This window comes from Callospermophilus lateralis, chromosome 12 (assembly GCF_048772815.1).
Source record: "Callospermophilus lateralis isolate mCalLat2 chromosome 12, mCalLat2.hap1, whole genome shotgun sequence".
NCBI lineage: Eukaryota > Metazoa > Chordata > Mammalia > Rodentia > Sciuridae > Callospermophilus > Callospermophilus lateralis.
Genome location: NC_135316.1, coordinates 80,883,591 through 80,944,538, shown reverse-complemented (window position 1 = coordinate 80,944,538; position 60,948 = coordinate 80,883,591). Strand labels below are relative to the sequence as shown.

Sequence of the window (60,948 nt, the reverse complement as noted above, 5' to 3'; positions counted from 1 at the left end):
GGTCATTTATTTGTTGACTTTTTATATTAAGGAATTAATCCCATGCAATGGACTTTCCTCTTAGTACTCCCTTAATAGTGTCCTACAAAGTTGATATGTTCTGTTATCATTTACCTCTAAGAATTTTTTAATCTTTGATGTCTTCTGCAACCCATTCATTCTATAGCATATTGTTTAGTTTCAAGGTGTTGGAGTAGCTTCTATTTTTTATCATTGATTTCTAATTTCATTCCATTATGATCTGATAGAATGCAAGGTAGTATCTCTACTTTCTTGTATTTGCTAAGAGTTGCTTTGTGGCCTTAAATATGGTCTATTTTAGAAAAGGATCCACTTGATGCTAAGAAAGCTGATGGATGAAATATTCTATATATGTCTGTTAAGTCTGAGTTTTTGATTGAATTATTGAGTTCTAGTTTGTTTAGCTTTTGTTTGGAAGACCTATTCAGTGATAAAAGAGGTGTGTTAAAGTCAACCAGTATTATTGTGTTGTGGTCTATTTGACTCTTGAACTTAAAGAGTTTGTTTGATGTAGATGTTCCATTGTTTGAAGCATATATAACTGTTGTCTTGATTTATGGTTCCCTTAAGCAGTATGAAATGTCCATCTTTATCCCTTTTGATTAACTTTGGCTTGAAGTTTGATATAAGGATGGAAACCCCTGCTTGTTTCTGCAGTCCATGTGAGTGGTATGTTTTTTCCCAATCTTTCACCTTCCGTCCCTGGATGTGTTTTCCTATGAGACAAGTGTCTTGAAGGCAGCATATTGTTGGATTTTTTTTAAATTCCAATTTTCCAGTCCATGTTGTTTGATTGGTAAGATTAGAACATTAACTTTCAGGTTTATTATTGAGACATGACTTGTATTCTTGGTCATGTTTATTTTTGTTATTTAACTTGATTTGGTGTCTCCTTTGATAAGTATTTCCTGTAGTGTAATACTCCTTTTGCTGATTTTCATTGTTGTTTTTCATTTCTTCTTCATGGAATATTTTGCTGAGGATGTTCTGAGTCGCAGGCTTTTTAATTGTAAATTCTTTTAACTTTTGGTTATTATGCAAGGTTTTTATTTCATCATCAAATCTAAAGCTTAATTGTGCTGGATATAAGATTAGTGGTTAAGCATCCATTTTCTATCAGAGCTTGGTATATGTTGTTTCACAATCTTCTAGATTCCAGAGTCTAGGTTGAAATATCTGCAGATATCCTAATTGGTTTTCCCCTATATGTAATCTGATGCTTTCTTCTGTGGCTTTTAAACTTCTCTTATTTTGTATGCTAGGCATTTTCATTCTAATGTAACTTGGTGTGGATCTGTTGTGATTTTATACATTTGGTGTCCTGTAAGCCTCTTGTATTTTACTTATTCTTCATGTTTGGAAAACTTTCTGATATTATTGAATAGATTGTTCATTCCTTTGGTTTGAACTCTATTCCTTCCTCTATCCCAATAATTTTTAAATTTAATCTTTTTATGTTATTCCATAATTCTTGAATATCCTGCTCATGGTTTCTTACCTTCTTCACCATGTGGCCAATATTCTTTTCAAGATTATATATTTTGTCTTCACTGTCTGAGGTCCTGTTCTCTAAGTGATCTAATCTGTTGGTGGTGCTTTCTACTGAGTTTTTAATTTGGTTTATTGTTTCCTTCATTTCAAGGATTTCTGTTTTTTTTCCCCCCCAGAACCTCTATCTCCTTATTGAAGTAATCTTTTGCTTCCTGTATTTGCTTATGTAGCTCTTTATTGAAATGATCTTTTGCTGCCTGTATTTGCTCTCTTATATCTCCTTTAATTCACAGAACATTTTAATTATGTACACTCTGAACTCCTTCTCAGTAATTTCTTCTGTTGTGCTGGCTATGGATTCTGATAATATAGTATCTTTGTTTGTTTGGGGCAATTTTATCCCTTGTTTTTGTTTTTTTTATGTTGTTCATGTGTCTTTCCTTCTAGCACTGTGGATCTGAGGCATTACAGTTTTTACCCTATAGGCTTATAGTGTCCCTGCTGGATTCTAATACCTCTCCTTTCAAGGGGAGAACAATATTAACAGATCCCAATACAAACAATATACAACCTTAAACCAAATACCTGCTATTAAGACCTTTAAAGTTTTGTCACAATACACAGAAATGGTAAGTTATTAGATCTTAGAAAGCGTGAAAGAGGAATCTAAATAGTTGGTTAATAGCAGGAGAAGAGAGAGAAAGTTGTTTTGGGGAGACAAGAAAGTGGGAAGACAATAGAGTACAAAAAACAAACAGAAATATTAAGAAAAATAAAAAATGTAAAAATAGGAGATAAAACAATATATAACACAATTGTAGTATAGTATTCATACATCCCAGTCCTCAGTAGCCTAATTCATGAAAAGTACTTGGTTTCAAAAATGTCAGGGATGTGAGGGCGAGAGAAGAGAGGAAAAAAAAAATCTTGAAGGAAAATACAAGGATTGTTTTTGCTGGAGATCAGTATCTTTCCTGCTACCCTTCTTGTCCAATAGGTGGGGTTATCTGTTGTTTGCTGGTAACTCCACCCTCAGGATGATGAAAGTTATTAGGGTGGGAGGGTTGGTTTGGGAGCGTAGCTCCTGGAGTGGGCTATAGCACTTGCCTGTCTCTGATGGGAGACTGCACCCCAAGGGTCTCCTTTGGTGCCTGCTTGTATGATGTGTGCTCCTAGTCTTATCTCCTTATACCACCTGTAAACCTCACAATTCCTGGTCTCTAAACTAACTCACTCATCCCCTCCCTTTCTATGCCCAATCAGAACCTTTCTTTCCAGAGGTCTTTGGGCTGTGTTCTGCGGGCTGTGTACCTGTCCTGGAGAGCTATTTTGTATTGGGCAGTTCAGAACCAAGTTTTGTGAGCTACAAGACTGATGGCGTAGATGCAAGCACTATGGCAGGTTAGGGAATGCCAGGGAGATGGGGGAGTTGGAGACAAAAGTTACCTTGATATTGCTTTTAAGCCCCAGCCAGTGTTCCAAGTTGGGGGTTGCCCCAACTAAAGATGGCAGTGAAGGTGTCCCAAGATGAAGGTGGCTGCTTTCAGCAATGGGGTGTCCAGTCTGGTGGGGCTAGGTGGTGGTGAGGGGCAGTGTGTTCAGAGATAACAGTTCTGTGGCATGCTATGTTGTGGCTGGCAGCTATCTCCAGACCCTGTGTAGTATCCCCAAGTGTAGGCTACTGCATGTAGTGGACTATGGCAGTGTTTGCAGTTTCCCAAGATGGAGGGGACCAGGGAAACCTCCATCTTGGGAAATATTTCTGTTTGTTTTTTATACTCTATAATAGTCTTCCCACTTACTTGTATCCCCCAAACCACTTTCTCTCTCTTCTCCTGCTACTAACCAACTATTTAGATTCCTCTTTCACGCTTTCAAAGATCTAATAACTTACCATTTCTATGTATTGTGACAAAACCTTAAACATCTTAATAGCAGCTATTTGGTTTAAGATTGGTAGATGGGGGGGTCCACAAGTGAGGGGCAGCCAGAGTTCCTGCATGTGGGCAGTGGCTGGGTGTCCTGTGTGGGAGTGTGGCTGGGGTTCCTGTACGGGTGCTGATGCTGGTGGCCCTGCTCGGGCACTCAGACAGAGGTCCTGCATGGGTGAGTGGCTGGGAGTTTTGCACTGCAGTATGTGACACAGTGGCCATGATTACTGCATGGGAACAGCTGTTGGGGGTTTTCTAATCACTTGCAGAGAAACAGTATTCCCACTACTTGGGTCCCAGGGTCACAGAGCAAAACAGAATGCAGCAGTCCTCTACCCGCCATCTTGGATCTGAACATTTATTTTTCATAAATGGTAATTGATCATATTTTGTGATACATTTAGGTATTTTAAAATTTGAAATATATTAAATATTATTATACTCATATTTTAATATAAAATTAAAGCTTTGAAATACATTAAATGATTTACTAATCTAATATTTTACTGTTTTTTTATGAATTCTAAACTTTCCAATTAAAAAAAAATGATATATTGATGTCAATACATATTTGAATATCAAATAAAATAAAAGATATCAAACAATTATCTTTCTTTGATTATTATAAAGATCACATTTTCTTAAAAACCCTTACATGACAAATTACCTTCAGATTACCTTTTTCTACTTGCTTATTACTTCTGTAAAAAATGATAACCATGTAACTCTTTTCTTCTTTGTACTGGCAGCTAGGAGGCTTAAAGGTAAAGCTTCAATTAGATGGAGTTTCTTGCAAAGCTTCACCTTTTATTTTTATCTTTTATGTTGTGAATGTTTTTACACCTTTATATTTAGTAAAAGTTAACTCATATTCTTCTCAGAGAGAAAAGGGTTATGAAGAAATAAACAAATAGAAGGTACTTTTTTATCTTCACAGAAATCCCTATGCAGTTGTGAGTGTAAACATTCCCAGCTTTTTAAATGGGAACATAAAAAGTGATTTATTCAAGTTAGAAAATTAGAAAGGCAAACAGGTATTATAATATAGACTAGAGTCCCACATTTCCAACTACTTTGTACTATTCCTACCAACATACCATCACTTCATTTTAGACATTTTCTAACATGCAGAAAGTATCCCAAAACAGCTCCTGTAGAACTAACATCTGAATGAGAGGAATCCCCATGATAAGATGTTTAACTAATACTGTCCCAGTGCTTGAGATAACTTCAAATGTTCCTCCATGTCAAATGTTCCTCCATTTGGTCACCAAATGGCTTACTTCTGTATAAAAGAAACAAATTTGTTTATTTTTCATTGATAATTATACTTGTTACATTATTTAAATAATCAATTTTCTACTAAGGCCAGGAAACATACTAAAAGACATAAAAATCTAGCATTTGTGTAATAAAAAGGGTCACAGTATCTAATACCTGTAGTTTACTTAAAATCAGGGGAAAATATTTCTAAAAAGTTCCAAAGCAGAACAACTTACAGGAAGTTACTTTATTTCTCTGCATTACATTTTAAAGTCACATAAAAATTATTTGGCTATATGAAATTTGTGTATTCTTCCTTAAAGAAAATAAACATCTATAGAGATGATTGTAGAAATACCTTTGGTATTCATTACCGGTAATACTGAATAGAATTTAGGTTTAGTGCTAGATATAGGTGAGACCATTAGCTGAAAACTACACTTACCTCTTTGGTCCAAAGAACTAGACCATTATTATGAATTAATAAATATCACAAAATGACTTAAATCACTACATGTTTAGTGGCAGAATCTAATGATTAAATATTTACTTTCTAGAAATGATAAGAAACCTTAGAAAATTATATTGCCTTAGTCATTTTAGAGGAATAGGAAATTAAAGATGAGATAAAGGGACTTGTCCATCCAAGATCATCTACTTTGTGGCAGAATGGGGACTATAAACAAGCTGATTCATGATTGAAGACTGTTCTCATAACACCTTAATATATCAGTCAAAATCTAACATGCATTTGATTTGAAATTTTGTTTAAACTGTGAATTAAAAGCTAAGCATGACATAGCCTAAAACAGCAAAATCTTTTTATAAACTCATATTTTTAGCTAACAGACAACTAGAAACCAAATATAATAGCAATGTTACTGTAGACAGCTCGTGAATATATTATACAAAGTGAGTATAGGGCTGGGGTTGTGGCTCAGTGGTGGAGTACTTGCCTAGCACGCATAAGGCACTGAGTTTGATTCTTAGCACTGCATATATATAAAAGGTACATCAACAACTAAAAAAAAAATTAAAAAGTGAGTATAATGATGCCAAACTTGAGGTTTTCTAAGATATTTTAAAAATCACAAGTATTTCTATTAGATATTTCAGTGTAACTAGAGAAAAATGCATTCATGCAGACAAAGGAATAAACTTCTGGAAGAAGAGCTAAAGAGAAGTTTGGAAGCTCTTTCTTATCTATTCATTCCTGAAAAATGTATCGAACATTAACTTCACCAGTTGAATAGTACAGATGGAAAAAAAGAAGGAATAAATAGTAATCCACCCAGTTCCGGAATTATGGATTGAGTTTTGGAAGGTGGTTTGATTTTATAATCTTTTTTACTGGTCCTTTCTTGGCATTCACTGTCTTCTGATGAACTGGATTGTATCTTCCCCTGAAATAAATATACATTGATCATAATTTTTCAGTCACCAATATATATAACAAAAACATTATGCCACACATGCAGAACTGTACATTGCACCTTGTTCCATCTTTCACATGGAAATCTTCCTATGCATATTTTTGCTTAAAGTACAATTTTAGAGACTTATATATTATACCACATCATCTCACCACAGCTAAAGAGGCAGCCAACTCCAGGGTAGATTCACCAAACACTTGGAAGAAGCCCTTCAAGTGCTCTAATATGGAAAGTTCTAAAGAGAAATGAGATGCATCTTTTTTATATATACCCTGATAATTGAATTGAAGCTAAGGAAATAGAAATACAGATGCTATAAAATAGAACAGGGATAGTAAAGCAGTAAGTATCTATGAATTTGTGTCCTTAAATTTTCATAGGATCCTCTTATCCCTTTGTATATAAAACTAATCTTGCTTATATTCTTATTTGAGACAGTAAGAGGGCACTTTTATGTCCTGCAATATGGTTTTAACATACAAATTAGAGACCGATGTCAGCAAAAATGACAGAACCTGTTGGTTTCCTCCTCACAAAGGAGAAAATTCTCTCCTCCATAAAAGCAATAACAAACTCAAAAATGTTGAGAAGCAATTTTCTTAGAAGTCTGGGGTATTAAACAACAAGTAACAACAAAAACAGTGGAAATTCAGTAAGAACTCTGAGATATGTAGCTTTTCTTTAACTTACCCCATTCCTATCTTCTGCCCCTCACCTCTTACCTCCCTGAATAACTCTGTAGTAGCCTTGAAAAATAAATATCCCTCAATTATAGTGAAAACCAACAGTCTGAAAGACACCATAGGAGGCAAACACAATGAAGTTGTAAATCCTTTAAAGCCTCATTATTTGTTCCCAGAGAATTTTCATTATTTAAAGTCTAGTGATTACCCAATTATAAGGCTATTTTTATTTGACCGGACTTAGAGATGATCCAGTGTAAACAGCTTTGTCAGTTGAGCATTTGTTGGAACTATTAGAAACCATTATTTAATTTTATACTGCTTGAGTCAGTAAATAGCAATAAATAAGAGGGGCAAAAAAAATAACAAGGAAACTTAAAAGGAAAAGCAGGGGAGTAAGCATTAATAAACCGATAGTTCTTGGAATCTAGAAGTCCATACTCAAGTGTCTTACATACATGCATAGGATTGTGTGCCTTCTCAGGAAAGATATGAGAAGGCCCTTAGCTGTTGCCTCTGGTTGACCTTGAGTCTCTGTGCACAAGCAGAAAATGAAGGTTAAGGTAGAATTCTAATTTTCCTGGATGAGTATTAAAGATGTACCAAAACATACACATGCAGAAGAGTTCAACAGCAGACTAGAGGTAGAAGAGCCAGTGAAGTTGAAGATAGATCAATTAGGGTTGTTCATTTTGGGCAATGGACAATAAAGAATAAGAAAAATGAAGAGGGCTTCATAAATCTATGGAATACAATCATATGTACTAACAAATGTATAATGGGTATACCTGAAGGACAGGGGAGAGAAAACATGGCAGAAAGAATACTTGAAAAATAATAACTGAAAATTTCCCAAGTTTGATGAAAAACATTGATCTCAGAAATTCAATAAATTCCAAGAAGAATAAATACAAAGAGATCTACATTCAGACATATCAAAGTCAGGCTATTAAAAGACAAAGAGAAAATCTTGAAAGCACCTTAGAGAAGTAATTCTGTATGTACAAAAAATCCTCAATAAAATTAGCAGTGAGTCCTCATCAAAAAAACATGGTCTACTTGAAGGCAGTGGGATGAAATATCCAAAAGGCTGAGGAAAAAAGACTGCTAAGACTTCAAATGCAACAAAAAATATCATTCTAAAATAAAAAAGAAATTAAAATAATCCCAGAAAAACAAAAACTAGAGGAGTTCTTCCTTAGCAAACCTGCCCTACAAGAAATGGTAAATGGAGTCTTCCAAGTTGAACACTAGAAAGTAATGTAAATTCACATGAAGAATAAAGAGACCCATTAAAAGTAGTTACATAGGGAAACATAATAAAAGATAGTAAAAATGTATTTTTGTTTATAGTTACTTTAAGTCTTCTAACTGATTAAAAATAACTCACTCCTAAAAATGACTGTGTGAACGGGAAGAAAATCTTTACCACCTGTAAGATGATACCACATCAAAGCATTAATATTCAGGATACACAAAGAACTCAAAAACTTAACAACCAAAAAAACAAATAACCCAAAAGAATTGAACAGACACTTCATAGAATAAGATGTATAAATGATCAACAAACATGTGAAAAAATGTTCAACATCTATAGCAATTAGGGAAATGCAAGTTAAAACTACACTGATATTCTATCTCACTCCAGTCAGAATGGCAATTATCAAGAATAAGGGTAACAATAAATGTTGGTGACACTGTGGGGGAAAAGGTTTACTCATACATTGCTGGTGGGACTGAATATTGGTGCAACCACTTTGGAAAGCAGTATGAAGATTCCTCAGAAAACTTGGAATGAAGCCACCATTTGACCCAGTTTACTCACTCCTCAAAATATACCCAAAGGACTTAAAATCAGCATACTACAGTGACACAGCCACATCAATATTTACAATAGCTTAAGTAACAATAGCTAAGTTATAGAACCAACCTAAATGCCTGTCCTTCAACAGATGAATAGATAAAGAAAATGTGATATATATGTACAGTGAAATATTACTCATCCATAAAGAAGAATAAATTATAGCATTTGCTGATAAATGGATGGATCTGGAGACTATCATGCTAAACAAAACAAGCCAATCTCTAAAAACAAAGGCTGAATGTTCTCTCTGATACATGGATGCTAACAAAACAATAAGGGGAGGCAGATAGAAGTTCATTGGATTAGACAAAAAGAAATGAAGGAAAGGGAGAGAGGATAGGAATAGGAAAGACAAAATGAATCAGACATAACTTTCCTGTGTTTACATATGAATACATGACTAGTGAAACTCTACATCATGTACAACAAGAATGGGATCCTAAGTTATACTCCATGTATGTCTAATATGTCAAAATACACTCTACTGTCATGTATATCTAAACAGAACAAATAAAATTTAAAAAACTGAAAAACAATACTTAGAAATCTGTGAATGGAAGGAAACAAGATGCAAAAGGAAGTGATTTGTACAACAACAGCACAAAGGAGGAGGGAATTGTGCGTAGGACAATTTTGGAATCAAGCTGTTTTTAATCTCAAGTAGATTGCTAACTAAGATATTAATTATAATCACCAGGGCAACCACTGAGACCAGGACCAGATGGCTTCACTGTTATTACAAATATACAAAATCAATCCTTTGCTAACTCTTTATAAAAATGAAAAAGAAGAGAATATTCCCTAATTTTTTTCCTATGAGGCAAACACTAGATTTATGTTTTTGCTTTTGCTTGCTTTGGATTTGGTCTGTTCTTTTCGACATTTTTTTTCCAATACAGACATTTATAAGTATAAATTTTCTTATAAGCACTAAGCTTGAAAATGGCATCTATTGACAAAAATCTATGGCCAATATAATTTTTAAAGATTTAAAACTTTCCCTTTAAGATCAGGAACAATTTAAAGATATCTACTATTATTGCTTCTATTCAATATTGTATGGGAGGTACTAGCCTGGTCAATTAAGCAAGAAAAATAAATAAAAGATATCCAATGTAAAAAGGAAATACAAATCAAAATCATAAGATATTACTTCACATATAGGAGAGTAGAGTTTTTTTAAATGGCAAGTGTTAGTAAGAATATGGAGAAACTGGAACCCTAAAATACATTCCGATTACATGGGAATATAAACAGTATAGTTACTCTAGAAAACAGTTTAGCAGTCCCTTAAAAAGATAAACAGACTGGAATTGATTTAGCAATTGCATTCCTAGGCAAATACCCCAGGATAAACATATACATACAAAACTTCTGCAGAAAATTCACTGCAGCATTATTCATAATGCTGAAAAGGTGTAAATAACCCAAATGTCCATTAACTGATGAAGGATAAACAAAATGTGATATACTGATACCTGGAATATTATTCAATCACAAAAAAGAATAAAATACTGATACATCCTACAATGTAGATGAATCTATAAGCAATTATTCTAAGTGACATACGTTAAACACACAAGCCACATGTTCCATGCTTTCATTTATATGACATAACAAGAATAGAAAAATCTATAGAAGCAAAGAAGACTATTAATTAAGAAAGGTTTGTGGGATGGATGGATAAATATTCCTTTTGGGAGATGAAAATGTTCTAAAAGTAGTTAATGGTGACAGTTGCACAACTTTGTAAATATACTAAAAACCATTGAGCTGTATTGTTTCATAAATTGTTTCAGTTATATATAAATATGTGAGCACATTAATCATAATATGGTATCAACCATGATCAACAAAAGTTCAGAAAGAATTTTACCCTCCTGTGTATTGTGGGGTTTAAATAAATGATAGTAACTGTACCCCTTGGAATATTATGTTAGCACCTTTAGTTTCAAATCATTGCCACATATATTTTTTTCTTCTTACAAATGGATGCTTATACTTTTCAGATTATTTATATTTATAACACTAATGATTATAGCTAATGTTTACTGAACTTAAGGTTTTTCAACAACCTCTGATTCTCATACCAACCATTCAATTTGGATTTCATCATCCTCATTTTATTGGTGATTAAACTGAATCTGAGACTGATTATTTATAGAAGCTACATTAAATAATAAAAGTTGGAGGCAAAAGTCAATTTTTCTATCTGCTCCAAAACCAGTGCAAATTTTCAATTACCACCTTGCATTTTCACTTTTTAAAAAATATCATATAGTATTAGTTACATAAATATTTTCACTGTTATTTTGGCTTGGGGACTTCTGTAAGATATCTTGTAGATATATTTTCTCTCAATTTTTCTCTTTTAAGATAATTTTTAAATGATTATAAAGGATCTATAGTCATATTGAGAATACTAGGAGTATAAATACAAATCATCCATAATCCCATTATACTATTTTGTATTATAATTTTTATTTACTATTATATGTTGCATTTTCTTTGACAGTTACATATTCTAGAATCTAATTTTTCAACTTTATATAATACCATAGTTTTTTAAAAAAATTATTCCCTTAACGTTGGATATGTTAGTTTTCTTAACTGTAGCTGTTTTCCTTCTCAAAAGGACATTTCCTTAATAATCTCCCTCTTAATGAGTCCTAAAATTAATTTCCCTTAGGTTCTTTTATTCCAGGGCATTATGGAGTGCTTTGTTATTTTCTTCCTCTAGGGCCTTTAATCACTCTAAAAAATTTTCATAAGCAGGAAAAAAAATGAGGCAGCACACTAAAGAAAAGAAATAAACTTTACAGTTTACTGCTTTTAAGAACCACTGATTGGTTTCAGTTTTATGCTTCTTACTTGAAGAAATACATGCCAAGGATCATAGTCAAAGTTACCTGTTAGTTTGTCTAGGATATTTTGGGATCATCCAAACCTAATCCCCAAAAGAATACTTACTTATTTATCTTTAAAAAGCCTTATTTTCAAATCTACATATATAAGTATCTCTAGAATAAATCTTTCAACAGTAACAAAGATATCTTAATGATTTGTGGCTGTGGTTTCACACAGTAGGGATATAAGAGCTAGTATATTCCATCAGGCACTATTCCTCTTTGATAGAGTTTTAAAATAGAATTTCACATTAGTTTGTTATTTTCTAATGTCCTAATTTGCTCTGGATATTAGAAACACTTAATAAGTCAGTATTTTAACTTAGCACTGCTATAGTTTTGATGTTTATTGGTATTGGTGGGACTGTAAATTGGTGCAGCCAATATGGAAAGCAGTATGGAGATTCCTTGGAAAACTGGGAATGGAACTACCATTTGACCCAGCTATCCCTGTCCTCGGTCTATACTCAAAGGACTTAAAACAAAATATTACAGGGACACAGCCACATCAATGTTTATTGCAGCACAATTCACAATAGCTAAACTGTGGAACCAACCTAGATGCCCTTCAGTAGATGAATAGATAAAAAAATGTGGCATATATACACAATGGAATATTACTCAGCAATAAAAGAAAATAAAGTCATGGCATTTGCAGGTAAATGGATGACATTGGAGAAGATAATCCTCAGTGAAGTTAGCCAATCCCCCCAAAAAACAAATGCCGAATGTTTTCTCTGATAAAAGGAGGCTGATTCATAGTAGGGTAGGGAGGGGGAGCATGGGAGGAATAGATGAACACTAGATAGGGCAGAGGGGTAGGATGAGAAGGGAGTGGGCAAGGGGTTAGCAAGGATGGTGGAATGTGATGGACATCATTATCCAAAGTACATGTATGAAGACACGAATTGGTGTGAACATTCTTTATATACAACCAGAGATATGAAAAATTGTGCTATATGTGTAATAAGAATTGTAATGCATTCGCTGTCATTTATTTTTTAAAAAATCAATCAATAATTTAATAAATAAATAAATAAATAATTTTTAAGAACTGCATCTATATTTCAGTGACCACGGCAAATGACCATACTTCCTCACTAAAAAGGTAAGGGCTGACACTTCAATTCTGTTTATACTGTTACTAATGGTGTAGTTTTAAGCTTTCATTGGCTACTGCATTGTTTTAATTTAAAAAATAAGTTCTTCCCATGTTTAAAAGCTAAAAATGTTTCTTGGAATTTAAAAAAAAAAAGTGTAAAAATAGTGAACAGAGATCACAAACTTTTTAAGTTCTCTTACCATCTGCTATTTTATACTGTTGCTATAAAATCTAGAAGTTCCAGTTCCAAAATGTAATGGACACCCATTTTGTCATTACCATTCACAAGCAAATATAATTAATTAGAAAGAAAACATATAATTAGACTTACGTTTTCACTAGATTCTCTTTCATTCTAGGCAGTTGATCCATCTGTTGCCTTTTAGAAACTTGATGTGCGCCAGAGACCTGAAATACAAAAAACTGAGTGTTTATCCTCTTCTTTCATGATGAATTTCAGAGGGAAGAAAAAATAGTCAATTATCTAACTCCTTTACCACCAGGTCCTTTAGTAGCATGTGTAAGAGAAGCTGAATAATAATGGGAAATTCTGACTTCCAGTATAAACAAGCGTCTAAAGATTCTGGATATACCCCTATCTCATCCCCAGAGACCATATAGAGAAATATCCACATAGAATAAATCATTACAAGTAAACATAAAAGTAAAAGTATATAAACATATACTCTGTCTTTATGATAGATAATAGAAACATGGATATAGTACAGCAGAGACAGAAAGACAAGTTAATATATTCATTTCTGTCTATTTTGAAATTCATCTATTATACAAAAGTGGTGACTTTCTGTGAATGGTGTAAATATAATCTTCCATTCAGGAACAACTGAAATTGATAAACTTAGAGATGGCAATTGAAGTTAACTAAAAAAAAAAAAAAATGAGATCATACAGTAAGAGTAATACAGAGAAGTAAAAGACACAATAATATAAAGCTGAAAGCAACTTTTAGGGGATGGGAGACTCATTGAAGATATGGCCATCATTTAAACATCAGGAAAACCCAAGGAAAAAAAAATGTCATGCAAGTCAACTGTGTGTATTGGGGCTAGGGCATATATTCAAAGATGTGAGCAGAGACTGCTAATACCACAGGTTTGAAGAAGAGTCTTTGTATGTAGCTATGAAATGATAAACGGGGGTCATAGTGTTGGGATCAGAGGAGAGATGAAAAGAGATTGAGGGTTATACTCAAAGAAAAGGCAGTGAGTATACCCACTTTTTCATGAAATTTGGCTGAGAAAAAGAAATCTATGGTGGTAGTTTTATGAGGAAAGTTGGAATAAAATAAAAATTTTTTGGTTGTTATTTTGGTGGAAGAGTTGAGCATATTGCAAGCAAAGGATAAGCCATAGTCAGTAAAAGAGAAAATAAGAGGAAATTATTATTGAGTCCTAGAGGCAGCAGACAGACTTGGGAAGAAGACTGGAATCCTTTTCTTTAAGACAAGAGGGGAAAACATGAGTGGTAGATAAAGGTGTGTATAAATCTGAAGGTAAAAAGAACAACTAGATTTTATATCTGATAGACCCCCCAACTCCCTCTGCCTTGCCCCCTTGCCATCTCTCTTTTTTGATCTAAGATATTAGATCATTTGTTAAGAGTGACAGGTTTGAGTGTGTTGTACTGGAATTCATTCATTCCTTTATTCATTTAGCAAATGTATTGAGCATCTACCATGTGTCACCACCACATTATGGACCAGGAACAAAGACAAATAAGTCACATTTCTATTGAGGAAATAGCAAAACAAATAGAAGATTACAATTAAGGTCCTTGATAAAGGTTTGCATGGGTGCTTTGTGAGCTTACAGCTTGTGAGATGCAATTAACTCAGGCTGTAGGGGACACATGTAGAATAGTAACCAGTTAAGAACTAGAGAAAGGATATTCTACATTGAAGGAACAGCAAGGACCTCAGCTAAAAAGCAGCATGATAGATGCAGGAATTGCAAATAGCATTTGGTCTAGATGCAGCACAGATGTTAGCAGGGAAAAGGCTAAGACAGGCACTGCCATATTGGGAGAGGACTTTGTTGACAACACCAAGGAGCTCTGCTATGATCTTTTGGGCAAAGCAAACAGAAAGTATTATAAAAGGAAATTATGCCATGATAACTGTATTTTAGATTGATCACTTAGGCAACAGAGAAGAAAAATGGGTGTGACAGAGACAAGACTTTGCTTGATTTTAAAACGAACAATAACAAAATAGAGTTTTCCCAAAAGGCAAAGGAAATGCAGGGACAGTCTGGAACCTATGTCATGAGAGATAAAATCAATGAATTTTAAGGAAGTTTCAGGGAAGGAGAATAAGAAGTACTATCTCATGTGTTTTAAGAACAAGTCTATGAGTTAGAACTGCCTGATGATGAATTTAGAACCACCTCAGATTCCTTGTGAGTAAACCAAATCAATATATTCAACAATTACTCAGACCCACTGCAAAATTCAGTGTTTATGGGAAACTTAAATTTAAATTTATCAGGTATTGCAATAAGCTGTAGTCAGTTTTACCACTTGATTTTTCAGAGATGCAATGTACCTGTGTATTCTTAAAAAGTAATACCTATTGGGCTGGGGATGTGGCTTAAGCGGTAATGCGCTCGCCTAGCACGCGCAGGGCGCTGGGTTCGATCCTCAGCACTACATAAAAATAAAATAAAGATGTTGTGTCCACTGAAAACTGAAAAATAAATATTAAAAAAATCTCTCTCGGGGTTGGGGATGTGGTTCAAGCGATAGCGCGCTCGCCTGGCATGCGTGCGGCCCGGGTTTGATCCTCAGCACCACATACAAACAAAAATGTTGTGTCCACCGAAAACTAAATATTAAAAAATTCTCTCTCTCTCTCTCTCTTCTCTCTCTCTCTCTCTCTCTCTCTCTCTCTCTTTAAAAAAAAATCTCTCTCTTCTCTCTCTCTCTCTAAAAAAAAAGTAATACCTATACTGTGCATACATTGTGCAAATTAGAATAATTCTGAGATGGGGCAATTCAGTTTCAGTCAAAACAGTGGTTTGAGAATGAGACAAAGCCTCAGATATAGCTGCAGAAGTATAAAAAGCAGATTCAGCAAATAGCTCTAGTTATCTACCAAAGAATCAATTATTTATGTATTCAGCATGGAAAGAACTGCAAATCATCCATTAACCTTTCCAGTCACTGCAGTATCCTCATGGTCAGAACCATCTTTGACTATAAAGATTAACAATTCAGTTTAGAGTGAAAATCCTTATTAACATTATACTGGATACAGGATTAACATCTCCCCTGGAAGCTGTTAAAATAGGCTTTGATTGTACATTCAGTGATCTTGTACAGTCAGAGCAGGCTTATTCCACCTAAATGATTTTTTTTTAAGATAAACAAAGGCAAATGAATGCTTCATGGGCAAAAGACTTTAATTTTAACCTTTAAAAAAAAACCTTCAGTGTTTTACATACCACCTTTTGTGTAAGGATTTGAACTTTTTATTATCTCCATAATTTTTATTCATAAATTTTGTTTGGCAAATCATTTTGAACATTGACTATTTGCCACTCTTTTTGCTCAGTGTAAAGTAACAGCAAGAATGAGGCACTCTGACCTCAGGAACCTACAGCTAAGTGAAGAACAGTCAAGGATCTAGAAAGCAATTTGAAATTCTGATGGTGCTGTCACTACACAATATGTAGAATATGCATATGGACTAGTGTGTTCAAGAAAGAAAAAAATATTTTCTAATGATAATATTAGAAAATAATATTCACCATTAATTGAAATCCAGAACCTATAATGTGTCAGGTACTATACTTAGCACTTCACATATACCATGTCTCTAAGCACTCACAGAACCCTGAGACTGATACTAATATCATAAAGATTCTCCCTTTCTACAGGTGAGGAAAGAAGTGGTCATACAGCAGTTTAGTGCAGAGCTGGGATTCAAACCCAAATTTGCAATGGCTCTACTATCTGTGGTCTTTTCATCATGTGGAGGCCTCATGAAGGAGGTGGTATTTGTGCTATACCTTGAAGGAGATGGAATTAGCACGTATGAGAAAAAGAATATTCCATGCAGGATATAGAGTCAGATGAAAGGCACATGGGTACCCATACCTTTGGAGGAAGCAGTGCTTCCAACCCATTGTCAAGAACCATGAAGTTTAAGTTGATTGCCCATCTTATGAATGAGAGACTACATGCACTGATTCTACCTTAGCTCCATTTCCTGCTTAAGCTTGGTGAACACTACAAGTCCAAGTTTCCTTTTACCCACCATTTTGCTGACTTTTATTCTCATATTTTACTATTCATCCCATTTTTGGCTCCAATTCCCAAACCTAAATCTCTTCCTCTGAATCCTTTCTTGATCCCTCTAGATACTCTAGATTTGATGAGCAGGTTACCTTTTGGATCAAGCTCACCCTCAAGGTACTCTACCTCATTGTCTAACTGCTGTGCTTTGAGGATCCCAACCATTTTTGTTACTCCCATAACTATCACTGTCTTCAGAATTATAGCCTATCTTTTCTTTTAACCTTACTTATCCTCCCTGATGTATTTCATTCATTCACATGACTTCTCTTACTATCTATATGATAGTAATTTCCAAATCTATCTCTAAAGTTTAATATTTTCCTGAGATTCCCATATCCAATTACTCTTTGGACTCCTCTGTTTGGATAACATACTTTTAAAACTGAACTCATATCCTAATCTTAAAATATATGCCAAAATAAAGGTAATATAGCTTAAATATTTAAATATTAAATAATAAGCCATGTAAATATTAAATGATGCTGTAAACATTATGAAACATTGAGATGAAGATTATCTTTTAAACTATGACATAAGAAACCATAAATAAAAGAGCCCTGGCAGTATAAAAATGCTCTAAAATTCCAACAATATCATAAATAAAACTGAAAGACAAATGGAACGCTGAAAATATGTGCAAGATAATGTACTGATAATTTTCCTGTCATATTTCTATGAATAGCAATACTGTGTCTACAATTATGAAGTGATAGCTAAAGGATAGCAGCTTATCTGTTTGAATTCTAGTGATCATGGATCAAACTAAAAGGATAACTAAGGAAGCAGATATGCAAGATAATCTCTTAATTAGGGAGACTGTTTTCTCTCTTTATAAATTATGTATTTCCCTTTCCATCTTCCATATTTAGAAAATCAGTAACATTTCCCCATAATTTCAACAACTGTTTATCTAACCAAACACACACACAAATTATAGAAAAATAAAATATATAACTTAAGGAGAAGGGAAAGCCTTAGAATTTGAAAGTAAAAGAAAAAAATTACCTGAGACATTTCAGATATGTATTTACAGCGTTCATTGTTGATCTTGTGGTAAGCCTATGTAGAATATACAAATGTAAAGAATCCAACATAAGAGAAGATTAGCAAGAAAATTGCCAAGTTAGGGTTCATGTCTCCTGCTTTTTTGTTAAAACTGTAGGAAATGGTTTTGTACCATTTTATGAAAATGATATAGTAGGTTTGTAGATAACCCTAGAAATAAGGGCAGCTTCAAATGAATTGTTTAGTAGAATAAAAACAAACCTTTGATTCTTGTTCCAGTTTAAGTGCATAGTCTTTCACTTGATTTTCAAGACTTCTTTTTTCTTTTTCTAGTTGTTTAAGTAATATATTTAAGGATTCCTGAAAGTATAAATAGTAAATTTTATATGTACTCATATCCTAAGATCCAACAATAGAAATGACAACCAAATTCTTCACCAATGAATGCAATCTATACCTAATATTCTGTGTTCTTATAATTCCAGTAATAGCAATAAAATAATCAAAATATTTGTTGAGCTCTAACACTTGTATTAAATATGTATTATATATCACATGTATTATACTAAGTTCTTTCCCTAGATTATTTCACTTAATACTTATTACAATACTTGAAATGCCTAATGTTTGTTTCCACTTTACTGTTTAGAAAACTGTCTTTTAGAGTTTATATAACTGGCTCAGAGACATAAAGCTCATCAATGATAGAGCTAAAATTAGAACTCAGATAAAATGACTCCAAAGGCCAGACATGCTGAAAAATCATTTGTATTAACAATAGGAGGTAGTCATACTATTGCTACCATTGTAACAAAAGAGGTACATGTAAAGACACTTAAATACTATATCCTACATAATTTAAGTCCATTTTTACATGCTGGTGAAAACTAGAGAACAGGAGAGAAATGTTCTTTATATAGAAATAAAAGTTTACGGTTCCTCTTTCATAAAAGGACAAAATGGGATACATTATTTTGATTCACATCGATAACACTCTCTCTCTCTCTCTCTCTCTCTCTCTCTCTCTCTATATATATATATATATATATATATATATATATTATACATACACACATAATTGTAAATTGTTGGAGAACTGCACAACTAAAATGCATAATTTATATCTGCCAACCAGAGTTACCCTAATTTCCTAGTAACTTGTGAAATAAATGTTAAAAACCTTTTTGTAAAAGCTTCAGCTCAGAAGTAGAGTGTCTGGACTGAGGTCTTAGTTTCCAGAACTGTTCTACTCTGTAATAATCTCCCAGTTGCTCTGGTTCTCAACCTTATTGCCTTCTCTACCACTCTTCTCACTCTTCTCTCCTTTGGCTTAATAAATAATGTTGTTTTCCCATCATCCCTCCTACCTCTCTCTCATCAACGTTTACCTCACAAAATCAAGAAATTTCTTTTCTAAATTCTACTTTCCCTAATAGATTCCTATCCTATCTGTTTTGGTTTTTCAGAAAAGACAGATGTGAACAGTTTCCTGGGTACCACATGTAGAAATATGGGAAAATATTAAGAGAGTTTTACAATCTTCTGCCTGACTATCATGTTACTGGGGGCAGAAATCTGTACAGAGCTGATAACTGGGGGCAAAGAGCTCTGGGGAAGAGGAATGTGGCAGGTCCTACCAAAGTGGATATAAAGGTGAAATTTCTTGTGTATTATATATTACACAATAATCCTTACCAGAAAGCATCACCACAGAGGAGGTATTAAACTAAATGGGCCAAATATTTGGCCAAGAGATATTTTCTAACTCTGTCCTTGGTCAGCCAACAGTGAGCTATGAACAGAGTAACCATAGTGACTGAGATGGGGACTTTGTATTGTTTGGCCCAACAGCATGGGTTCCTTCTCACTAAGGGTAAGCTAATATTGCTGCTGATCAATGTTGGAAATGCTAGCAAGAGATACCAACATGAGCCCTGTAAGGGGCACTATCCCTCAATGAGATCAACCATCCACTTGGTGGCAAGTTGATTATATAAAAGGGCTTCTTATCCATTCATCCTGATGTATGTTTCTGATATAGTTTTACCTTCCTTTCCTATCCACAGTGCCTTAGCCAGCCATATACTTTGTTAATCTATCAGTTCTGAGATGGAAAGAGATTATTTTTACCAAAAAGTCTTTAGGCAAGATACCAAAATCACCACCCTTTTTCAGGAAGGATTGACTAATCAATGTCAAAGACTGGTGGCCTAGCTTAATTATATGTGACTTGAAAGTAGGATGGCTGAGCACAAGGCTCAACCACTGTAGCAAATAGCAAAGTTAGTCAACACTACTAGGAGAAGGCAAGCTGGTTTCTTTTTTCTTTTCTTTTTTGCTCCTTTATTTTTGGTTGGTAGTTTCTACATATATATGGAGAAAAGTAAAATTCCCTCTGGTACATTTATATATGCATATAACATAATTTTATTAAATTCATTCCATATTTCCTCCCCTTTCTCATTCTTCCTCCCTCTCATTCTCTACCTTCTTGATCTTTCCTACATAATTATGATATCCAAACCTCACCTCCAGCTCCTTCTTTCCCTTATTTTCTCTAGCTTCCACAAGAGAAACATTTGACCCTTGATTTTCTGAGTCTTGCTAATTTTGCATAGTGTGATGTTCTCCATTTCTATCTATTTACTGGCAAATGCTATTATTTCATTCTTCTTATGGCTAGTAAAACTTCACTGTATATATGTAACACATTTTCTCCATCCATTCATCTATTCACAGACCTCTGGACTGATTCTATAAATTGGCTCTTGTGAATTGTGCTGCTATAAACATGGAAGTGGCTATATCACTACAGTATGTTGATTTTAGTTCTTTTGGATAAATACCAAGAAATGGGATAGTTAGGTCATATGGTGGTTCCATTCCAAGTTTTTTGAAGAATATTCACACTGCTTTCCACAGCTGTACTAATTTACAGTCCCACCAACAATGTATGGGTGTATCTTTTCCCCACATCCTCACCATTGTTTGTTATTTGTATTCTTGATAATTGCCATTCTGACTGATGTGAGATAAAATCTTAGTGTAGTTTTGATTAGCATTTGATTGCTAAAAATGTTGAACATTTTTCCATATACTTGTTGGCTGTTTTGTTTCTTCTTTTGTTCATTTACTGATTGGGTCATTTGGGTTTTTGGTGTTAAGTTTCCTGAGATCTAAATATGTTCTGAATATTAATTCCCTGTCAGAAGAACAAGTGGCAAAGTCTTTTTCTCCCCATACTGTAAGGCTCTCTCTTCAAGCTCAATCCTTTGCTCTGCAGAAATGTTTTTGATTTGATGGCATGCCACATATTCTTGGTTTTGTTTCAAGAGTCTTGTTGAGGATATTGGTGGCTGCACATATATGATGGAATGTTGACCCTATGTTTTCTTCTAGCAGTTGCCAAGTTTCTGGTCTAATGTACAAGTCTTTGATCCATTTTGATTTGACTTTAATGCAGGGTAAGAGACAGGGATATAATTTCATTCTTCCACATATATTTATATATGCAGATATATCCAGTTTTTTGAGTACCATCTGTTAAAATGCCAGTCTTTTCTCCAACGTGTATTTTTGGTACTTTTGTCAAGTATCAGATGGCTGTAAGTATGTGCATTTCTCTCTGTGTCTTCTATTCCAGTGGTCTTAATTTATATTTTGATGCCAATGCCATGCTAGTTTGCTTTTACAGCTCTGTAGTATAGTTTGAGATCAGGTATCATGATACCACCTGCATCACTTTTCTTGCTCAGAATTACTTTGGTTATTCTGGGTCTCTTATTCTTCCAAATAGATTTAAGGACTATTGTTTCTAGTTCTGCGAGGAATGTTATCGGTATTTTGATGGGGATTGCACTGAATCTGTACATTGCTTTTGATAGTATGGCCACTGTGACAATATCAATTCTGCCTGTCCAAGAACATGGGAGATCTTCCCATCTTCTGAGGTCTTCTTTAATTTCTTTCTTCAGTGCTCTATAGTACTCATTGTAGAAATATTTCACCTCCTTGGTTAGATTAATTCCCAATATTTTATTTTTTATAGGTTATTGCAAAAGGGATGGTTTTCCTGATTTCTTTCTCAGCTAAGTTGCTGTCATAATATAAGAATGCTATTGATTTGAATGTTGATCATGTATCCTGCTACTCGTTGAATTCATTTATCAGTTCTAGAAGTCTTCTGGTGGAATTCTTGGGGTTTTTAGATATCCATGACATAAGCAAACAGAGACAGTTGGGATTTCTTCTTTTTCTATTTTATCTATATCCCTTTAATTTCCTTCTATTTCCTGATTGCTCTGGCTAGAGTTTCAAAAATTATATTGAATAGAAGTGATGAAAGTGGACATCCTTGTCTTGATCCTGACTTTAAAGGGAAAGCTTTCAGTTTTTTCTTAGTTTAGTATGATACTGGCTTTGGGTTTGTCATGTACAACCTTTAAAATGTTGAGATAAGTTCCTTCTATGCCAGTTTCTCCAGTGTATTTTTTTTTAACATGAATGGGTTCTGTATTTTATCAAAGGCCTTTTCTGCATCAATTGATGCAGATAATCATATGATTCTCATATGTATTTTTGGTACTTTTGTCAAGTATCAGATGGCTGTAAGTATGTATAAATATGTGTTTTTAATTCTATGTAAGTAGTAAATTACATTCATTGATTTATGTATGTTGAACCAATCTTGCATTCCTGGGATGAAGCCCACTTAATTATGGTGTATTATCTTCTTGGTGTGTTTTTTAATTTGGTGTGCTAATATTAAGGATTTTTGCATCGATGTCCTTCAGGGATACTATTGTGTAATTTTCTTTCCTTCATGCATCTTTGTCTCATTTGAGTACAAAACAATAATACACAGAATCAATCAATACAAACAAAGAATTGTTTTTTTTTTTTTTTTTTGGTAAAGATACGTATGACTGAAAAACCCTTAGCCAAACTGACCAAAAGAGAAAAAAGACCCAAATAAAGATTAGAAAAGAAAATATCACCACAGACACTTCTGAAACGCCGAGGATCATTAGAAACTATTTTTAAAAATTATACTCCAATAAACTAGAAAATCTAGAAGACATAGACAAATTTCTAGACACATATGACCTGGCTAAATTGAACCAGGAAGATAGAGAAAACCTAAATAAATAGACTTATAATCAAACAATGAAATTAAAACAGCAATTAAAAACCTTCCAACAACAACAACAAAAAAAAGCCAAGGACCAGATGGATTCTCAGCTGAGTTCTAACAGACATTTAAAGAAGAACTAATACCAGTCTTTCTCAAATTATTCCATGAAATTGAAAGGGAGGAAACACTCCCAAATAAATTCTATGAAGCCAGTATAACACAAAACCAAAATTGAACAAAGATGCATCAAGGAAAGCTGATTTCTTTATCATTAGTTTTGTCTCCAAAGCCAGACCAATGATCACAGAACTCAACATCAGAACATGGCACTGGGAGCTTTCTATTGGAACTACTGTGGTATATTTGTGACTTTAGGTAAATTTATTAGCTGGTTTTAGTCCAATAGACCCAGGTGCCAATTAGCTCTAAGCCTGCATAGATAAGGTTGTTTAATCATCCTACACTTTTTAGTTCTTTCTTACACTCTGGGAAGACTATGAATAGGTACCCCGATGGGAACCTTTTTGCATGTGACAAATTTTTCCAAAAAGTTCACATAGAGGAATAACTGTCCACTCTCCTGGTATTGCCCAACCCATATCTACCATCCAAAAATGACTTATGATGGCATTTGAACCTCTTGTGCTCTTAGTCCATATTCTGTTGCTATAGCACAACACCTAAGACTGAGTAATTTATAAAGAAAGTAAGTTTATTTAGCTCATGGTTCTGAAAAACCAGAAGTTCAAGATCAAGCAGCTGCATCTGACAAGGGCTTTGGGCTGCATCATAGCATTGTGGAAAAGTCGAAGGGCAAATGAGAGCAATTGGAAGATTAAAAACACACAAGAGGCAGCCTTATTTTAACTATCATTCCTGTAAAAAAATAAATCCCTCTTAACTACCTTATCACCCCTTAAAGGCCCTACCTTCCAAGACCACAATGGCAATTAAATTTCAACATTAATTTCAGAGGGGACAAACCATATCCAAGCTATAGCATTCACCAACATTTTAACACAGGCACACAGTATCCAGGTACCAAATTTTAATTCCCAAACTAGTAACATAATTTTCAATAACTCCAATTATTACTTGTGTTCTTACAAATTAAATAAAATATCTTCTAGTCAAATTATCTCAACTCTTTTTGGTCATGATCTAAATCACTAACTCTATTAAAAGAAGCATTCAAAGAAAAATTAAAGGAGCTGATTTAAATCTCTACAAAGCAAAACTGCAAAATAGTTTAGAGTTCATATCTTCCTGAAATATAGGTGAATATAGTTTTCAACAAAAACTTATTCTCTCATAGATACTTGTTAATAATTATTGGCATTTAAAAAATTGTATTGAGGGTATATAGGTTGGCTGAAATGAGGCAAATTCCAGTCTCAAAATAGCATTAGTGATAAATCCCTTGGAGGTGATGATCCACTACGCATATTTCATTAGCATTCTTGTTAAAACATAAGCAGGTGATGTTTCTCAGGTAGGCATTATTATTCTTGGAAAGTTAATTATGCACTGGCATCTTGAATGGCTTCCAGCTCCTTTCCTCTAAACATAAACTTACTGTATAAAAACAAATCCATTAAAGTTGAACATATGTAAGAAGCTAAACTGAATTATTTTATAGAAAATGAAACCCTCATGAATATATTGCCTATGTATGAAGAACTTTTGAAGGGATAATTAGTGAGTGGTAGAAGTAGTTCAAAATACTATTCTATGGACCCTTGCTCCAAGGACTTCAGGTTAGGCTACAATAGCAATATCAATCAGTTATATAATTTGTTAAGTACATTTATAGATATAAATAGAATCCAACCCATTTAAACATTATATCATTAGTAAAATGCATCTGAATTTTTAAAAGAAATTCACTTACAAATAACCTACTAGAATACAAATTATTTTTGTATTAAAGGTGACCTGAACGAGTTATGGTGCAAAACTGTAGGAGCTCATACTAAATGGAAGCATAAAAAACAGCAGTTAAAATGCAAGGTATGATTAAATAGAAAATTTGAAATGTAAAATAAATGTTTCACACATTTTTAAAAGGTGTTAATCAAGGTGGGTATAACATAAAAGGTCCCCAAAATGGAAAGGGAAAAAGGACATGAAGGAAGCCAAATATTTATCATAGGCTTAAATCAGAAATGACTATTTAATGGTAGGATTAGAGCTGAAGCAATACATAAAAGGCAAATTTAGAAAACAACCTGCTAGAAAAGGCAGCTTTGGAATGATAGGCATAGGGATTGAAGCACTGGGATCTACTGGAAGTTATTTAAAAAGTGACTTGATAAAAAGAATATTTAGGACTATCAATCAAGGGGCATTCTCTTTATGACAGAGGATTTTTTTTTGGGGGGGGGGGTGGTACTGGGGATTGAACTTGGGAGCACTTGACCACTGAGCAACATCCCCAGCCCTATTTAGTATTTTATTTAGACATAGGGTCTCACTGAGTTGCTTAGCACCTTGCTTTTGCTGAGACTGGCTTTGAACTCTTGATCCTCCTGCTTCAGCCTCCCTGGGATTACAGGCATGGACCACTGCACTCGGCTCAGAAAGATGGTTTTTTGTTTTTGTTTTTTCTAAGGTCAAATTAAGCAAATATGACCATTTTAATAAGATGTGTAAGTATGTTTATATTTATAAGAGATTTGCATCAAACCTAGCAAAATTATATTTTTTAATAAAATGAAGATATGGGTTTTCATTATCTGGAAAATTCACCTGCATGGAATAGTTCATATTGTAACTATCAGATAAAGAATGTATTACTGTATTAAAATTATAAAGATCATTCTCCAGAAAGCTATATTTCAATCTCTGACCTTCAAGTAACTTATTAAACAATTATAAATAAATAAATAATACATAGCACTTTAATATTATAAAACTCTGCCTTATATATGATCTCATTTAATCCTTGTGGAAGTATAGAACATAGGGTCCTGCTTCAGAAACCAACCCAATCACTTTCCATCACTCCACCTGAGGTAACAGCAAAGAATCAGCTTCTCTCTACTCTTTTGACCAAGCTACAAAAAAGCTGAATTCAATAAAAAGCTCTTCCCCTCTCTTTTATCACTTTCTTCTCTATTATTTTTTCTAATTTTTATATATGACAGCAGAATGCATTACAATTCATATTACACATATAGAGCACAATTTTTCATATTTTCTGGTTGTATACAAAGTATATTCACACTATTTGTTTCTTCATACAGATACTTAGGGTAATGATGTTCATCTCATCAGATGGATTTTTTTTTATTGATATTCTCAGTTCTAACCCTTGAGGCTTACACTTTTTAATGCTTTCTTTGTGACTAACCTGTATCTTGCTGCTGTATATCATGATTAGATTTCTTGTCTTGTAGCCTAATTTTATAATTTATTCTAAAAATATTTATCAAATGCCTTCTGTGCCAGGCATTGTGCTAGGAATATGATAATCCAGACTCCATTCCTTATGAATCTGAGAATCTATAGGGGCCTTCAAAATGTGGTCTATCTTACATGTAAGTTTGAGGAGAAGCTGTGTTCTGCTGCTGTTGCGTGGAATAGCCTGTGTCACTTAGATCAAGTTGGTTGATGGTGCTTTTCAGATCAATCTCTAGTAATTTTCTGGCTGTTTATCTATCAATTACTGACAGAGACCATTGAAGTTGTCAACTTTAATAGCAGATTTGCCTATTTTTCCTCCAGTAATTCATGAAAAATTACTACTTAAATGTCCCTACCAGCTTATAGTCCCAGCAGCTTCTGTTCCAGGTAAGCAGATCTCAAGTTTGGATTCATCTGTTTATCTAGATTTCAGGGTGGAAGTCTACCTGTCTGAAACCTCAGTTCTCTAATGGTCCCAAGCAAAGTCAACGATTTCCAGTTTGTTCACCTTTAAAGTTTTCTTCGCTGTAATAACAGAGGACTTCTGTGGTTTACTATATGCTGGAGCTGAAAGTGAAAGTCACAAACTGTTTTTGATCCTCTTTTCTAATTAAAATGAAGGAATACTTTCTCCAAGTCTATGACTAGGACTCCTGCTCCTGAAACTCTATTAATTGGCTCCACTAGTGATACCACATGTGGAAAAGCTTATGCAATTAAGACCACTAATTGGTTAAGTCTGTGGCAGCCTACAACTTTCTCCAAGATCCATCCAGTTTCTGCATGATCAGACTGGCAAATACAACAGTGAAGACAGGCACCGGTATCCTTGAATCTTTTTAAAGTTTTAATTGTGGCTAATCTCTGCTATTTTCCCTGGAATAATAAAGTGGTTTTGACTTCTATTTAGATCTCAGTGGGGGCAGGGGAAGTTTCAGAAGTTTTTACTTGACCTTCACAACCATGATACTTTTTCTTCCATGATGAGGGGACCTAATATGATGGGTTAACTTCAACTTTCAAATATATCTACTCTGATTATGTACTTGAGGACTGAGAAAATGACCACTTCAAGGATAGGGAAGTCTGTGGGACAATGAGTCCACTGTGATTTGGACTTTAGCCATAGATTTCAACTCTGGGAATCAATGCCAACACAGACCCTGTGTTCAAACATCCTGGAAATATCTAGTTATCTTTCTTCCCCCGGCGTTATCTGTGTAAGTGGCCAGAGATCTCTTTGAGGGAAGACTGAGAATATTGTCACAATATATACTTGAATTGGTGTTTCAGGCCCAGCCCTTCTAGGATTTCAGGCCACCCTTTGGCCAACAATTCCTAGTTCAAGAAGTTGGTTCAAGCCCAGGGAATATGAAAACAATTGTGTTTTCTATTGCACTGACTATCCTCAACTTTCTGTTCCTCTTTTCTTTTTGAAAATTGTTATTACAGATATTGAACAACACCCTTATTAATTGGCCTAGCAGCCAGGAGAGGAAGTAGGAGGACAGTTGTTTGAGGGAGTATATGATGCCTTACTAGGAAGAGACCTTTACAGCATTTTCCAGTACAACAAGTGCTCTAGCCCTTAGGCAGGCCACTCTACATGCCCAGGGGGTATAAGAATTGTAGAGCCAACATCCTCAGGGGCATCTATCCAGATGTTTTGCAACAATTTGAGCATCCCTAGTTATCCCTATCAGGATTCTTCCCTTCACATACCAAAACCACCCAAGTTTAGCATCCAAATGCCTCTGGAACTGTGTAGCTAACACAATGACTCCATTCTGCTATTCTAGTGTGTCTGCCTTTCCACTGCTGGAACAGAGGCCTCCTGAGAAGCTCCCACAGGCTCTATGGTTAGATATTACTTCTTATTAACAGTTGCTGATCTCTCATTACCCTTGTGTAGAAGTCAATGTGACTTAGGAGTAACTCCATTATTTTCCAAACGCCTGCCTTGTGGCTTCTCCTATAGTATTCCCTTCTCCCAGGACATTTTCCAAGATCATCACTAGGAAAGTCTTTTGCAAGTAACATATCCTGAGCCAGATCCATTGGTGTCACACCTACCAATCAGGACAGATCTTCTGAAGTCAGTCAGCCAGACATGAATCCCCATCTTACTCTCTGTTTTGTTTGATCCCACACAGTACCCTTAAGTTTTATATATGCTCTTCTGAAAAATGTACACCAAAATAGGATTTAATGTACAAGGATCATAAAAGTTTCAGTGTGAAATGAAATAGGGAGGAAGGCAGACAGAATCTGGGACAGTGGTCTCATTGTAGTCCAAGTCTAGAAGGTTCATTGGAAGCAGAAGTATTCTTGGCTGTCATGCAAAACAGTTTGGCCAAACTATCAGGGAACTTTAAGCCAAATCAGCCAACAATGAAGTCCCTTGTATCCCAGAAAGAGGTCTGACTTAGTTACCTCTATTGCAGTCAATCATGACCAGAAAACAACTCTTGGAAATGTGGCCTTGATGGATTTCAAAGTTCAGCACCTATGGTCCTCAGCCATCTAATCCTCCTGGTCCTAGGAAGTCTATGAGGCCCACTCTCTGGGTCACTACACTAACTGTCTTAAGGGAATTTCAGTTTTAAACTGAAGAATCCTCTAATTTCCTACTCTGTATGCGTTAATCCTACCTGAGCATTTCTAGGAGAAGAGGACTGAGAGTTTTATTATGCTGACTGCATGTTTTTATTTGATCCCATTATTCTTAGTACTGTGTCTCACTCTCACCCTTTTCTATGTCTAAGCCCTAAAGTCCAAAGTTATGGAAGTTTATTTTCTCCAGAAAATAGACTCCCAACTAAAGGAGAGTGTCCTGGTTACAGGGAGTGGCAGAGGGGTTCTAGTGAACAACTGCTCACATTTCTTACACTCACCTTCTTCCATACCTAATATGCCAAGTTCCAAAGCATTAGGCAGATCTGGAGACCCACTGCCTTGTTGCCATTGATATCCCTTCTCTTCAGGTACTTTGCTGTTGCTTCCTCAACTTCTTGAAGTCAATTACCACTCCTCCAGCTACAGCCTTCCAAAATTTGTTTCTTTTATCTGTTTATATTTCCTTCTCTATTCTAATTTACTCCCTTCAATTATCAAGAACATTTTTTCTGCTAATAAATATCATATTCAAAAAAAATCCCTCAATGCCTATGTCTAACATTTTTTTGACACTTCACACTATATCTAAAACAACATTATGATTTTATTTACACAAACTGTAATCAATAAAGTCAATTTTTTAATGCCACGAAGCCCAGTTTTCCAATTTTACCTAGGCTATTTAGATTTGATAAATAGGTGATTTTTTTACTTAGAAAGAAAATATGGATTTGTGAGAAAGGAACATGTAAAAGTGAATATAACAAATTATCAGCTAGAGTCAAGTGAAAAAAAAAAAATGTCTAACAGCTCTCAGGCCCTACCCACATAATGCCTCCTTTACTAGTTTCACAATCAAAATGTCTTGCTAAAATGGAAACCATTCCAATTAAGTGCATTTTTTAAAAAGCACAATACTACTTTGATAATATTGAATAATTTATAATCAAACACTATAAATTCTAAAATAGATCACATTTGAAGTTAACAATATGCCTTGCTGGTTGATGTGAAGAATTCTATCATTTAAAAAAACAGTCATATACTAATTGTATAGACTTTTTATATAGCTGGTAGAAAATGAACTAAAATAGCAACTTCATATCAGATGTGAACCCCTTGCCTCATCCTAACATTTTTTTTTGGGGGGGTGGGGGGAAGCGGGTACCAGAGATTGAATTCAGGGCACTCAACCACTGAGCCACATCCCCAGCCTTATTTTTTTATATTTTATTTAGAGACGGGGTCTCACTGAGTTGTTTAGTGCCTTGCTTTTTGCTGAGGCTGGCTTTGAACTCAAGATCCTCCTGTATCAACCTCCGACTGAGCCACTGGGTTTACTGGTGCGTACCACCGCACTCTGCTGTCCTGACTTTCTTAAATTACCACTTTCAGCTTTAACACCTTGATTTCATATTCTTTCAGCCTCTAACATTCCACATACTTTATCCCCCAGCTTGTTGTTGGGTCCCTTGAGACTCAACATACAGAATTTTTCTTTCAACTGTTAGTCTCAGCACTGTGCCCACAAGCAGTTCTAGCTGGTGTGGCCCACGTTTCCTCAGACACACCTCATTCTCCTTCTCCTTGTGCCTGATTCCTATGAGTTGACACACTATGCTTTTAAATTATATTGCAACTCAGAAAATTAGGATGGTTCACTGAGAAGTCTCATGGGAATAGAAGGAACATAAACATATATTATTTGGGGGAGAAAAGAACACATTTTGTATTTTTGCCAAAACTATACCAGTCATTGATACCCTAGCTCATTAGTTGCAAAATATTTGTGTTTATCCATCTGTAAAAACAAATAACAACAACACCCCCATACACACACACACACAGCATTAGTCCGTAGTCTAGTTAGAAGCAGTGTTCTAACATAAATTTCTTGGTTTTTATAATGTTTTACAGTTCTTTAAAGGGTCATCATTGGGTAAAGGGGTCAATATATGTACTATATGTATATACTATTTTTATAACTTCCCATAAATCTACAATTACTTCATAATAATAAGGTAAAATGCGTATGTACTAGATAACAAAATATATTTGGTTAGCAACTGCAAGAGTTTACTGCATATAAACTTCTTTATAGTAGTAGCTGATGAAGATATTAATACATAGAATCACTTTTGCTGTTTCTTTAAATTACAACACAGGATTGCTTATGAATTTATTATGGCTTAATTTGATTAAAAAAACTGACAAAATGTAAAAATAAAGCCAGAGAAATTCTTAAAAAATAGTAAAATTGTACTATAATAACTTCTGGGTTCATTCTAGATTTTGACTTTGATTTTATTGATTATAAAATGAACAATCTAATTATATAATCAATAGTCACATAATAGAAAATTGCAGCCTGGAATAACAAAGTAAAGCTAAATTGGTGGTTGTACTGGAAATTAACCCCTCACCCCCAAAATATCACATAAAAAATTAATTCTTCCACTATCATAGAAGAGTTGTTTCAGAGACTGATCATTTCTTAGCATTCCAAGCAGTTATCTATTTTACCTATGTTCTTTCTAAATTTGTTTTGGAAAGGTCATTTTGTAAAAGTAGATTGAAACACAAGGTAAAAATTAGAAATTTAGGGCACTGTTTACATATCTGAAGTAAAATTTATTTAGACTTTAATTTTTGTTGTTAGTATTGGTTTTTGTGATTATGGGGATTTAACCCAGGCCTTGTACATGATGGGAAAGTTACCACTGAGCTACATCCACAGCCCAGGATTTAAATTTTTAAAAATACTCCATGTTTCAAGCAGAAAGGAAGCTCTGCTGGTCACCGATTTTTAAAGAAACCAATGTTAATTACTAAAGAATATACCAAAAAAAAAAAAAAAAAAGAAAGAAAGAAAGAAAAGAAAAAGAAAGCTACGAGTTAAAAAAAAAATTACTCCATTGAAGGCTTACAAGAGCAAAGCACAAGAATACAATTTAGTTCATCACAGCTTCCACACAGTACCTTTCAAAAAAGACAATTCTGATGGTGAAAGAATGCAGCATTTCTCATGTTTAGATACAGTGCCCCCTTGTGGCTAACTTCTCAACATACAAAATCTTTTCAACTTTTCTCTAGTTTGAAGACATCTACCTGTCTCCAAACTGATCATTTGGATCTTTGGGGAGAATGTAAACCTAAGTGAGGTCTGTGGCAGAATACCTCAGGAAACAGTCTCATATTGGATCTGCAGATCTACCAGAGCCAGGTGGGCAGTGGGAATTCCATTTCCTTTTTAAATACCACACTTTTGAGAACCCAAGATCATTTCGCTAATCCTTTTCACTATATAATTGGCATATCACTTTAATATATTTTAACTAAAACATACTTATGAGTGTCAATGGTGCTTTAAGGTCATTTATTTTAATGCCTCATTATCGGGTTCTAAATGTATACTTAGACTTTTAGAATATTTCTTAGAAGGTTCTGAAGGTAGAAATGACAAAAATGAGAGTCCAGTGGGACCATGCCAGTTGGATATGAAGTGAGTGCAGTGAGATAAAGGGTCCTAGGAAGGGCAAAATTGGGCTATATGTCCATGAGGCAGCCCAAATTAAAGAAAATTTGAATCATGACAAAGGAAAGAAGCAAGTGTCACAGGAAGATAATACAGGGAATCAGGATGAAGAAGCGATAGAATATGTCAATGAAGTTAGAACATAAAAAGGAGCAAAATTGGGCTGGGGTTGTGACTCATTAGTGGAGCACTCACCTACCACGTGTGAGGCACTAGGTTCGATCCTCAGTACCACATAAAAATAAAATAAAGATATTGTGTCCACCTATAACTAAAAAATAAATATTAAAAAAAGGAGCAAAACAGAGAATGATGAGGTGAGTATCTTGTTCCTCTAAAGGGCCAAGTATATGATAAAGAGAATGGTCTGATGGTTTAAAAGGATTTTCTAAGACTTAAAACCATCTCTTACTTCAAACTTCTCCTTATAAGCAGGGTAAGGAGAGTGGGTCTTCTGGTCAGTTCTAGAGAAAACTAAAACATAGTTTGGAAGGAAAGCCAGACAAATAGCCAAAAATTAACATTTAAAAAATCATTTCATTAAAGAATTAACATAAAAGAGAACAATTTTCCTAGAGATCAATTTCAAATTTACCAAAAATTTGCTTTTTAAGGAGAATCCTTCTTATATGTGAACTTATATCCTGAACATCTTTTTTTCAGAATATATTTTTCAATGATGATACTAAATGCTAAACTATTTCTATGAGTCTTTAGTTAAAAAATCAAACATTTCTTAAAATGCTATTAAATATATATTCATAAGAACATATTTAAGAATTCAGATTTCAACAAGTTGGCTTCCCATGAATTGCTTTTTCCACAAATTGATCAAGAGTTTTCCAGACAATGTTTGTGGGGAGATAAAATATTTTTCTAATTAATGCTTCTTCCCCCAGTGGCTCCCACAATCAGCTAGTCTTGTAACTTTAGAAGAATGATCCCCAGTATTATATCCATCTAATTGACATGGTGTATGCACTGATGAGACATTTCCCTGAAGGATCCAAACTGTCTGGGTGTAATGTAAGACAAGGGGAGTGAATTGATGGGGAAAACAGTAACAGAGAAGAATAGGGGTCGTTAGTTTTATGACTATGAATCAGTCAAAGAGCAAAACTTCTACAGGCATATGAAAGTGCTTTTTGATAGAGTCTGTATAGGAACTCTTATCATAAGAGAGACTTTCACATCTTTTTCTGATGGACACAGATCCCCTAAATCTTTTTTTCTCAAATGTGCTTGGCAACAGAACTTATTGAAATGCCTGCTAAAATGTACAAATATCCAGGCCTTACTCCAGACCTACAGATGAGTTCCTCTAGGGGAAGTCCTGGAATAATGTATATTTTAAATAAATGTACTGTGTGATACTTATACAGTTCAAAAATTCAAGAAATCCACAGCAGGCAAGTAAGCACATAGTAATGCTGAATAACACAGGGAAGCAAGAAAGTAGATGGGCCAACAATCATCTTTCCTGTTTATGGTATCAAAAATACTGAGCTTCAGTGGGCCTATATAAGCTAATGTAAGAAAGATAAAATCACCATCGTGTGCTAATAGCGATAATAAAGCACTGAAATATTAATTAAAATATTATCAGGGAACTATCTGTGGCTGACAACTGCCATAAAGTTCTGATGAAAGAGTTCAGCTAAATCCTTAGCTTCATAATCTAATTAGAAATGAATGAAGAAACCTGAAGTGCCAAGCAAGAACTCAAAAACATCAGATACAACGAAACTCATTTAACCTCAACTTTTAGTTATTTAGAATTCTCAAGAAAGATTCTAATCTTGCTGTGAATTGCGATAGTTCTAGACATACTTGGAAATTCTTAGAACATTCTAACCTAATAGTTCATTTCTCTAACAGATGCCAACAGGAGCTGGAAAATGTACATCCTGCTAGCCCAAAGGAAGTAAATGTTCTGTGCTTTTTATTAAAAGTGTTAAACTCCTGAAGAAGCCCCTACACTTTGTAGGTAGGTACTTAGAACCACAAAACTGTACTGCAGTTTTGAAAAGGTAGCAGAATATTTGTAGCTTACATAACAGCACAGCTTAAGAAAAAACAGATTGCACATCTTTGGGCTTTACCTTTATTATTATCCTTTCCAATGGGATTAAGGTTAATTTCACAACAGATTTGTTTTTGATGAAATTTTACTTCTCCTTTACCAAGGGAAGTTAGGAAGAGTACTAACAGTACTTACTACTTCCGGCACTATGCTATTTTCTTATTAACACTAATAATCTTCACAACAGCCTGCGCAAGAAAGCTAATTAACTCCATTTTACAGGTGAGGAAATTAAGCCTTGGAGAGGTAAAGTGATTTCCTCAGTGTCCTCTAGTCTGGATTTGAACCATGGCAAGTCTGATTCCAAAAGCTATAATTCTAGATGAAGTAGGTTATCCTCTGTTGAGAGCCACAGCCGAAGGGGCCCCAGCAAACTTCCAGTTGCCAGCTGATGATTGGCTCACAGCTGCCCCAGCAACTTCTAGCTGCCAACTGATTGGCTCCTCTGCGATGATGCTCATTGGGCTGTTTCCCCACCCTTTCAGACCACGGAGCTGATCACTGGGGGACATTTTTTTTTTTCAAAAGAAAGAAACTTTATTTTTAGAACCACACACGCCAAACAAAACAGCTCCTCAGGAAAAACCCTCAGAGCCCAACTGCCACCACCGGCTTCCCACAAGCCTCTCCACCTCCCACAATCCTCCTGCTCTTGAGGCCAATTGGCTGGGTTGCGTGGGTGGAGCCAAAAAAAGTCCCCCAATGAGCAGCTCCGTGGTCTGAAAGGGCGGGGAAACAGCCCAATGAGCATCACCGCAGAGGAGCCAATCAGTTGGCAGCTAGAAGTTGCTGGGGCCGCTGTGAGCCAATCATCAGCTGGCAGCTGGAAGTTTGCTGGGGCCCCTTCCGCTGTGGCTCTCAACAATCCTCACTTCATTTTCTTATCCCCTACTCTTCCTTTCCACAACATTTCTCCCAAAATCCTATCCTTTGACTGGTACTTGTTTTCTTATAATTAGCCTGAACTAGTGCTTTATCCTACCCTGAGCCAGAAGTTTCTTGGAGAACATTTTTCTGGTGAATAGTCATAAAATTTTCTCCTTCCTTGGCTTCTGTGATCCACTTTTCCAATTGTCCCCCTCATCCTTTCTCAATATTTTTCCTTCACTATTATCTTCACCAAATTGCCTTTTTAGCCAATATCTTAATTGTTAGTATTTCCCCAGGCTTCCACCCTCAATCCTGTTTTTCAGACTCTGTCCCCACCCCAAACCCAGCAGTCTCTTGTACTTTCATGACTTCAAGAGACACCCATGATTCCAAGATCTCTATTTTCAGAGACAACTTTCTGTAGTCTAAAATCACGTCCAGTTTTAACTACTCTTACCTATATAAAATGCACAAACAAACCATAATCATCATTTCCTAACATCTCAACTACTTTTGATTCCTATAGTCCTGTTCATCACAATCCAGGAAGTTATGCATCCTTCAATCCTCTCCCAATCTCATCCTATTACCCATGTATTCATGAAATTATTTCTAAATATATCTTCAATCTGTTTCCTCTGCTCCTCCCACATATAATACTGACCAAGCTAAAAACTCACCTTCCTTTACCCAGTCTGAAAAGAATCCTAACTGGCTTCTCTGCCTCAATTCTCACCCTGGGAATCCTTTCTCCATAGGAGGGTGAGTAGAGATTTTAAAATACATAAATACTCCAACAGGTTCCCATCATATATAAAAAGGTTCACATTCCCTAACATAAATATGAAACCCTTCATTATCTAGTCCCTGAATGTATTTCCAGCCATATTTTCCATCACCCCTCTTGTTCATGCCAGATATCTTAGGTGTCTTTAGAGACCCACGTTGATCCATAGAGACTTTATCACTATCTCAAAAATTTTAAAGGTATAGATCCCATGATTTTTAAAAATCCACTTTTAAGTATACATGTGCTTAAATCAGTGATTCTCAAACTTTTATGTTTATCAGAATGACCTGGAGAGTTAATAAAAAACACAGAGGTGACAAGTTGGTTGAACGATGGGACCAGGCCTTTGTGTTTTTATGAAAGGCCCCCAATCTGTGAATTATCAGAGTTTGCAGACTGCTTCCTAAAACAGGAGCCAACAAACTATAGCCTAAAGTCAAAAGCCAGTAACTGCTTTTTTTTTTTTCCTAAGCCAACATGTTAGAACACAGCTCACATATCTATTAGGTATTGTCTGTGACTCCTTTTGTACTAAAACAGCAGTGTTGAGTAATTGCAATAGAGATCAGGAATCTTATGCTTGCAAAGCTGAAAATCTAGCCTATGTATGTATCTATGTATCTGATCTATACCTCTTTGCAAGTCCAAAGTTCTTGGTTTATAATAAACTGTAAAGTGTTTTTTAAAAAATAAAACCAACAGTGCCATCTATTGCAGAAGTCCAACATCTTAAAATGTTGCTCAACAAGTTGCAGAGAAATATGTCTGGAAGCAACATATAATTACAAAGAAACTACTTGTGTCCTTACCATTTTACATTATTAGTATTATTTCTTGCAAAGAGGTATTATTGCAATAATGCACTTTTCATACTTGAAATTTATTTGTATGATATAAAGTTATTACTTTAAACAAAATGCAAGTTAGGGGGGATTTGTTTATAAATTTAAACTCACCAATCAAAAGACATAGGCTGGCAGATTGGATTTAAAAAAAAAAAAAAAAGACCCAACAATATGTTGCCTTCAAGAGACTCATCTCATAGGAAAAGACACACACTGACTGAAGGTGAAAGGTTGCGATAAAATGTACCATTCACATGGCCTACCTAAGCAAGCAGGGGTTTCCATCCTCATATCAAATAAAGAAGACTTCAAGCCAAAGTTAATCAAAAGGGATAAAGATGGACATTTCAGACTACTTAAGGGAACCATACATCAACATATAAATATATATGCCCCCCCAAATGGAGCATCTACGTTCATCAATCAAACTCCTCTCAAGTTCAAGAGTCAAATAGACCACAACACAATAATTTTGGGTGACTTTAACACACCTGTTTTACCACTAGATAGATCTACCAAACAAAAGCTAAACAAACTATAGAACTCAAAAATACAAACAATAACTTAGTTTTAACTGACATATATAGAGTATATTATCCATCAATGAGCAAATACACTTTCTTCTCAACAGCACATGGATCCTTTTCTAAAATAGACCATATGTTATGCCACAAAGCAAATGTTAGTAAATACAGAAAAGTAGAAATACTACCTTGCATTCTATCAGATCACAATGGAATGAAACTAGATATCAATGATGAAATAAAAACTAAAAGCTACTCCAACACCTGGAGACTAAATAATATGCAATTGAATGAACAATGGGTAGCAAAAAATACTAAGGAGGAGATTAAAAAATTCTTAGAAGTAAATGAGAACACTGATACAACATATCAAAATCTCTGGGATACTATTATAAAGGCAGTATTAAGAGGAAAGTTCACTGCATGGAGTTCATTCCTTCACAGAAGGAAAAGTCAACAAATATATGACCTAATATTACATCTCAAAATCCTAGAAAGAGAAGAACAAATCAACCCCCAAAGCAGTAGGAGACAGGAAATAATTAAAATTAGAGCTGAAATCAATGAAATTGATACAAAAGAAACAATTGAAAAAACCTAAAGTTGGTTCTTTGAAGAAATATATAAAATTGATATAGCCATGCTAATGAAGAGAAGGAGAGAAAACTCAAATTACTAAAATCCATGATTAAAAAGGAAACATTACGATGGATACTGCAGAAATACAGAAAATAATTAGAAATTATTTTGAAAATTTGTACTCCAATAAAATAGAAAAAAAATCAAAGACATCGACAAATTTCTAGAGGCATATGATATGCCTAAACTAAAACAGAATGATACACAAATTAAACAGATCAATTTTAAGCAAGGAAAATAAAGGACACCATCAGAAGTCTACCAACCAAGAAAAGCCCAGGACTGAATGGATACATAACTGAGTTCTACAAGACCTATGAAGAAGAATTAACACCAATACTCTACAAACTATTTCATGAAATAGAATAAGATGGAACACTTCAAACAAATATGATGCCAATATCACCCTGATTCCAAAACCAGACAAAGACACATCAAAGAAAGAAAACTTCAGACCAATATCTCTAACAAATATAGATGCAAAAATTATCAATAAAATTCTGGCAAATCAAATACAAAAACATATCAAAAAGATAGTGCATCATGATCAAGTAGGGTTCATCCTAGAAATGCAACGTTGGTTCAACATATGGAAATCAATAAATGTAATTCATCACATCAATAGATTTAAAGATAAAAATCATATGATCATCTCAATAGATGCTGAGAAAGCATTTGATAAAATACAGCATTCCTTCAATGTTCAAAATGCTTGAAAAACTAGTGTAACAGGAACATACCTAAACATTGTAAAAGCTATCTATGCTGAGCCTCAGACCATCTGCTAAATGGAGAAAAATTGAAAGTATTCCCTCTAAAAACTGGAACAAAACAGGGATGCTCTCTGTCACCACTTCTAATCCACTGAAAGTGAAACTAGGAAAACCACCTCACTTACAATAGTCTTAAAAATAAAATACTTGGGAATAAATTTAACAAAAGAGGTGAAACACCTCTACAATGAAAATCACAACATGCTAAAGAAAGAAATTAAAGAAGATCTTAGAAGATGGAAAGATCTACCTTGTTCTTGGATAGGCAGAATTAATACTTCAAAATGACCATACTACCAAAAGCACTATACAGATTCACTGCAATCCCAATCAAATTCCCAATGGCATTCCTTATAGAAATAGAAAAAGCAGTCATGAAATTCATCTAGAAAAATAAGAGACCCAGAATAGTCAAAGCAATCCTTAGCAAGAAGAATGAAGCTGGTGGCATTACTATTCCAGACCTAAAACTATACTACAGAGCAAAATCGACCTATAGACTAATGGTACAGAATAGAGGACATTAAGTCTAACCCATATAACTTCAGTTATCTTACTTTAGACAAAGGCACCAAAAACGTACATTGGAGAAAAGGTAACCTCTTCAACCAACGGTACTGGGGAAACTGGAAATCCACATGTAACAAAATGAAATTAAACCCCTATCTCCCACTATGCAGAAAACTCAACCCAAAGTGCATCAAGGACATAGGAATTAAACCAGAGACCCTGCGCCTAATAGAAGAAAAAGTAGGCCCAAGTATCCATCATGTCGGATTAGCCCAATTTTCTTAATAAAACTCCTGTAGTACAAGAATTAAAACTAAGAATCAATAAATGGGATGGATTCAAACTAAAAAGCTTCTTCTCAGCAAAATAAGAAGTGAGGTGAATAGAGAGCCTACAGAATGGGAGCAAATCTTTACTACAAGCACATCAGATAAAGCACTAATCTCCAGGATATATAAAATACCCAAAAACCTTAACACCAAAAAAACAAATAACCCAATCAATAAATGGGCCAAGAGAGTAAACAGACACTTCTCAAAAGATGATATACAATCAATCAACAAACATATGGAAAAATGTTGAACATCTCTAGCAATTAGAGAAATGCAAATCAAAACTAGATATCATCTCACTCCAGTCAGAATGGCAGCTATTATGAAGACAAACAACATTAAGTGTTGACAAGGATGTGGGGGAAAAGGCACACTCATAAATTGCTGGTGGGACTGCAAATTGGTGCAGCCAATCTGGAAAGCAGTATGGAGATTCCTTGGAAAACTTGGAATGGAACCACCATTCAACACAGCTATCCCAACTCCTCGGTTTATACCCAAAGGACTTAAAAACAGCATACCACAGGGACATAGCCATATCAATGTTTATAGCAACACAATTCACAATAGCTAAATTATGGAACCAACCTAGATGCCCTTCAGTAGATGAGTGGATAAGGAAACTGTGGTATATATACACAATGGAACATTACTCAGAATTAAAAGAGAATAAAATCAAGGCATTTGCAGGTAAATGGATGAAGTTGGAGAATATTTTGCTAAGTAAAGCAAGTCAATCCCAAAAAACCAAAGGCCTAATGTCTTTTTTGATATGAGGATGCAGATGCATAATGGCGATTGATGGGGGGAGCATGAGAGGAATGGAGGAACTTTAGAGAAGGAAAAGGGAAGAGAGGGGAAGGGAGAAGGCAAGTGGGTAGAAATGATAGTGGAATGAGTTAGACATAATTACCCTAAGTACATGTATATGACACAAATGGTGTGAAAATACTTTGTGTACAATCAATGTCTTGAAAAATTGTGCTCTATATTTGTAATATGAAATGAATTGCATTCTGCCATCAAGTATAACAAATCAGATTTAAAAAAAGAAACATAAGTAGTAATTGATTTAAGTGCTCTAATACAGAATACAAAATTGTGTAGTAAGGCTAAAATTATATTTAAAATATAAAAAACAAAACTAAGTGCAATCCTGTTTAATTCTTGTTTTTATTTCTCCTGATTTATTAGGTTATTCTTTTTAATAAATATATGATGCATATAAAAATTACCAAACAAATATAAGTAGTGGGCACTGTTGCCTTTATGATTTCATTTTTGTCTTTAACTTTCAAATAATATCAAATAAACACATAAAACTTTAAAATGAAATATCAAAAACTTTAAATAAATGCAAAAAGTTTAAAGTAAAATGACCTTGTATGGTAGATAAAACTAACTGCATACCCTGTATCTATTCTCTTCCTACTTACACAAAACACTGTATTTCTAGCCCCTCACACATGAGTGGAAAATGAGGAGGAGCCTGAATTCCTGAGGGCTTTACAGAGTCATTGCACCAATAAATGCAAACCTCTAATCCTTTTTATTACATGAGGGAGGAAAATAGAAAAAAAGTGCTTGCTTAGAGCTTTCTCTCATATACAGCCAAATGCAATCCTTAACTGATACATAGTGCTAAAATTAAATGTGAATAACTATACCACTGGAAGATATTTTCAAGATAATATATTCTATAATACCTTCAGAGGAGAAAAGTGATTCAAAAAACAATAAAACTGGGCTGGGGATGTGGCTCAAGCGGTAGCGCACTGGCCTGGCATGCGTGCGGCCCGGGTTCGATCCTCAGCACCACATACAAACAAAGATGTTGTGTCCGCCAAATACTAAAAAATAAATATTAAAATTCTCTCTCTCTCCCTCTTTCTCACTCTCTCTCACTCTTTAAAAAAATAAATAAATAAAACTGGATGAAAGCTCTAAACTAATTGAGAGTAATTTTTTCAAAATATTAAAATCAAGCCCATTTAATTGATCTAGTTGAAAATAACATTTATTTTTATCAAATAGTATTTTTAAATATTATATGTGTGCCCGTCAAATTGAGTATTCAGGTTAGGGATAAAGCTTAGTTGGTAGAGTGCTTGCCTTGAATGCATAAGACCCTGGGTTCAATCTCCAAAATCACACACACACACACACAAAAAAAACCCCTAGTATCCATCCCTTTTGTCATCCATAAACAAGCCTACAGTTTGAAGTTACTCAAAATTAGTATTCAAGAAAATTTACCTTAATTTTATAAGTATGTCTGTATATGTTAGTCCTAAAGATGAAATGATCCATCAGGATAAAGATTAAATTTACAAATAATGTAAATCCATACTGTCCCACAAAAACAAATAGTATATGTCTTCTTTGCTATCAACTTAAAAGGAATTAAAAATGTTTTATAAATAAACATCATATCTGAATTTTACAAATACTGGTCTTTATATTGAATATTACGATTTAATATATTTTTTGTTCTTATATAATAAGAGATCTCTTGACTGGATATAGGATTCTTGGAAACCAGTGCTTTTTGCTGAGTAGTTGAATAGACTGCAGGCCACATTCCTAATACCTGCTGCTCAGAAAAGCCTTCCTGGACTTAATTGTTTAAGAAAATCTAAATTCTTGTGCAGGGCATCTGCCCAGAGAATAGAAGGACCAGTTCCATTTATATTGAATTTAAGTTCTCTTTCTGCTTGGCCTATGCTGTTCTTTATATCCTAGTCCTTTTCTGAAAAGAAATTAGTATTTCTTTTATTATTATTTCTTATCTGCTTCTAGGTCTACAGAGAAGCACACTTTATTCAAGAATAACACCAAGAAAAATTAGTTTGTCAATATAAATATGTTACAGAATCTCATTCTCAGGTAGCAATAATAAATATACTATAAAATACTTTACCATGTTATATAAGTGTTAAGCTGTTGATACTTAATTTATTGAGGACTAGGGCTGCCTTATCAAAATCAGGTAGCCAGAATATTTTATATTCTGTAGGGAGTATTTTATACTTTATATTCTATAGGTATTATTGAAATTCTACCTGCAATTAAGAAAGGGCACTATAGTGAAAATAGTCTAGCTGCAATTTCTGAATGCCACAAGAGGGGGATATAACTCCACTATAATGCAGAAGGAGACAAAAACAAAAAAGTTATTTTTCCATTAAAAAAAAAACACAGAAAAAAGAAAATGTTATTTTCTTGAACTTCCAAGACACAGAAATATGAGCATTTCTGAGTTGAAAGTAACAGGAACAAATAGCCTTATTTCTCCACAATTCATTATTATTGAAAATGCAGAATTTCCCTGTAACTTTCACTAATGAATTGCAGTTATTCAAAGAAAAGCAACCATAAATGCTCTCATTCTCATTCTCTGTATATCAACTTAGTACTCTACCTATAGCTCTTTAAAAAACTTTTTTTTTGTTGTTATTTCTGATAAGCACTAGAGCAAGGTGTAATAAATGCGTGAAGGCTTTTTATAGAGGGAGAGAATTTGGCTCCACTTATAGACTGTGTGAGCCTGATCAACTTCTTTCATCTGTTTAAGCTTATCATCACATGCATCAAAGGAAATAAGGTTAAACTTCACCTCATGCGGTTGTTGCAAGACTGAAAAAAAGGGAAATGAAATTAATTTGCATACTGTATATGTTCAATTAAAGCTGCTGCTGATGATGATAATGATATGTTAAATCCTGCAAATTTCACAGAGTATTACATTTGCATTTTCAATGGAAGTACCCTTGGCTTTTCACAGGATTTTTTTCTGAGTATTTCTGAAATAATAATTCAGAGTTTTGAGGAAAAGGCTATTTCTAAGCAGGCTCTGAATCCAACAAGGTCATGCTTCAGGATTCTGTACATTTTAAAGTATAGATTTGAATGACTAAAAAACAATGAATCTGTTTGTAAAACACTTTACAAAACAGATGAACTTAAGTAATTTATTATGAATTAAAATTAACTCCCAAAGAGGCAACCAGAAAAGAAAGCAGATTGGTCAGCCCATTGAGGTTTCATGATCCTCATAAGGTAACTTTATGGGTTCTCTGATGGATTTGATATCTCTCTTTAATATATTTGCATATGTAATGTGTATATGTATGTACACAAATACATCGATGTGTATATGTGAGTACATGTGTTTGTATATTACAGAGGAACTAGAATGGACATGATTTAGAAATGTAGAAGATATATTCTTTGTGTTAAATATTAGGCTTCTTCTGATTAGAAGGAATACACATGCTCAGGTTCCCTGCTAGCCTGACTACTGAGATTCTTTTTCTTCTATGTTGTTTATCTGTACATACACCAGAATCTATGCTCTGCTTTCCAACAGGGAGAGTAAGCTGATGGCCTGTGACTAGATTCTTTGGATGCAAGGAACAGTTCTCCTGAACAAAATATTTTATTTGGATCCTGTTGACAATCTTTAAATTTTTGTTTAGAATCTGTCTGGGGGAAAATATACATACTTTCCTACAGTTATTCTTTTTAACCATCTTTTACTCACCACAGGCATTCGTTCATAGACACGAATAGAAGATAGACTGTCTACAATAAAGCAAATATAAACAATTGATATTTTATCAGTTTTAACTCAACTTATAACACATATATATAATTGCTTTTGTACCTGAAGGATTCCCACGGAATTTTTCCATTTTCTCTTTAAGAGATGCAATTTGCTTTTCTAGTTGATCATTCATTTCCAGTTGTGTCTCATAACGGGTTTTCCATTCACTGCCTGAGGTGGGGGGAGATCAAGATTAGCCCACCAACTCTTATTTATTCATTCAAATAACATGAAACAGTTCAATCTTTACCTGTTAAGATCTTATCTTTTTTAGTAATACAGATAAGTCCCATTAAAAAAACAATGCCAAATAATACTTTTTCAACTATTAAAAAGAACAGTTTGGGGTTGAAAAATGGCACTATGTTTGGTCCATCTGGTGCTGCTATAACACTGTGACTGGGTCATTTACAAAGAACAGAAATTATTTATCACAGTTGTGGAAGCAAGGAAGTCCAGGATCAAGGCACTGGTAAGGTTTCTTGTTCTGTGTCTTCACGTGACAGACAAGCAAGCTAACAAAATGTGGTGTGTAAAGCCTCTTTGGTCAGGGCCTTAATCCCACTAAAAAAAAAAAGAGGAGCCCTCATGGCCACATCCCCTCTTAAAGGCCCAGCTTCTCTGTATTATCACATTGGATTTTGGAGAGACACGTTCAAACCACAGCACACCACATGGGTTTTAATAATTCAGTCATGAAGGCATTCCCTCTAAAATCTGGAACTAGACAGGGATGCCCTCTCTCACCACTTCTATTCAATTTAGTTCTTGAAATACTAGCCAGAGCAATTAGACAGACAAAAGAAATTAAAGGCATAAAAATAGGAAAAGAAGAACTTAAATTATCACTATTTGCAGATGATATGATAATATATCTAACAGACCCAAAAGGGTCTACAAAGAAACTGCTAGAGTTAATAAATGAATTCAGCAAAGTGGCAGGATATAAAATCAACACGCATAAATCAAAGGCATTCCTGTATATCAGCAATAAAACTTCTGAAATGGAAATGAGGAAAACCACTCCATTCACAATATCCTCAAAAAAAATAAAATACTTGGGAATCAACCTAACAAAAGAGGTAAAAGATTTATACAATGAAAACTACAGAACCCTAAAGAGAGAGAGAGAAGAAGATCTTAGAAGATGGAAAAATGTACCCTGTTCATGGATAGGCAGAACTAACATCATCAAAATGGTGATATTACCCAAAGTTCTCTACAGGTTTAATGCGATGCCAATCAAAATCCCAACAGCATTTCTTGTAGAAATTAATAAAGCAATCATGAAATTCATATGGAAAAATAAAAGACCCAGAATAGCAAAAGCAATTCTAAGCAGGAAGTGTGAATCTGGAGGTATAGCGATACCAGATTTCAAACTGTACTACAGAGCAATAGTAACAAAAACAGCATGGTATTGGTACCAAAACAGGCAGGTGGACCAATGGTACAGAATAGAGGACACAGAAACCAATCCACAAAATTACAACTTTCTTATATTTGATAAAGGGGCTAAAAGCATGCAATGGAGGAAGGATAGCATCTTCAACAAATGGTGCTGGGAAAACTGGAAATCCATATGCAACAAAATGAAGCTGAACCCCTTTCTCTCGCCATGCACAAAAGTTAACTCAAAATGGATCAAAGAGCTTGATATCAAATCAGAGACTCTGCGCCTGATGGAAGAAAAAGTTGGCTCCAATCTACATATTGTGGGGTCGGGCTCCAAATTCCTCAATAGGACGCCCATAGCCCAAGAGTTAATAACAAGAATAAACAAATGGGACTTACTTAAACTAAAAAGCTTTTTCTCAGCAAGAGAAACAATAAGATAAGTAAATAGGGAGCCAACATCCTGGGAACAAATCTTTACTCCTCACACTTCAGATAGAGCCCTAATTTCCAGAATATACAAAGAACTCAAAAAATTAGACAATAAGATAACAAATAACCCAATCAACAAATGGGCCAAGGACCTGAACAGACACTTCTCAGAGGAGGACATACAATCAATCAACAAGTACATGAAAAAATGCTCACCATCTCTAGCAGTCAGAGAAATGCAAATCAAAACCACCCTAAGATACCATCTCACTCCAGTAAGACTGGCAGCCATTAGGAAGTCAAACAACAACAAGTGCTGGCGAGGATGTGGGGAAAAGGGTACACTTGTACATTGCTGGTGGGACTGCAAATTGGTGCAGCCAATACGGAAAGCAGTATGGAGATTCCTGGGAAAGCTGGGAATGGAACCACCATTTGACCCAGCTATCACCCTTCTCGGACTATTCCCTGAGGACCTTAAAAGAGCGTACTATAGGGATACTGCCACATCAATGATCATAGCAGCACAATTCACAATAGCTAGACTGTGGAACCAACCTAGATGCCCTTCAATAGATGAATGGATAAAAAAAAAGTGGCATTTATACACAATGGAGTATTACACAGCACTAAAAAATGACAAAATCATGGAATTTGCAGGGAAATGGATGGCATTAGAGCAGATTATGCTAAGTGAAGCTAGCCAATCCTTAAAAAACAAATGCCAAATGTCTTCTTTGATTTAAGGAGAGCAACTAAGAACTGAACAGGGAGGAAGAGCATGAGGAAAAGATTAACTTTAAACAGAGGCTAGTGGTGGGAGGGAAAGGGATAGAGAAGGGAAATTGCATAGAAACGGAAGGAAACCCTCAACATTATACGAAATCACATATAAGAAGTTGTGGGGGGAAAGCGGGGGGGCGGAAAAAAACAAGGGAGAGAACTGAACAACAACAGATTAGGTAGAGAGGGAAGATGGGAGGGGAGGGGAGGGGGATAGTAGGGGATAGGAAAGGCAGAATACAACAGTCACTAATATGGCATTATGTAAAAATGTGAATGTGTAACTGATGTGATTCTGCAATTTGTATTTGGGGTAAAAATAGGAGTTCATAACCCACTTGAATCAAATGTATGAAAGATGATATGTCATGAGCTTTGCAATGTTTTGAACAACCAATAAAAAAATAAATTAAAAAAAAATAAAATGCACCTGATCATAAAATCATGTACTTCAATGTAATCAAGTATCCTACCTTAAGAACGTGGCTGAGTTCAACCCAAAACAAATGAAGGTTACATAACATTAGTTTCTATTAGATCCACACCAGATGACATCTTTAGTGGACAATGGTGAGAAATAAAAAGGTACTGTGGTCTAAAATAAATAAATATATATATATAAAATTCAGTCATGTTTGTTCTAATCACTGCAGTTAAAATGATGGCCACAATGAAGTTATCTTAATCTGAAAAGACTGAAAAATGAAACATTTTTATCATGGAAAGGAAAAAGACTAATGTGGTACTCTACAAGGAACTAAGGATGCAAAAATAAAATAGACACTGTCCTTGCTATCATTCAGCAATAAAAATAGAAAGAAAAAAAACACACTTAACTAGAACATTTGAGAAATTTTTCAATTAAGTGGATGCTATGGAATACACAGGACATCTGATCTGAAAGAGAAATAAGGATGGGGAGACAGATACTCATCTATGCTTTTTGTTCTTTTTTTATATTAACTTTATAATCCATTTGGAAGTTTTTAGCATTAAGTATATAGAATGAGGATCTAAATGAGCATTTCTTTATCAATATTACACCAATTTTTCAAACAGAATTTATTGAATAATTCATCACTTTTCATTTAGCTTCCTTAAATTCCAATAAAACATCACTGGTAATAGGCTCCTTGGCTCCAGTTTTCTACCCAGAAGCCCTTTCCCAAATGCAGCAGGCAGTCTGACATTTTTATTTTGTTTCATTTTTGATGGTAGGGAGAGAGAAAATAGTACTTAGAAAGTGATGCTAAAGGATTGTTATGGACTAAGTATTTATGTGCCTGCCCCTAAAATTCATATATTAAAGCTCTGTCCTCCAATTTGACTGTATGTATTTGGAGAGAGAGTCTGTGAGGAGGTGATAAAGCTTAAATGAGGTCACAACACTGAGGCTCTAATTCTGTAAGATTAGTGTTATTAGATGAGAAACCAGAGAGTTAACTGACTCTGTTTGATTCTGCCATGTGAGTACATAGTAAGAAGATAGGTGTCTCCAAATCAGAAAGGAGTTCTCACCATCAACTGAACTGGCCAGCACCTTGATCCACTAATTCCCAGCCACAAGAACTATGAGAAAATTAATTTCTATCATTTAAGCCACTTAAGGTATTTTGTTATAGAGCCTGAATAGAATAATGCATTGATTATTTGGGGTGTGATTTCAGAGTATTGCACAGATTTTGTGTGTAATAATCTATTCCCCCAAGTCATAAATGAAAATGGTTTTGTACTTTTTTTAAAGTAACTAAAAGACTAATTCGAAAGATTCAATTTGCAAAATTAACAATAACCTGGTCCTAAATTTTATGGTATTGCATTATGGTTTTAATAAACTAGACTCTTTTCCTGTTACAGGATGGATTGTGTTCTAACCACTCTTTCACATCCAACATACCCTGCTCCATCACCTGCACACCAAATTCATATATTGAAGTCATAAACCCAAGTACCTCAGAAAGTGACTGTATTTAGAAATAGAATTTTTAAAGAGGCAATTAAGGCAAAATGAGGTCATACATGAGCCCTAATTCAATACAACAGATGTTTTTATAAAAGGAGATTAGGTTACAGACACAAAGGGAAGACTATGTGTGAACACATACAGAGCAGGTGGCCACCTACCAGCCAAGGAGAGAGTGCTTGAAGGGAACCAACCCCACCAATATCTTGATTTGACTTCCAGGTGCAAGAAGTGTCAGAAAATAAATGTCTGTGGTTTAACCTACCCATTTTTGGTCTATGAGAATCTGAAAAGACTAATTTTACTGTTCTGTTGATTCATTTTAAGTGTTAATGAATTTATTTTCTAAGTATCTCTTTCCACAGTTATTTCTGCCTATTTATTCATCCAGTTAGTTTTAGAGTTAAATTTTTCAAGTTGGGAGGGGGGGAACCTAGATATTTTAATAAGATATACATGATACCAGTAAGTTAATTTGGTGAGAATAAACACATTTATAATATTTAGTCCTCCCACAGAGGAAAAAATTTCCCTCCTTACTAACATAATAATAATGAAGGGGCTGAGATTGTAGTTCAGCAGTGGAGCGCTTGCCTAGTCCATGTGAGGCAGTGGGTTCGATCCTCAGCACCAAATAATGGTAAGTAAATAGAATAAAGTTTATAACTAAAAAATATTTTTTAAAAATAATGAAGAGGATAAACTCAATATATTAGTCCTCAAACAATCCTATAAGTTATGTATATTTTTCACCAATTTACATGTGAGGAAATTGAGACAAAGAGGGTTTTAAGTAATTTATTCAAAGTTATACATTTAAGTCCCACAGCTGTAATATTAAAGCAGGGGCCACCTGATTCTAAAGTCAATGTTCTTTTTACAGGCTAACTCCTAGCATTTTCCCCACTCCACTAGAGATTATGAGATGCTCAGGGTTTGAGCACATAAATGGTTGGTACATTTTTATTAATTTAGTTTTCTTTCCAATAGAAATCTTATGTCTAATGAACAATAAATTGAGCTCATTAACTAAAACAAGGTTCACAAAGACTTCTTGTTTCTTATTTTTGCAGTGCTGGGGATCAAACCCAAGGCCTCACACTTGCTAGGCATGTGCTCACCACTGAGCAGCATCCCCAGTCCACCTTTTTTGCTGTTTTTTGTGTCTCCCACTAACAAAGCTTAGAATTTCAACAAGGCATGGGCTAAGGGGAAAACTTTTTCAGTTTCTTTTTTCCCTTACGGTTTCTGTTTGGTATGAAATCTCTTGGGTAGAATAAGGTGAGAATTCTGCTTTAACAATTATTCCTCTAGGTCATAGTCTTTTGTTGTCTCTTCATACAGGTTCTGCATAATTCTTGCCAAAGAAATGATCAGATATTTTGTAGACTATGTTGAAATTGTGATTGAGGTCATTTCAACACTATATTTTTAGATTGTTATTGCTGAAAACTTGTTTATTTTTTTAAAAATAAACATTTATTCTATTATTATATCCAACAATTTTGGGGGGTGTATAAGAGATTAAACCCAGGGGCCACATCCCCAGCCCTTTTTTATATTTTATTTAGACAGGGTTCTCACCGAGTTGCTAAGTGCCTCACTAAGTTGTTGAGAGTGGCTTTGAACTCGTGATCTTCCTTCCTCAGCCTCTCAAGCCACTGGAATTACTGGCACATGCCACTGCATCATAACCATTTTCTAAATCTTTACTATTATACTAGTTTTTAGTTGATCCTCTGGAAAATTCTGGATATTAAATTATGAAAATGGAAATCATAAAAGTCTATCTCTTCCTAATAGCTATCATTCAATTCTTTTTCACATTTTATTGCTTGACTAGAACTTTGAAATCACAAATACATTTGAATGATGGCAATAGGCATCTTCCTCCCACCCCAAGAAATGGAAATCCCTCTAATTTTTCATCATTAAGTATTATACCAGAAAAAAGTATTCTTTTCTTTGTTTTGAAATATGAAAGACAAATTGAGTTTTACAAAAAAATTTAGCATTTACTAAGTTTGAAAAAATGTTTGCTCTTTTAATATATTATGAAATGGCCAAAGGTGCTTGGGGTTAGAAATCAGACTTGAGGTTCAAAGTGGAGATGTGGATGTGTGTTGTCAGTATATGATGGTATTTAACCCTAGAAGACCAGAAATTGCCTAAGCATATATTGAAGAAATGTCAGAAGACGGAGACTGAGCCCTGAGGCATTCTTAAGTTTTAGAAATGAAGAAATGACAAGTGTCTAATAAGTAGGACAACCAAGAGAGTATGGTGTCCCAGAGGCCAAGTGAACAAAGGGCTTCAAGGACAAGTTGAGATCAGCTGATGAGATCACATAAGATGACTCAGCTGACATGGGAGTTAGCAAACTAGAAATCATTGGTGACCTGGACAAGAAGGCAAAACTTTTTGAGCAGGCAAAACTTCTGATTGGAATGAGTTAAAAAAAAAAAAAAATTAGACAAGCATGGATGTACTAGGCAAACCTGGCCTATTTCTATTCCCAGATGTAAACCAAGGCTCAATTCTCTAGATGAAAAATTTTAAAAATTAAAAAATCAAGGTGTAAATTTAAGCTTAAGAGGTAGAAAGAAGTGGAGGCTAAGTGGAATTTGACACCAGCATGCCTGGATTGACAATTTCAGAAATATCACTCATTACCTCTGTATTTTTCAGAAAGTCATTTAGGATCTCAGTTTTCTCATCTATAAAATGGGGTAATAATACTTTTTTAAAGGGTAGTTAAAAATTCATTTACAGCACTACACAAAATACTAGCTATTCTCATTGAAACAAACAAAAAAAGGATCACCTCACTTGACAGAGTTCCTGGCCTTGATTAAGGGACAAGTGTTTTTGCTATTCATTTAAGACTTCAGTTTAGACTACTAAGGCAAAAGCTTTCCTACTCTTTGTGGCCATATCCTACTTCCTCTCCATAAGAACAGTTTATATTATGACTAGTGAGCAATATATTGCTATTGGGCATAGGTACTGGACTCCGTACTATATGTGTGAGCATGTCTTCTGTTTTTTCTCTGAGTAGGTGAGTGTATTACCCTTGCCAATACAACTACTTGGTAGGTGAACTCAAAGTCTGCCCCCACAGAGCTAGTTATAACTAAAGTTCAGATAGATATATAATTCTACTTTAGCCTTGGTGTAGTATTCTTCAAGCAAGCTTTAATAGAGTATTGGATTCTCACAGACAGCAGCATTTTATTTCTCAATTGGCTACTAATCTTTTTTTGTTCATGGCTTCTTAGTATAAGAAAGAAGTACAAATGAATTTAAGAACCAAAGCACACACACCCCCATAATTCTAATAAACTCCTTACTTTGTTTAGTTCAAGCACTGCTTCCTCTGTAAAGGCTGTCTTTATACCTTCACTAAAATTGTACTTGATTTTCTTTCCCTAAGATCCCGTTTCTCTATTTGCAGAACATATATCACTTCTCATAATCATATTTTAGTTTGTCACTTTCTCCCCAATAGTCATTGCACCTCTTTAAAATAGGGAAAATAAAGGTCTTCCAAAGTGTTGATACATGAGTCTCAATCACTATTTGTGGAATTAATAAATGTCTGGCATACATTATAAATTTTAAGGATATGTGTATGTGGGTATGTGTACATATATATAATACACACACACACACACCCCTACACACAAAAATTCTTCCAACACAAACAGATAAATCCTAGATAAGGATTTTACAGTTAAACTGCAGATCCAGTAGTTAATATATGAAGGGTGTGACATAAATTGAACAGAATATTTGTGACATTTTGTTATTTACAAAGGAAACAGTATATTGATGTCATATAAGAAACGTTTTGTGAAATAACATTTTGAATAATTATGTAGTAATGGTTTGCATTCTGAAATATCAGTTTTAAAGCTTTTGTTATAAATTATTATTAATGCCACCAGAGAGTAATACTGAAATCTTGGTACTATTATTCAATATATGTAATTTAATGTACCACAGGTATCTTGGTAAAATGAACAATAATTATACAGGAGATATATATATATATAAATATTTACGTATATACCTTCATTGTCAGTATTGGGTTTGGCTTCCATTTCTGCTATCTTGTGTCTTAATTCAAACACTGAGAGTTGCACTACATCCCTGTTATTAAAAATATTTTGTTAATTATGATTCAATTAAAAATAACATGGGAAAATTAATACATGTAACCCCCATTACTTTAGGAATAATTTCTTATGAAATATCATTTATTTATTGAATATTATTAAATATTATTTATTGAAGACATGGTTGAGTATCAAGAATCAGACAAATACAAGCTTCTGATTAATAAGGTCCAGAAAGGATTAAATATGCACTAAGGCTCAAAGCTCCCAGGTCATCACTGGAAGCCAATTACCCTTAAATATGATCCCAAAGAAACTGATTACTGAGTTTCTCAGAACACCATAAAATAAGAGCTGCAAATTATTACAGACAGGAATAACTAACAAGAGCAGTAGGCAACAAGTGTCAACCTGATAAAAGAAAAAAGAAACACTAATAAAACACACACATATGTATATATATATATATATATATATATATATACATACACACACACTTTCTTTAAAAAAGCATTTGTAAATATTTCTGAATGCTTTTTGTATTTAAGGAATTTTGTTAAAGACAGTACAATGAGCAAGTGGATAGAACAATATCAACAGCAGCAGCTAAATTCCACTTGAATGCTTACCTGGAATGCACTAGCCACTGCTAAACATTTTACACATTTCATTCCATCCTGGCAGCAACAATAGGAAGTGTAACTATTTATATAACACTCTTAAGAGAAAGCTGAGGCTTAACCAAGTTAGTTTAGTTAAATAAGGTCCTATAGTTACTGAGTAATAAGAGCCGAGATTTAAATTTATGCAGAATTCCTCTAAATACTTGCTCTGAACCTTTACTGCCTCAGAGAAGGCAGAACCTGATCCTCAGAATGCTTATCATTTGGTTCAAGATTTAAAAAATAAGTAATAAATTAATTAGTAGTGTGACTGGAGTTACAATAAAGGAAAGCACAGGATGCTATGGGACCCAAAGAAAAGCCGAATTCTCATGGGGCCTGTGGGTGTGATAAGATTTTCTTTAAAAAAATAGCATATTCAGTTTTAACAAGAAATACTAATATTGTTCTAAAAAGCATAGGAGAGACTGCTTACTCTGGAGACAGTACACATTCTCCCTTGAATGTGTTATCTATCTTCCTAAATAAACCTGTCTATGCCTTTGTTAAAAGAAATGAAAAAGCATCTGAGAAACTGGAGATGAACATGCTTTCAATAGTGCCTTTGCCTACCATTGGCAAGGTCCTGAGTTCAAACCTCAGCACTGCACAAAGAAAGGGAAAAAGAAAGAATAGGAAGAAGGTCCGATTTTTACAAAAAGTTACCATTTCTTAAGTTCTTCTAAAGGATGAAATACTAAATAAATTCCTTGGGATTTTAAACTGAAAAACCCGAATTCAGTAGAACATAAAAACCAAAGACCTATTTTAAAATTACAACATATATACCAAATACACTTGGGGAGTGTTGGTGGTGGTGTTTTTTGGTTTTGTTGTTCTTGCTTTATTGTTTTTGTTTTTGTTTTTTTGTACCAGGGATTGAACCCAGGGGTGCATTTTTTTTTTTTTTTTTGAGACAGGGTCTCACTAAATTGTTTAGTGCCTCCTAAATTGCTGAGGTTAGCTTTGAACTTGCGATCCTCCTGCCCCGGCCTCCCCAGACTTTATAATTGCTGGTGTGCGCCACCTCGCGGGGCCACTTAGCCATAAAGAAAATACAACCTGCATACTGACAGGCATAACTAATCAAGAAGGCAAATCAACCTCTAGCACAGAACACTGTTAGGGGAAGTCGCCGGACGTGCCCTCTCTTAATCCTCACGGCTTCTGTCGGGGCGGAGGGCCAACTGACCCGAGGGTCGCCCCGGGAGGCCCGGGGTCGCGCACCTGCCCCTCACGGGCGCGGGAGGCCGCGGGTCGCCGACTCACTTCTGGTAGATTTCTTCCAGCAACTCCAGTTTAAGGCGGTCGGTGCTCACACCGTCGAAGTTTTCGCCTCTTCCCTCCCCCATAGCGAGAGGTCGGAGAGCTCCGGGGCCCTTCGACTCGGCACTGCTTAGAGTATAAGACCTGGAAGGGGCTTCCCCAAGCGGGGAAAGAAAAAGCGTCGCCAGGAGCGGTCGCCATGGCGAAACGCCTCACAGTCACCCTCTCCCGCCCACTGCGTCGCGTCACTCGTGACGTCATAGGGCGTCGCCCGCATCGCCCTCCCAGTGGGGCGCCTACGGGGCGGGAATTGAGGGAGGCGGGTTTTGCAAGTTGGTACCTGTTGGGAGCAGCCCTGTGGCTAGACTGAGGGCCCCATTCGTCCCCAACTCCCGCCTCGTTCTGGAGGCCAAGAGGGATGTGCGCCGGCTACACAGCTGAGTGTGAGGGGCTCCAGAACACCCCCCTCCTTCTTCTTACCTCCTTTTGGCCTTGCTTGCTTTCCTAAACACTGCGCAGAGCCTTATGTTTCTTTATTCCTGGCCCTTGTTAGAGAATGCTGGGTCAAATGTGGCTGCACCTTTTTTTGCTTCAGTTGGACGCGCACCAGAGGCTCTGGTTAGGGGTGACCCAGGAGAAGCAGACCTTGAAAAGGTAGCCCCTGAAAAGAGTTTTGAACCTCATTCCGGGATGCTCTTGTTTTGAAGTTTAGGCAAATCTGAGGAATGTCCACTGCAACTTGAAATTTCATTATATATGTTAATTATATATTTTGCATTCTGCTGGAGATACGTCTGTGCTTCAATATCTTCTCCCTGTCCCCATCATTGACAGGTACACTGGCTACTTTGATTCGAATATGGCTTTTCCCCCTCAAAATTCATGTCGGAATTATGAGATATTAAAGAGATGAGACCAGGGGACCTTCATGAAGTGATTAAAGCTATGCCCACATGAGAGGAATAATCCATTCATGATTACTGATTCCATTCATGATTAATGGGTTGGTTAATGGCTTATCTCCAGAGAGGGTCTGCTATGAAAGCCCCTTTGACTAGGACTTTCTCATACTCCCTGACTCTGGACAGTGATATCCTACACTACATTGGGACTTCTTGCTGGAAGGCCAACACCTAATGTTGCCCCTCAACCTTGGAGCAAGAACCGTGAACCAAACCTCTTCTTAACTTACCCAGTGTGTATTTATTATGGTTTGGATATGAAGTGTTCCCCAAAAGCTTCTGTGCCGCTGCAGGAATATTCAGAGTTGAATTGATCAGATTATGAGAGCTGTGAACTAATCAGTCCATCTTAGCTTGAATTAACTGACTGGGTAGTGACTGTAGACAGGATTTAGTTGGAGAAGGTGGATCAATGTGGGCCTGCCCTAGAAAGGTTCATCTTCCCTGCAGCCTATCTGCTTCCTGGCTTCCACGAATGCAGCAGCACCCCTCCACCACACCCTTCCTCCATGATGTTCTGCTCACCTTAGCCTCAACAATGGACTCTGAAAACCATGGACTAAACCACAAGCTAAAGTAAACTGTTTCTCCTCATTTTTTCTTGTTGGGTATTTTGGTCACAGCAAGGAAAAGCTAACACAATGATATTGTGTAACTAGCTATACAAAATGGACTAAGACAAGTAATGACCTTTACTTTCTAATTTTGGTACATTTTCCTGAATCAATTTGAGAGGCATTAAGCACAAGAACATGTTTTTTGGTAGAAATCAGCACAATGTTGTATCTGGTAAATATTTTCTTTATTCTCTTCTCAAAAGGCTTAGAGGTGGTCCTAAATAGAGGTCAGTAAATATGTCAGATGCCTATAAATAGAAAATATTTCAAAGGTATAAAAGCATAAAAATCATATATATTTAAGGTGTATTTTATTTGGTTGCTGTTTACCAACAAATTTTCAGAAACTGACAACATATTATTGGAAAAATATTAAAAGACTTAACTGTAATAGAGTCCTATGGATGCTGTACTTTAAAGTACTGTTCATACAAAATAAAAATTAGAATGATTTGCAAGATAGATGCTGGAGCTAAGGAAAAGTCTTCTGTTAGAATATGGGTTTCTAAAGAAAGGAGATTTTAGAACTTTGGAAAAATCTCTGTACTAGGAAAAGTTTTAAGCATGGAAACAGTTTGGAATTGAACTGCTTGAAAAACACACAAACGTAGTAGCACGTTACTGGTGGTGTGCTTAATGTTCAAAAGCACTACCCAGACTTGTAGGCCAGAGATAACTTGAAGCATTTTCAGCATAAGTTCAACTAAAAACAATTGAGTTTTTGTGAACAAAGTTAAGATGCTAAATATATTGTTTTCAAAGAATCTATGAAAAAGAGAAGTGTAATATGACTTTCTCGTGTGTGTGTGTGTTTTTACTGGGTATACAACCCAGAGCCTTACACAAGTTAGGTGTACACTACCACTGAGCTATATCCGCAACCCGAGAAGTATAATATGAATTCATGTTAATCTCCTCTTAAAGATACTTATCAGTCTTCTCTCCATCTTGGTGACTTCCTCCCTTCTTCCCAGCCAGAGTTGTTAATTTTTTTCTCTTTTTTAGACAGATGAGCAGAAGTAAGAATGAGCTGGGAATAGGTGAAAAGCTAGTCAGATGTTATATATTCTTTCAAATCTTTCTTATGCACACTTTACCTATAGATTCTGTGGTATCAAAGCTAAGAACTGATATTTTTGTTTGATTTCCTCTGTAGAACCCTATTTCTCCTTTAGGCCAGGAAGGTCAAGAATCCTTTCCTTCTATAATGCTACTTCCAAATCATATTCTTCCACCTGAATGTAAAATACCTGCTTTTTTAGTTCTCATGCCTCCTTTGCATAACAAAATATACTCTTTCTCCTGGCTTCACTCACAGACTTCGTAGTCACTCTGTATCTACTAAGACAACCAAGGTTCTTTTCCTTATAAGTCTTGCCATATTCCTAGCTGACTGGACTTCCAATCCAGTCAGAATGTTTTCAGAAATCAATGAAGTGTTCTCTTTCAAGTATTTGAAAAGTACCAAGGAAGGTCAAGAATCCTTTCCTTCTATAATGCTACTTCCAAATCATATTCTTCCACCTGAATGTAAAATACCTGCTTTTTTAGTTCTCATGCCTCCTTTGCATAACAAAATATACTCTTCCTCCTGGCTTCACTCACAGACTTCATAGTCACTCTGTATCTACTAAGACAACCAAGGTTCTTTTCCTTATAAGTCTTGCCATATTCATAGCTGACTGGACTTCCAATCCCATCCTACAATCTCATCCTTCAATTCACAACTCTCATCACTTGTATTTCTACTTCTCTTCCACAGCCATATTCTCAATCTTGTCATCACTGACAGTGGCTATACCTCGACATTTTCTCCCAATTCCTTTTAACCCCCAAGTCAATTACTGAGCTAAACAACAGAGTCCCCCCCCCACACACACACTTTTCCATTGGTATCATGCAGAGTATTTTTAAACATGCAAATTCTAGGACCCTTTCCTATATATCAGGGGTCCTAGATTGAGCTGGTTACCCAAATCAGACTTATAAATTTGAACAGAGTATATTTGGAAGTGGTGATGGAGAACACTTTTCCCCACTAGTAACTGTTAGATCCAGTGAATAGCTTCCAAGGTGATCAAGCTGTTTCTTTACATGTGACAGACCTTTGATAATGTATAGTTAAGATATTATTTCAGACTTTATTTTTGTATCTTATCTTCCTGAATCTTTTAGATATATTGTGAATAGAAGTGTATGTGTGATGTCTTTAGATAAAAATGTTTTCAGAAATCAATGAAGTGTTCTCTTTCAAGTATTTGTTGCTAAAGTAAATACAAAATTGGAAAATCCACTCGAAGTCTGTTTAGACAAATACCTATTTAGTATGGTAAGAAAAGACCAGTGAAAGTCCTTTGAGCATAGCATTATCTATCAGATTTACTTGAGAAGTAGAATATAAAATGATGTCTGGCTAACAAATCTTATATCTGGCTGAATGTCAAGCAGAACACCATCCTACAGTTATTGATTCTACAAACATTTCTGCTCATTGCATCTTGGCACCAGTCAGCAAGGAAAACACAACAAACACTGGATGACACAACATAAATTACACAGAAACAGAGCAAGTTTAGCTCCAATAGTGTGTATGGATTCTTCATGGCTAGTGGGTTCCCAGTCAGCCACAGCAGGAAAGTGCGCCTACATGCACTTCTCTTGTGCTGTTGTGAAACAACCCTGACCCCTTCCTCCAGGGATTATGAAACAGGGCCACGGATGCATGATGAGGCAGATCAAAGCAATAGTCATCGAGTCTGAAAACGGGGAAAGGTATTTCCACACAAGTTCTAGGCAGTGTGGTCTCTTTTTCTTTTTTTCCTCTTTAATTCTTGATAAGGAAGTGTTCCAGACTTGAGGCCTATTCTGATGTGGCTGGGGCAGGGTGTGGGGAATGTGAAAAGATTGTACATATGAAACTGCCTTTCCCAGAGCTTGCTTAGCTGTCCCGAAAATACCTATAGACAGGGAAGCTCACACTATAACAAAAATCTAGAACTGATGAATTATTGCTAGTATCTTAGGAAAATTTCTACCATTAAGCCAATTGTAATTTAATTAAAAAAATGCCAACATTGTTAAGCAGCTAGTATCAGAGGAACTCTGTAAGGGCCACTTGCCTTTCTGTATCTATATTAATGAAAGACCAGAAGACTGACCTATCATTCTACATAGGACCTTCATTTTTGAAGCTAATATATGGTCTCATCTTCCTACCAATTAATACCATTCTCTTTGATTGTGAGCAAGTTATTTAACCTCTCTATAACCTCAGTTTCCTATTCTATAAAATGAAGTATCTTAATTTTTCTAGTGCTCAGAATCATGCACATTATTTTTATATTATATCTGTTGAATCTCAATAATTCAAGCAAAGATAGGCAAAAGGTCTTAGGTCTGTTTGTGCTATTAACAAAATGCTCGAGACTGAGTAATATGTAAAAGATCAAACCTTTCTTTCTCACAATTCTAGAGGCTGGAAGCCCAAGATCAAGATACTGGATGATCCAGTGTCTAGGAAGAGCCTGTTCTCTGCTTCCAAAGAGGTACCCTGTTGCTGTGTCATTACATGGTAAAAGTATGGAGGGTGAAAGAGACAAATGCGGTGTATGCACATGGTAGAAGGCAGAATGCCAAAAAATGGCCTTGCTAGTTCCAGCCCTTTTATAAGGCACTAATCACACTAATGAGGGAAAAGACCTCATGGCTTAATCACCTCCTAAAGGCCCTGATTGTTAATATTGTTGCATTGGAGATTAAGTTTCAACATGAATTTGGGAGGAGACACAAACATTTAAACTATAGTAAGCCTCTAGACAATGAAAACTGGGCTAAAAAGTTGTGATGATTAATTTTTATGGACCGTGGAGTACCCAGATATTTGGATGCTTTGAGAGGGTATGATGTCTGTGGTTCCTGGCAGAGCTCCAGTGCTTTGGAATTTTCAAAGGAGTTTTTTGATTATTCATAGTAATCCTTTTTCAACCATGTCTGATTTTATGAAAGATGTGTGTTGGCTGCCAAAGGAATCAATCAGGTAGTTAGAAGTTTGGATCTTTCACCTCTCTCTCTC

The 60,948-nt window shown here is 35.2% G+C and overlaps 1 protein-coding gene across 2 annotated transcripts; it reads right to left on the bottom strand.

Annotated features, from left to right (window-relative positions):
- Nucleotides 1-4,083: 4,083 nt before the first annotated feature.
- On the bottom strand, nucleotides 4,084-55,513 carry Ccdc169 (coiled-coil domain containing 169). Of its 2 annotated transcripts, XM_076872308.1 has the most exons (8): nucleotides 55,301-55,513; nucleotides 53,324-53,403; nucleotides 44,739-44,849; nucleotides 44,616-44,656; nucleotides 18,278-18,376; nucleotides 18,017-18,070; nucleotides 13,026-13,102; nucleotides 4,084-6,109 (listed from the first exon to the last, which is right to left on the bottom strand). In XM_076872308.1, the coding sequence occupies exons 1-8, from the start codon at nucleotides 55,381-55,383 to the stop codon at nucleotides 6,010-6,012; spliced, it is 645 nt and encodes a 214-aa protein (XP_076728423.1). In that variant the 5' UTR covers nucleotides 55,384-55,513; the 3' UTR covers nucleotides 4,084-6,009. The 2 variants fall into 2 exon arrangements, with proteins under 2 accessions (XP_076728423.1, XP_076728424.1); XM_076872309.1 differs by lacking the exon at nucleotides 53,324-53,403 and having other exon boundaries at nucleotides 55,259-55,386.
- Nucleotides 55,514-60,948: the final 5,435 nt, after the last annotated feature.

Coding starts and splice junctions, on each gene's coding strand:
- Ccdc169 (XM_076872308.1), bottom strand. CDS start 55,383: ATGGGGGAGGGAAGAGGCGAAAACTTCGACGGTGTGAGCACCGACCGC. Junction 53,404..55,300: donor CTGGAAGAAATCTACCAGAA/GTGAGTCGGCGA, acceptor TTTTAATAACAG/GGATGTAGTGCAACTCTCAG. Junction 44,657..44,738: donor ATTCCGTGGGAATCCTTCAG/GTACAAAAGCAA, acceptor GCTTTATTGTAG/ACAGTCTATCTTCTATTCGT.